The sequence below is a fragment of the Paramisgurnus dabryanus genome, chromosome 12 (genome assembly GCF_030506205.2).
Source record: "Paramisgurnus dabryanus chromosome 12, PD_genome_1.1, whole genome shotgun sequence".
In the NCBI taxonomy this organism is placed as follows: Eukaryota; Metazoa; Chordata; class Actinopteri; order Cypriniformes; family Cobitidae; genus Paramisgurnus; species Paramisgurnus dabryanus.
Genome location: NC_133348.1, coordinates 36,261,316 through 36,333,404, shown reverse-complemented (window position 1 = coordinate 36,333,404; position 72,089 = coordinate 36,261,316). Strand labels below are relative to the sequence as shown.

The 72,089-nt window shown below is 38.2% G+C and overlaps 3 protein-coding genes across 3 annotated transcripts in view; 2 read left to right on the top strand and 1 right to left on the bottom strand.

The window, feature by feature from the left end:
• kcnk5b (potassium channel, subfamily K, member 5b) overlaps positions 1–3,162 on the top strand; it is a 6,562-nt gene extending 3,400 nt beyond the window's left edge. The window contains exons 3-5 of the mRNA XM_065263759.2: positions 1–16; positions 134–302; positions 496–3,162. The exon at positions 1–16 is cut by the window's left edge and continues 151 nt beyond it. Coding sequence (XP_065119831.1) covers positions 1–16; positions 134–302; positions 496–1,172 — 862 coding nt within the window. The 3' untranslated portion in view covers positions 1,173–3,162. The remainder of the gene's footprint in view (positions 17–133; positions 303–495) is intronic.
• A 7,545-nt stretch (positions 3,163–10,707) lies between these two features.
• syt14b (synaptotagmin XIVb) lies at positions 10,708–16,524 on the bottom strand. Its single transcript, XM_065263761.1, has 4 exons — positions 15,772–16,524; positions 15,549–15,642; positions 11,160–11,306; positions 10,708–10,982 (listed from the first exon to the last, which is right to left on the bottom strand). Exons 1-4 carry the CDS (start codon positions 16,522–16,524, stop codon positions 10,711–10,713), a joined length of 1,266 nt encoding a protein of 421 aa, XP_065119833.1. The 3' UTR covers positions 10,708–10,710.
• An 18,738-nt stretch (positions 16,525–35,262) lies between these two features.
• Positions 35,263–67,072, top strand: dse (dermatan sulfate epimerase). The gene is made up of 6 exons (XM_065263757.1): positions 35,263–35,444; positions 50,100–50,567; positions 51,557–51,810; positions 52,440–52,679; positions 58,825–59,032; positions 64,836–67,072. The coding sequence occupies exons 2-6, from the start codon at positions 50,146–50,148 to the stop codon at positions 66,556–66,558; spliced, it is 2,847 nt and encodes a 948-aa protein (XP_065119829.1). The 5' UTR covers positions 35,263–35,444; positions 50,100–50,145; the 3' UTR covers positions 66,559–67,072.
• Positions 67,073–72,089: the final 5,017 nt, after the last annotated feature.

The following is a 72,089-nucleotide window of genomic DNA, read 5'->3' as shown; positions in this document are numbered from 1 at the left end:
CAAACGGCTCACTGCGGTAAACTTTTACACTCATGTTATTTTAACACAATATAAACAACATATCCAAAATAATTGCTTTACATTAGGAGCTCTTATTTTTTCATTTACCAAATAAACAATTTCTTTTTTATAGAGAAAGGTTCAGTTCATTTGCACAGCTGTATTCCTTTTATGGGGTTTCCTGGTTCACCTGATCATCCCATCATTTGTGTTTATGACCTGTGAGCAATGGACATACTTGGAAGGCCTCTATTTTTCTTATACCACCATGACCACTGTAGGTTTTGGAGACTATGTAGCAGGTATCTAGATCACATTCAATTTAAATCTAGTTGTTTTTGCTCCACTTAATTACACAAAAAGAAATCTTTTTTGCTTTAGAACAAATCCCATAATAAAAAGAATAAAACGTTGATGATATTATAACATTTTTGATAAGAAGAAACTTGCTCTCTTTAGTGGAAAAAGATTCACAAACATTGTGTTTTCATACAGGTGTGAACCCAGATATGGACTACCCGGCTCTTTACAGATTCTTTGTGCAGCTGTGGATTTGCATGGGTCTTGCCTGGTTGTCTCTGTTTTTCAGCTGGAATGTGCATATGGTGGTGGAGGCTCATAAAGTCCTCAAAAAAAGGAGGTTGAGACGTCACAGACTACCCATTGATGACTTTTCTGAAACCAAACCATTATTGAAAAAATCTCCAAAGCCACCACCTCTCTCTGGCGTCATTGACATCTTTAAGTTTATGTCTGAAAAGGTTGAGGACTACAGCGATGTCATCCAATCTATTAGAGCAGATGAGAAGAGGAAGAGAAATAAGACTGGCACGGAGGAACCAGAACTGGCACGATCCAAAAGCTGCAGTGACCTCCTGAATGGTCTTGTGATCCCACTCGAACACTCTCCTCGTCTGAAAAGAATGTTCAGCGTCAGTGCGAACATGTGCATGGTCACAGCTGATAAATCAACAGAAGATCTCAACAAAAATCAAGAGGAACAGAAACTGCCAAAGGAAACCCATAAAGATTTTTGCTGTACGATAGACCCACCACCAGTCTTTCAAAGTCCTACACAAAGCCCTAATATTACCAATAATGTTGACTCAAGGTTTTTAGTATATAGAGTACCAGAAGACCAAATATCAGGAAGGAGAAAAAGTGCTGGTTGAAGTAGAGACTATCTGATCTAAAACATCTTTCTACAGTTACGTTCTGCATATCACGAATGCTGGAAACCATGAATTGTGAAGATCATTATTATGGCTGAACTAAACAGCTGAAGGGGCTAAAGCCGGTGCTATCAGTAGCACTTAAGACACTAGGAATATGACTCCAAGACCAAAGAAGTTTTTGCCAGTCTTCATACAGATGTTTCCTTTTCCTACTGTAAGTAAAGCTGCAAAGTATGACTGCAGTTTATGAGACACTAAAGTGATTGAGTTCACAGAATTGAAAACGTTTAGGTAACACACGGGGTATTACAATCAGTGTGTGACGAAGATAAATATGTGAGGGTTGGCAGAGGAAGTGAAATGCATTTCCTCCCGTGCCTGGACCTTCACAGATGTTGTAGTCACTGGGTTCATTCTTTTTCATTCTGTCAGATCATTTCTCTAAATAAATGTTACCAGAATCAAGAATCTCTGGCTGTTTACAATGGCATGTTGTTTTACTGCACATAGGGATGCAGCGATTAACCGTCACGGTTAAGTAACTGTAAAGCCTTCGCTACACCGCGTGTTTTTGTTTCACGCACGCACGCACGCACGCACAAACCAGATCCACGAAGCACCAAGAGGCGCATGCGTCATGATGCATTGTATGACAAAGCTCCGCGTTCAAAAGAGTATGTGCGCGTGACGCGTCTCTTGGTGGTTCGTGCATCTGGTTTGTGCATTGTATGACAAAGCTCCGCGTTCAAAAGAATATGTGCGCGTGACGCGTCTCTTGGTTGTTCGTGTGTGTGTGTGTGTGTGTGTGTGTGTGTGTGTGTGTGTGTGTGTGTGTGTGTGTGTGTGTGTGTGTGTGTGTGTGTGTGTGTGTGTGTGTGTGTGTGTGTGTGTGTGTATGTGTGTGTGGGGGTGGGTGTCTGTGTGCGCGCGCACCTGCATCTGTACATGAAAGAGCCACACTTCAATCGGTCTACTCTGTACAGCATTAAAAACCTCCTGCTCGCGGATCAAACCCGGGCGGGGCTCCTGGTGGTCTGACTGCATTTCATTACGTTGAATTATTTTAACGCGTTAATGATTAATTAATGAATAGCATGAGTTAACACGTTAATCTTGCCACCCCTAATATTTATATTTGATTTTTGTGTAATATTAAGCTACACCTGTCAAAATGACTGGCAGTACCTGGCCCAGGATGACCCTGTGTTATTATTCGTTTTGAGAGGCTCTTATCATTTTTACTTCATATATTTTACTTCAATACTTCAAACAAACCAAAATAATATAACTTTATTCAGTCCAAATGTAAAATTACATTTATTCAAAAGATCATTAAAATGAATAGCCTACAGGTTTTAAGGCACCTATACTGTTTAAGTCAAAGCCAGCTAAGTTATTATTATTATCATTTGTCCAAGAATTTTAGAAAAAATACACAAACTGAAAATACAGAAAAATGTAGCAATTGATTAAAAATGTATTCATGTGATTTTATACATTAATGTTGTGAAATAAATGAATCCTTAATAACCGTACAACCGTGAATATTTATCAGACTATAACCGTACCATCAAAATCTATAATCGCTGCATCCCTAACTGCACAGTATATATGTATAATGTATGCAAACTGTTTCTTAATAAATAGTATGAAAGGCACTTTAAACAGCATGCAGATTTGTTATGCAATATGTCTTAAAGGAAGGAAATATGTTAAAGATCACAGTTGATAATATTCCAATTCCTTCATCAAACTAAGCACATCCTATTGTTGGTAGTTTAATAACCATTGTTTAGTCGGCTCAACTTCAATTTGTGAAAAATTTTGCCACTACTGAGGTAGGGCATTCTCAGGATTTCACAAAATTACCAATTTTTTTGGATTTGTTTTAAGGCAAACATCTGTCTAATTGTGGATTTTGTGCATGAAATTTGTCTTTGGATTTTTTTGTATGTTCTATCCTGAAAATAAAAAGTATTTTTCCACATTTTGCTCTTATCTGCTGTTTACAGAAGTTGATAAACAACATCTTGTCCGTTGGTTCTATACAAATTAAGATGTAAAAAACCACACAATGTTTAGATAATAATGACTTAAAGGAATAGTCTACTCATTTTCAATATTAAAATATGTTATTACCTTAACTAAGAACTGTTGAATCATCCCTCTATCATCTGTGTGTGTGCACGTAAGCGCTGGAGCGCGCTGCGACGCTCCGATACCATTTAGCTTAGCCCCATTCATTCAATGCTGCCATTTAGAGATAAAGTTAGAAGTGACCAAACACATCAACGTTTTTCCTATTTAAGACGAGTAGTTATACGAGCAAGTTTGGTGGTACAAAATAAAACGTAGCGCTTTTCTAAGCGGATTTAAAAGAGTAACTATATTTTATGGCGTAATAGCACTTTTGGGAGTACTTCGACTTGGCGCAGTTTTGATGAGAGTGAGAGTGAGAAGGGGAGCGGACTTTTCAGGCGAGTCGAAGTACTCCCAAAAGTGCTATTACGCCATAAAATATAGTTCCTCTTTTAAATCCGCTTAGAAAAGCGCTACGTTTTATTTTGTACCACCAAACTTGCTCGTATAACTACTCGTCTTAAATAGGAAAAACGTTGATGTGTTTGGTCACTTCTAACTTTATCTCTAAATGGCAGCATTGAATGAATGGGGCTAAGCTAAATGCTATCGTAGCGTCGCAGCGCGCTCCAGCGCTTACGTGCACACACACAGATGATAGAGGGATGATTCAACAGTTCTTAGTTAAGGTAATAACATATTTTAATATTGAAAATGAGTAGACTATTCCTTTAACACCTGTAGTTCATAGTTTAGGGTTAGATTTTTTTTAAGGCACAATATGTAAGAGTAAGCTATATGGATTATAATGTCCAAAAACATAACATAAAACTTATATAAAAACAAAACGTCTGACCATTACTTAGAATATAAACGAATCAAGTATAACCAATACTTAATATTTAAAAGTGGTAATAGACACATTTTCTCTGTGTGTAAACCTGTAAGTAAACTGATCCTCATGTTCAGACGCTTGAGGAAGAGGCTGACCCCTGGTTACTACATAGTGTGCAAGTCATAGGCCGCCACCACCAGGCTTGTTGTTTTAGAAGTTTTAATGTCCATCCATATTTATTTTTCAATCTATTTTTTTAAGATACAAACAGAAAATACAGGAAATCTGTAAAAAAAATGTATTCTTTATGCGTCGTCTGTGTTTAGTGTGACCTCTCTCATTTTATAAACACATCTTGAGCGTTTTTGAGCAGAATGAAGTCAAAATATTAATTTCTTTAAAATTAGAAATTAGGATTTAATTTTATTTAGGTTTAAGAGATCCTGCAGTTTCCTGCTATTGCTCAAGTGGACGGGGAGTTTACCCTAAAATCTTGACAGTTGACACTTCAGTTTTTATTTTTATACAGTTTTAATAATTTATACACATTTCCTGTATTTTCTGGATGTATTCTATTAAAGAGACTGAGAAACAATTATATATGATCACTATAACATTGCAAAAACAACTAATCTAATTCTGGCATGGTGGCCTAAGACATTTGCACAGAACTGTATATATATAACTTCTTTATTTCTATAACGGACTACCACAGAGGTCTGTTCAGTCAAATTTATTGAACAGAATGTTGCTTGCATGCCAGACTTGCATATCACCCAACAGACATAAAACAATGAAGCCAATATTCTTCTATGTTGCTTCATAAAAACCCATATAATGAAATACATGCGTTGCTAAATTTAAAGAGCGTTTTTGTTTCTGCTGCTGAGCACATCACCAAAACAGGCCTTGCACTTGCATGCAACACCTCTCTACTTAGGTGGGAAGTGTGAATGCTGCTTTTTGATAATGCAATTCAATGCAATGCAATGTAGAACTGGTCTAAAGGATCTGCAAACAAACACAACACCAATTACATTTTATTCTGAACAAAAAATGGTACAAACACTTGGTTATGAGGCAGCTGGTCATAACATCTTTCATGTGGTGGTGACAACAACAACATTCTTCCTACCAATTTCATCCTAGTAAATTATACATGTGCAAATGTGCTTAACAGTGTTATAACTGTCCTGCCAATGAGTCCAAGAGGGTGTGTCATTGGCAGATGTGCTGGCCCTTTGATTCCTTGATCTGGGTCCAGTGTTCTTCCTGCTTCTCAGTGATTATGTTGAGGGCCAGCGTATCCCAACCCAATGAACCCATGGGCTTTCTTTTTTTCATGCTGCTCTGTCGACTGTACACAGATACCTACAGGGTAACCTCAAACAAATGTAACAGTGCCACCTGAAAAACAAATGCTTTGTGGTTGGATTGACCAGGGCATACAGAGGACATCTCATTCTCTTTGGAGTCTAGCAGTGTGAGCTTCACATCGGTGTGTCTGATGAAATGGGAGACAAGAGAGTGAGCCAGCACCACCTGGTGGTGATGATAAGCATATCCACCAATAAGTCAAACACATAAAGATAAGGGCTGAATCCCTTTATTTTACAGCTGCATATGTCATGTGATTAAAGGCCGGGTATCTGATTTTGAAAAATGCTAACAGTAGCATATAGCAGTGGTTCTCAATTCCAGTCCTCGGGACCCCCCTCCAGAATTTTTTAGATGTCTCCTTATATGAAACACCTGATTTCACTCATCAGGCTCCTTAATTAACACACTAACAAGCTGATGAACTGAATCAGGTGTTTCATATAAGGAGACATCTAAAACATTCTGGAGGGGGGTCCCGAGGACTGGAATTGAGAACCACTGGCATATAGCACTGAAATCACGATCCCACCCTCCATTCAAATTGCCATCCAAAGCCACGCCTCCTCCAAAACGCATGATCAAGCAAAGACCGTACTTCCACATCTCTTGCAGAACAAAATGAATAACATTACCAAAATAACGAACATAAACAACTGTTTTAAATCAGAATTAGTTAAAGCACGTTTTCGGCTGTGTAGACGTAGTAATATATAGTTACGCTGATTCGTAAAGGATGGGTGTTGATGTTTAATATGTCATGCAAAACAACAAATATGCTGCGAAAATTATTTACCAATTCACTTTATAAGGTTTTAATAAATCTTATTCGTTCTTAGATTACCTGCAGCATACCAGCAAGACCTGTTTTGGTGCTGGTTGGCTGGTTAGACCAGCATAATTCCCATGCTGGTCCATGCTGGTTTAGCTGGTGGTCATCAGCATCAGCAGGGTGGTATTAGCCTAATATCAGTTGCCAGCTAGTTTAATATATTTCTAATTTTAATTGCATGACTTCAGTCTCCTCAAAAAAGCTCAAGATGTGTTACGTGCCAAGAGAGGTCACACTAAATACTGACTGATGACTGAAGAAGACATTTAGTCATGAAAATTGTTTTGTTTTAAATTTTGTTAACATATTTCCTGTATTTTCTGTTTGTGTCTTAAAGGAACACTAGACGTTTCTCAATGTCAAGGAAGGATCCTCGGAAGCTAGAATTTCGAGGATGCTACGTCATCGACGTCCGTCGAAGGACTGTTCCAATGTCGAGGATCCTCGAAATTTCAGCCAAGGACTGAGTCCTTCGTTTGAGAAATATCCCATGTACAGGAAAGGATGCAAATTTGTATCCTTCGCGCTCTTCACGCGCTGAAATCACCCACAATCCTATGCGCGCAGCACCGAAAGCACACCTTTCAATCACACAATGACGTAATGACGTGCACTTGCTAGCCTGTTCCATTTAACGTGTTCTCCGAATGCTTAAAAGGAGCCTCGCCTAGCCTCTGAAGGAAGTGACTTTTAAGGACTAGTCCTGCCAAGGAAGTATCCTTGACATTGAGAAACGGCTACGGCTACTATGTAGGCAACTGATATTGCAGTCACAAAACTTGTGGCTAAAGCTGGTACTGCAATCACACAACTGGTGGTCAATACACAACATGACAACATAAACATTAGTTGAGGGCTGCAACTCCACTTTTTAAATGACGTAGGGGCGGTTTCCCAGACAGGGATTAGACTAGTCCTAGACTAAAATAAATGTAAGAGCTGTCAAATCTGTAAACAAGTTGCAATGACATATCTGAAAATAGTTTGGCCTCAAAATGCACACAAGTAATGTTTTTAATAAGGCATGTTTGTTAAAACTAGTTATATTTCATAAGTAAACTAAGGTCTAGTCCTGGCTTAAGATAATCTATGTCCAGGAAACCAACCCAATATCCTGGCCGGACCACTGTTGTCAGTGATTTTTGAAGTATTTGAAATGAAACAGATTTTTTAATGTCTAGTGACATATTAGTGCCATTTAGGATTAATTGATATAAATTACTTACATACAGTTTCTTCAAAAAAAGAGTGAAAAATAAACATGGATGGACATTAAAACTTTGCTAAAACAACAAAGCTGGTGATTGTGGCCTAAGACTTTTGCACAGTACTGTGTCAGGATCCCATCTCCAGCACCATCCACGTCATCATTTACTCCTCCCACTCGTTTCCACTCTCCCCTGAATACTAATCCCCATCACCATATCTCTTTAAAACCCCCACATTCCCATTCACTCTTTGTCTGATCTCATCTCATATGGACACTCAGACCGACCTGTGCTACTCACCTGAAGTCATCTTCAGTCGCCCTCCGGGAATCCTCCATCAGCAATAAAAACGATATTATTATTATTCAGCTAAGTGCATTCCAGAACTTCATACATCAATATACTCAACTGATATCCCGCTGCTTCTGTGTGTGTTTTAATACAGTACTGTTTCACTTACCTTCAGTCCACTTCCTGGTTCTGTGCGTATTGTCATTCATATGTGGTCCATCAGAAGATAAAAACACTGGCATGTTTTTAAATATAAATCCATCCTGGGTTTACTTCAGTCTTTTCTTTGTACATACATTTGCATGATTTTTTACATACATTTTTACATGCTTTGGAGAATGAAACATCGGGCTGTAGATGTTTTAACTAGTTTTATATTGATATTGAAATTTGATGTATTTGCTTGTGTGTGTATATGTGTATGTATTGTTGATGTTATTTGTTTAAACTAAAAACGTGCTTGTATCTGTCAATCTTGGCCAGGTGTCCTTGTAAAAGAGATTTTTAATCTCAATGTGCTTTATTTCCTGGTAAAATAAAGGTTTAATAATAATAATAATAATAATATAAATTAATAAATAATTTACTGATATTTACAATTAAGACTGATTTTATCATATTTATTTATATAAAGGTCTTTGGTTGTTTTTTTACATTATTAAATATTAAGGGCTGTTTCTATGTAAGCTTCAAAGACATATGGTTTAATTTGATACTTTTCATCCATCATATTAATTATGTCCTATAAAAATAGCGTTTTCATTTAAAGCTGCTTAAAAACAATGAAACATTGTTAAAAATCACTATATACACAAATTTGATTAAATAATCACCCAAAGCGTTCTGTTCTACACACATGAACCAGAATGTTTCTGTGTAGACAGACAATTTATAACACCTTCAAAGCCACAACTTTTTTGGGGTTAAATTAGCCCTGTATCATCTACAACCCCAAAACAGAAAAAGTTGGGACACTGTAGAAATTGTGAGTAAAAAAGGAATGGAATAATTTACAAATCTCATAAACTTATATTTTATTAATAGTAGAATATAGATAACATATCAAATGTTGAAAGTAAGATATTTTGAAATGTCATGCCAAATATTGGCTCATTTTGGATTTCATGAGAGCTACACATTCCAAAAAAAGTTGGGACAGGTAGCAATAAGAGGCCAGAAAATTTAAATGTACATTTAAGGAACAGTTGAAAGACCAATTTGCAACTTATTAGGTCAATTGGCAACATGATTGAGTATAAAAAGAGCCTTTCAGAGTGGCAGTGTCTGTCAGAGGTCAAGATGGGCAGAGAATCACCAATTCCCCCAATGCTGCAGTGAAAAATAGTTTTCTGAGTTTCTCAGAGAAAAATTGCAAAGAGATTGAAGTTATCATCATCTACAGTGCATAATATCATCCAAAGATTCAGAGAATCTGGAACAATCTCTGTGCGTAAGGGTCAAGACCGGAAAACCATACCGGATGCCGGTGATCTTCGGGCCCTAAGACAGCGCTGCATCACATACAGGAATGCTACTGTAATGGAAATCATAACATGGGCTCAGGAATACTTCCAGAAAACATTGTCAGTGAACACAATCCACCGTGCCATTCACCGTTGCCAACTAAAACTCTATAGGTCAAAAAAGAAGCCATATCTAAACATGATCCAGAAGCACAGGCGTTTTCCCTGGGCAAGGCTCATTTAAAATGGACTTTGGCAAAGTGGAAAACTGTTCTGTGGTCCAACGAATCAAAATTTGAAGTTCTTTTTGAAAAACTGGGATGCCATTTCATCCGGACTAAAGAGGACAATGTCAACCCAAGTTGTTATTAGCGCTCAGTTCAGAAGCCTGAATCTCTGATGGTTTGGGGTTGCATGACTGCGTGTGGCATGGGCAGCTTACACATCTGGAAAGGCACCATCAATGCAGAAAGGTTTATCCAAGTTCTAGATACATATGATCCCATTCAGACGTCGTCTCTTTCAGGGAAGACCTTGCATTTTCCAACATGACAATGCCAGACCACATACTGCATCAATTACAACATCAAGACTGCATAGAAGAAGGATCTGAGTACTGAAATGGCCAGCCTGCAGTCCAGATCTTTCATCCATAGAAAACATTTGGTGCATCATAAAAAGGAAGATGCGACAAAGAAGACCTAAGACAGTTGAGCAACTAGAAGTCTGTATTAGACAAGAATAGAACAACATTCCTATTCCTAAACATTGGTCCTCCTCCAGCTGTTCCTTATATGTACATTTAACTTTTCTGGCCTCTTATTGCTACCTGTCCCAACTTTTTTTGGAATGTGTAGCTCTCATGAAATCCTAAAAGAGCCAGTATTTGGCATGACATTTCAAAATGTATCACTTTCAACATTTAATTTGTTATCTATATTGTACTGTGAATAAAATATAAGTTTATGAGATTTGTAAATTATTCCATTCCTTTTTTACTCACAATTTCTACTGTGTCCCAACTTTTTCTGTTTTGGGGTTGTAAATATGAGCGATTCATTTGCCTTCAATTGACAACAATCACAGACAAACTCACAGGAAATTTACCAAATGTGTCCAGAAATAACCAGCATGAGAATCCATGAACTGTCTTCCTCATAACTAACACTTATATCAGTGATATGACAAATTGATGTTAAAATGAAATCATATTTTAATAAACCAACTAAAAATATTTAAAGTACACAAAAGGCCAAAGAGAGGTAAATAGATGACCAAAAAGAAAATGTATCTTAGTGTGTAATTACCATACATAGATAGTTTATGACAAGTGATGATAAAAAAGTCTAACAACATATCACAATATCAACTTGTGAACCTAAAGCAAACAAATCTCATTGAGACATGAAAACACCAATGTGAACATTTATATGAAGTGGGGCTGCGATTCTCACAGTAGAACACATCGGGGAAAGTGGCGGGGCGCCTTCTTCACCTCTGGCCCCAAAACAGTGGTACTGTCAATGGGTGCTTCCTCCTCAACATCCTTATTAAGGCAACTTTCTGTATCATCAGGGTCCTCACTGCATTCACTGACCTCACTTCCATTGGTGTCCACTGAGCTACTGCGGCCCATTGTACTACACTTTTTCATGTCCTCTTTGTCTTGGTATGGTGAAGACTGAGATTCATTCAGAGAACTTGAACCCTTTTTCCTTTTCACTGGATTTTGAGACAGAAACAAAACATTGATTATAATGTTATAGTGTTCATCATTTAAGACAAGAGTAGTCCATCAATTTGAAAAACTACAGGACTGTCTAAAACAGGTGTTCACTCTGTGACTGTTAACTTATTTTTAACTGAGTTTTTTTCTTTTAACCCATTTTTTCTATTTACCCTGCTCAGGTGAGGCCTCCCCACTGCAATCCTTTTTTTCACCCTTCTCTGAAACCCTATTTCCACGTTCACTTTTCTGCATGTCTTTATGGCTTTTTGGTGACTCGTCGTCACTCCCCGATAAACTTCTTTCTGGACAACTCCCATCTAAGGAAGAATAGAGATTTACATTTACATTACAAAAAACTCTAAAGGTTAAAAAATGCAGATACCCTAAGGTGAACTGATTTAGAACAGATGCATTAAAAACAACACATCAGTGTTGATTCTGGGACAACACACTAAATGCATGTATCCACCCATCTCTGTGTTAAGCCCTTTTCACACAGAAATTCCGTAAAATACACGTAAAATGCATCCTGGATTTTTCCGGAATAGTTAAGAGTTTTTGTTCGTTCACACTGCCAAGATTACACGGCATCTGATGGTCCCGGAAAGACACGTGACATGTTGAAAGTCCTGCCCTCTCTTCTACGCAGCGTCTGAAGTTTGCATATTATATATTATTTCTCTCTCCAGAAACAACTCGCGTGCATTTTTGTTTATGATAACTACTAGAGACTACTTATGAGACTACAAAGGAGCGCTTGAACGCACAGTTCTATGCTGGTGAATGATCTCAGCTTCTGAGTGGATATTTGACAAGCTCCCTGATTTCTGCTTTGATACAGTTTTCAGACATTTCTCATCGTGATTGTTTATATGCATTTAAAACCCGCATTTTGAGGAGCTGAACAATATATCTTGTTGGGATGACGCGTGGGTATTTTCGTTTATTATAGCTCAAATGAGCACGTGACGCGATATTCTTTTATGCTGCTGAATGATCTCCGTTTCAACGCAGTAAGTAACGAGCTAACTTACCTGATATCTGCTTCAGTCTAGTTTGCTGACATTTCTCGTAGTGAATGTTGTAAATCCCTCATTTTAAAGAGTTGAACCAACTTCATGTTGCCATGTCACGCGCGTCCTCACTACGGCACGTGCGTCATTGTTTATGCGTCTCATATATCATTTCCTGATAACTGCTTCAATCTAGTTTGCAACATTTCTCGTGGTGAATGTGTATATGCATGTTAGCTCTCGTTGTAAGGAGCTGAACCATAACTTGTGTTGTGATGATGACGCGCGCGTCCTCACTTCGACACGCCCTTTACGGGATTCTTGTTCACACAGAGGGTTACCCGCGTATCTTACTAGGTCCTCTTTCCGGCAACGATCCCAGAAGATTAACGGAACGAGTTTTTCGTTCACACAGACGCTTGTCTGGCAATTTTACGGGTATTTTCTGGGACCAGAGGTCTGTGTGAATGGGGTTTTATTGAAACAACACATTTTGTGTTATTTTTAACACAACTTGTGTTTTATTTGAACCCCAAATCAACACAATGACACATAGGGTGGGTTGCACCAACAAGGATTAAATTAAGCAGAGTTTAGAGCTAATCTAGGGTTTGTTGATCTCAGTTTAATTTTAATTTGAGTTGTGTTGCACCACTTAAATTTAAACACAGATTAACAAATCTTAGATTAAAACTTTAAACTGTATTAAACCCTTCATCTGCGATTTATTATGTCCGCCATGTTGAATTTTCCGGTCTAATTAAACAGCAACAATGTTGACATTGTCATTCATAAAGGAAAGAAACAGTTTATGCAAGCAAAGGTAATGTAATTTTTTTATTATAAATCACCTACATACAACGGTAGGCTAATCTAAAGGTCTGATTCAAATAAAAACATTTGACAATCTTTTAAAACAATTGTATTGATTAATAGATCAGGAAATATTGTGACAGGAAATAATCTAAAGCTCAGAAATTGTGATATAATGAACAAGATGTGTCGATGCATTTGTCATAAAGCGCCACCGTGTGTCCGTTCATTCACTGTCCTTCGTCTGACTCGAGCGCGCGTGACAGAGGAGAAGCACATACGAGCATTGGTAGCTGTCACCGGTGCTGTTAATAATCTTTTTGAGCCGCCAAACTTACTTTGTTGAGACGTCATACTAAACGCATCTTTGAATAGCGCCACCATGCTCGCGGTGTGTGTTTCTAATCATCTAGCAAGACATTTGATTGTAAAAAAAAAACATATTTAAACCTCCTCATATGCACGTTTAAAGTTAATCCCTCACTGGGATTTAAAACAGAGTTTAAAGCAATGGAGCAACAGGATTAAAGATAATCTAGATTTACTGTAAGATTTAAACCTAGATCAAAATGACAGTTTAAACTTAAACCTGTTTATTTTTAAACCGGTTTAGAGTTTGGTGCAACAGAATTATTAAATAAGCTTTGATTTAAACCAGATTTAGGCCTAATCCTTGTTGGTGCAACCCACCCTTAATGTGTTAAAATTAAACATGTGTTAAAAGATTAAATCAAAAAAAGTGAAAAATTAACACATCCTTTCTAAGGCTTTGTCCACACGAAGCCGGTGCATTCCCTATCCGATCATTTTTTTTCCTCGTTCTAAAAAAATAATCCGTAAACATGGCGTTGTCTCAAGAAATATCTGAGCACACACGAAACCACTGAAACTGACTGAAAGCGGCGTAGTATATCTGCCAGACCAGTATGGGGCGCTGTAATTCTGCCACAGATATACACTATACACGGGGAAGAAGACTTTGACATGCGCATAACCTTGCGCGCTGTATACGAACCAAGAAGAAGAAGTGATGGCAAACGCAACAACTTCAAGAGCAAAAGCGGAGTCTTTCTCCTGGTTCCGTGGTGGATCTAAGAGAATGTGGCGTATGGTGTTGTCCATTATCGCTTGTTGCTCACCACAATTGCATAGAAGCAATAGATTTTGATGTAATAAAGCTAGTAGGCGTAGTAGCTTCTGTAGCACGAACACAATCATGTAGTCCGCCGTTATTGTTGTTGCTGTTACGTGTGACGCTGCCGACACGTGATGTGATGACGTTTTCGCTTCACAAAATATACGGATTGGCCGTACACACGAAACCGCAAGGGTGTCGATTTCAGATTTATCCACTTTAGGACCCGGTTTCAAAAAATAGCGGTTCCAGTCTCCCAAAACGCCGGATCCGTGTGGACGAAACGCCAATACGATAAAAAATGTATACGTATACAGTGATTCGCGTCTCCGTGTGGACAGCCCCTAAGAGTGTATCTTGAAGATGAAGTGTTTAAGTTTTGGAATATCTTTTCAGCCAAGTTATCTTGTCTTCCATTAATCACAGGACAAGTAACCCCACTTCACAAAAAAAACCATGAGAGAAGTTGACACAGATCGAGATGGTCCTCACTGCGGAACACAACATCCAGGGGGCGGGGTTGGATCTAGATCCAACTCCTCCCACTTTATATACCGTACTTTGTTCCGCCATATGAACCAGTATATTTGCGTTGTTGCAGCCCGCAATTAGTTGCAGCCTGTGGTCGCCAACGTTTGCTCGTATCAATTTAAGTGTACGTTTGATTAATAATATAGTTAAGAAAGATTCATAATTTAGAAAGTATCACGGTTAGGTGTAAGGGGATAAGGACACGTTCCCGACAGTTTGATATCACTGAAGGGATTTATTTGTACATTATCCCACTTATTACACAGCTATTCCTATACGAGTAAATATAAAAACAAATTTATTTGATATATTTTATTAGCAAATTTTTAAAAAGTAAACCATCTACGAGGGAAACCTGTTTCCTAATGGCTGTAAGCAAAGACGCGTTAAAACAAGATCAAAGTCCATAAAAGATAAACATTCAATTTATTCAATTTCTAAATAACATGCCATAGCCTATATTTTTTAATAATTATGCATATTTATACTGTATCCATTAATAGGTCTTAAACTGCATGTGGTAAGATTACTCGTAGTAGGCTTACCCGAAATGTTTTACTCCAAAACAATATAGCAAAAAACTTACATTTCACCCTAAAGGCACTACTTTTATTGTAGTCATAAGTAAAGTTATTTTTTATGTCAAAATAATAACTTAATTTAGTTACGACTTAATGCGGAAATGGTAACGCAGCAACACGTGTATGACGTGTCTTGTGGTAAAACTGCCGACCAATTGGATCTCTAGATCGGGATCCAGCTCCGCCCCTGGATCTAAATCCAACCCCGCCCCCTGGATGTCGTGTTCTGCAGTGAGGCGCTACTGCACAGATCCCTAAAATAACACAAAACTGCTTCTAGGGAAAATTAACTGTCTGCTGACTAATCAAAAATGATCCCTTACAGAGAAATTAGAAGGACTAAACATTGTAAGTCAGAGTTTTAAAAGCTCATATTCATTCCTCAGTTTCTACAGGGATTCATCAAAGGAAAAACCAAAGAGAATTCAAGAGAAAATATACGACTGAAATACAGAACACCACTGCCAGCCCATCACACAGTCTCACCTTTACCCTTCTTGCTCTTCTTTGCATTTGAATTTGTGATCTTTCCTTTGATGTCCTCCTCCAGGTCTTCGTCACTGGAAGCTTTACCGTCTTTCTTTAGTTTTTCTCTTGATGAATATCCATTATCTGTCTTGTTTCTGGGTGAAGATCTTGATGTTTCACGTTCCTGACATGATGTCTTGTCTTTATCTTCTTCGTTTCCATTTATTCTCCTGCCTGTGGCTCGATTCAATCTCCCAGGACTTTCAGAACTATTATCCTCCTCAACATTCTCATGTTCTTCATTCTCTTCATAATTTGATGATTTTTTCATTGTTTTTGGGCCACCAGGCATTTCTTGAGAGTTTTGATCTTCCTGATTATTACTTAAGTGCACTCTGTTAGTTTTCTCATTACACAATTCACCATCCTGAGCAGCAGGCTCTTCTTTTAAAGTTCGATTATTGTTCCCTTTCTGGTTGTCAGTGGACTGAGCAGCACTTTGTGACTGGTTTGGGTCCTTTCTTTTACGATACCAACCTTTAGATGGGGCATAGCACCACTCCCACTCTTCTTCCTCAGCTCTTCTTGCTTCCTCTTGCCTTTCTTTCTCTCTCATTATTTCCTCTTCATCAACTTCCAGGGTCCACATAGAGTTCTTTTTTGACTTTTTGCTCTTTCGTCCTTCTCCATCTGTGCCTAGGTCTGAACCATAAGCTTCTGTCTCCTGCTGCTTCATCCAACGGCTCCTTCTTTCCTTTTGTATGTCATCAGAACAACCTTCAGATTCATCTTTTTTGAATTTGTCATCATCTTCTGTCTGCACTTTGTTGATAATTGTATTGACCTGCTCTGTAAGTTGGTCACTGACTGTGTAGGTGACATCACTCACGGCTGAGGACAAATCGTCCACGGCACTAGAGACAGTGGTTGAGACAGAGTCCAGGAGGGAACTGACTGAAGGAAGGCTCTGTTGGAAGTTCTTGAAAAATGCCATTGCTTTGTCCTTGTGATGTGTGTCTGCTAACTAAGTGCAAATTCTGTTGAAGAGTCAGCTTTAATGTTACATTTTATAACATTGATTTAATAAAAATATCCTTTGTAACAACACAAATTAACATATAAATGTGTTTTAAAACCTAGCAAGCTGACTAGTTCCAACACTCTAATAAATGCTGGGTTGTTTTTAACCCATGCTGGGTAAATACTGGACAGAACACACCGCTGTGTTTAACATTAGCCAGTGCTACGTTGTTGTTGTTAAGCAACCATGGGTGGTCGAGCAGTTGAGTCGAAAAAAACTAGCATTGGATACATTTTAAACCAGCTGTACACTATAAAAAAGGATGTGTTCATTTTTTACATATTTTTGTTTCATGCTATTTAACACAAATTCACTACCCTGTCATGTTGTTAGTGACCAAAAAAGTCATTACTCTTTGACATGCCCAAGACTGTGAAAAAGGTTTTAAAAAATCCAGTCCCACAATTACTTTTTATAGTGAAAATCTTTAATTTTGTGTGTTTTTCCCCAAATTGCTTAGACCACATGAACTTGGCAATTTAAGAGTTAAAATCATGGAATTTATTGTAAACATTTGGTAGTTTTGTACTTTCAGGACTGAGGTTGATTAACACATTTATGCAAAAATTGGACAAACATTCATCTGATAAATGATTAAAGCAGTTTAATTTAGTGGCCTTTTTTGTCCACTACAGTAACAACACAGGTAGTAAATTTGCCCACGGTATATTGTTTAGTTTTTGAAAAATTTCAAAACTGGTGATGCCTGCCCAGACTGTTGCACATCCTTAAGCAAAGCGAACCCTGGGGACCATGTTGATCTTACCATATCGCTCACCTCGCCTTCTCCAGCAATGTTGACAACCATAATTTTTTATGCAAGGTGACCCGACACTCATCAGTGAACACTGCTGCATTGTCCAGATCACATGGTCCCCATGGTTCGCTTTGGTGGAGGAGGTGCAACAGTCTGGGCATGCATCACCAGTCAGCGCAAAACAGATTTGGTTATTGTAGATGGCTCAGTCACTGCACATTCTTAACTCAGAAACATCAAAGAGCCCATCATCCCCCAATTCTGCCAGCACACCCCCAACTTTCTGTTCATGGAGGATAATGCTCCACCACATCATGCCAAAATTGTTACAGGTCGACTTTAGGAAGTCAGAGTGCCTCATATGGTTTGACCAGCAATGTCCCCTCACCTGAACCCCATAGAGCACGTCTGGGATCAGATGAAGCAGAGACTGGATGATCGTACCCCACCCTACGTGACCTGACAGAACTGCGTGTAGCACTTGTGAAGCGCATTGCCCCAGAACAACATCATGAGGCTAGTGAGGAGCATGAGACGTCGCTGTCATTGCAGCAAATGGTGGAAACATTTGCTACTGACATTGTCAATTTTTGTTATTTGGAGCTATCCTTGTTATTGTCAAAATTTTTGGGGTAATATAGATTAAACTAATGAAAATTGTGTTTCTTCTCATTCATTATTAGTAATATCAAAGAAAACTTATACTTATTTCATTAAAATTTTGAGCAAATAGGAAAAACAGGCATGTAAATAACAATATCCCTTACTTATTGTGAGTAGCGTATGATGTTTCATTGAAATAAAACTATTGAAAGTGTGTGTGTGTGTGTGGGGGGGGGATTACATAACGAAATATATGTTTTTCTCTAATATACATGGATTGTTGGCACCCCAAGACATTTTTATGAGTAAAATATTTCTGAAGTATATGAAGTATATTCCTATTGATATGAACATTTTCTAAATTCACATGAGATTCTTAAAAACTAGTTAATAAATGTTGATAATTGTGTGCAAAGAGACAATCTGCTTTATTAAAAATATATGTAATATACAAATGTGGGGAGGGTGTGGGGGTCGTGGAGCTTTTGCTATGTTCTTGGGGGGCCTTACCACTCTGAAGTTTGGAAAGCTCTGATGTAAGATCACCTGTCATTAATTCGTCCACTTCATCAGACATTATAAAATAGACTGTGAGCTGTTAATGGAGGTAGCAAAGAGGATTAAATGAAGGGGTGCCAATAATTGTGTCCAACGTCTATTTGAGAAAAACCTTTTTTATGATGTAATCCCCCCATTTTCAAATATTTTCATCAATGAAACATTGGATTTTTGTGAATTTTTAAAATAAAAGATAAAAAAGAGAAACAATGCAAATTTTATACAGCACTCTTTGCTTATATTTAACAAGCATGGCCGGACTTACCATTGGGCTTGAGCCCAGGGGCCCCGGCCAATAGGGGCCTCCGTGCTTGCTTGCGTTCGTTTGATTTGTTCAGTCGTTTTCATTTTTATGAAAGAGCCTATTGGTTGGTGCGGAATCAGGGCAGGACTTAACAGGGTGGAGGCCCCTGGGCTTGAATAAATTTTGGGCCCTACACTATCAGAACAAAAGCTGTCACTGGGACGGTACCCTTTAAATGGTTCCTAATATTGACCATTTAGGTACAGATATACAGTAGGTACATATGTACCCATTATATGCACTCTTTAGGTACAAAGGTGTACTACTTGAAAGGGTACCACCCCAGTGACAGCTTGTGTAAATTATCTTCTAAGAGTGCACACATACAGTAAACAACCTAAAATAAAAAATATATCATAGAACTATATTTTAGGGAAGTTTCCCGACAGGGTTTAGATTAATCCAGCACTAGGCCTATTGCTAGATTATATTAGGGCATTCAAGTAGTTTTTACAAACAAACCTTACTGGTGTGCGTCAAACATGCATTTTAGTCTGGGACTAGGATAAGACCTGTCTAGGAAACTGCCCCTATGTCTCTATAGCAGAACATAAGCCCAGTCTAAAATTAAATCATGTATTTTTAGGGATGATCCAAATTAATCTTGCACATTAAAAAATACCCCATAACAACATTTAAAATCATTGTGTTAGACTTAGCTTAAGAAAAAAATGAAATGTCTTGATAAACATTCACTTATTACACACCATATAATTATAAACATAATCAACAAGTGTATTTTGTGCATACTGTCTAAGCCTAAGTGGTGCAGTGTTTAACAATGAAAAACAAAAGATTTTAGGATGTAATATAATAATTATGACAAGACCATCATGTAATATTAGACACCAAAAACCAAAGTGGAGAAGATGATCATTAATTATTTTTTGCATCTGATATGAACGTAATACCTTAAAACCTTGAACGTAGATATAAAAATGAACACTTTTCAGAAGTTTAAACTGTGATTCTGTTAGCAAACATGCTGAAAGAGAAACTACAGGAAAGTTAGGCTAGCTAATTTAGTGTATTATATCAAAAACCATCAGGACATCAACATGGCCATAATTTAGTGAATCCTCACCTCCAGATGAAGTAATAAACTGGACTGATGATTTAAATGTTGATATAATCATGTGCGTTGTTAACTCTCCGGATTTTGTTATGTTTCGTAGCTCTGCTTCACTCGTTTATTTCTCCACAGGGACTGTTTGGTTAGTGTCGTGTGAGTTGCAGACTGCGAGCAGATTGGATTTCATTTGGCGCTACGCAGACCGCTTGGTGATGTCAAAGTACCGCGAGAGCGATTAGAAAGCAGACTTCTCTGTGTGATTTCTCGAATCGCTCTCGCGGTACTCTGATGTCATTCTGTTGGCTTTTGTTGAACAACATGTTTGGTGCTGCATTTAATTCGTTAATATATATATGTCATCTTGGTGCTGACGCGCTGAGTTTACCGCTTTTGAAAACCATAGATGCTAACGTTAGTATAATAGCGAAGACGCGAAATGAGAGTCATGAATGAGCTTTACAGATAATGAGAAAGAGCAACGCGAAAATGAAGCGCTCAGTATGAAAAAGATTACTAGAGTAGGCTATGGTCTTGTAACTCTGTTTTTTCTTGTTTGTTTGTAATCTAACGTGATACGCCGTTATACGCAATTTACCCACTAATGGTCAAGGATTTCCGTATATACCCATTTAAAAAAGCGTGAAAATACTTAACGGTGTGTGACAAACCTTTGACACTTTCATTCATAATTTGACATCTGACTGCAGACGGGTGTATTCATGTTGTTCAACAAAACGACAAAACAACCCAAGAAGAATGACATCAGAGTACCGCGAGAGCGATTCGAGAAATCACACAGAGAAGTCTGCTTTCTAATCGCTCTCGCGGTACTTTGACATCACCAAGCGGTCTGCGTAGCGCCAAATGAAATCCAATCTGCTCGCAGTCTGCAACTCACACGACACTAACCAAACAGTCCCTGTGGAGAAATAAACGAGTGAAGCAGAGCTACGAAACATAACAAAATCCGGAGAGTTAACAACGCACATGATTATATCAACATTTAAATCATCAGTCCAGTTTATTACTTCATCTGGAGGTGAGGATTTACTAAATTATGGCCATGTTGATGTCCTGATGGTTTTTGATATAATCCACTAAATTAGCTAGCCTAACTTTCCTGTAGTTTCTCTTTCAGCATGTTTGCTAACAGAATCACAGTTTAAACTTCTGAAAAGTGTTCATTTTTATATCTACGTTCAAGGTTTTAATGTATTACGTTCATATCAGATGCAAAAAATAATTAATGATCATCTTCTCCACTTTGGTTTTTGGTGTCTAATATTACATGATGGTCTTGTCATAATTATTATATTACATCCTAAAATCTTTTGTTTTTCATTGTTAAACACTGCACCACTTAGGCTTAGACAGTATGCACAAAATACACTTGTTGATTATGTTTATAATTATATGGTGTGTAATAAGTGAATGTTTATCAAGACATTTCATTTTTTTCTTAAGCTAAGTCTAACACAATGATTTTAAATGTTGTTATGGGGTATTTTTTAATGTGCAAGATTAATTTGGATCATCCCTAAAAATACATGATTTAATTTTAGACTGGGCTTATGTTCTGCTATAGAGACATAGGGGCAGTTTCCTAGACAGGTCTTATCCTAGTCCCAGACTAAAATGCATGTTTGACGCACACCAGTAAGGTTTGTTTGTAAAAACTACTTGAATGCCCTAATATAATCTAGCAATAGGCCTAGTGCTGGATTAATCTAAACCCTGTCGGGAAACTTCCCTAAAATATAGTTCTATGATATATTTTTTATTTTAGGTTGTTTACTGTATGTGTGCACTCTTAGAAGATAATTTACACAAGCTGTCACTGGGGTGGTACCCTTTCAAGTAGTACACCTTTGTACCTAAAGAGTGCATATAATGGGTACATATGTACCTACTGTATATCTGTACCTAAATGGTCAATATTAGGAACCATTTAAAGGGTACCGTCCCAGTGACAGCTTTTGTTCTGATAGGGCCCAAAATTTATTCAAGCCCAGGGGCCTCCACCCTGTTAAGTCCTGCCCTGTTAACAAGGGTGCCAGTATTGCCACAACTTTGTCATTTTGTGTTAATTTTGGGTTAAAATAAATAAAAGTGATAAAAACACAAGTTGTGTTAAAAGTAGCACGAAATGTGTTTCTCCAATAATAACACAAAGATGTGTCTAGTTTGGGACAATGCATTAAGTGTGTTGTCCCCAAAATAAGTGTGTTTATTCTTTCCAATATTTACCCAGCCTAGGTAAACAGCCCAGCATTTTTAAGAGTGCACTATCCAAATGGCAGAGAATATAACATGTTGGAGACAGGCAAAAGATCATTTAAAATACCTACGCAATATAAAGCACTAATTTGTCTATTCAGATATGTGATATGATATAACATCTACTCTAAATAGTGCTTCTCATGTTAACCTCATAAAAGGTCATGATCTAGCAATCTTAACAATTCTTCTTAACAATTCTTCAGAGTACATAAAAGTTTTTATAAAATAACACATTTAAGGAAAACCTAAGAAATACCAATATGCATTGTCAAGAACAAAAGGTTTAAAACTGTACCTTTTCTGTCACTTAGGTGGTGCCCTATGATTCAGTTTTGTACCTTTACAGTTATACAAAACATAAGACAATGTTGTACCTTTATACATTACTGTAGACCAGAGTTCCCCAAATCTTACCCTGGAGGGCCGGAGCACTACAGAGTTTAGCTCCAACCCTGATCAAACACACCTGAGCAAGCTAATCTAGACAATCACAGGTGGGTAAGTTTGATTAGGGTGGGAGCTAAACTCTGTGCTCCGGCCCTCCTGGGTAATATTTGGGGAACCATGCTATACACAATAGGTACACAATATTTCCTCCTTAGGGTGTAATATTGTACTCCAAAAGGTTTCAATGTGATGTATACCCATGAGGGTAAAATGAACATGAAAGGTACCACCCCAGTGACAGAGAGGTACAGTTTTAAACCTTTTTTCTGACAGTGAAGCATCATTGTTTGTGCTAGCAAGCATCATCATTAGGGCAGTAGTGGTCTAATGTTTAGAGAGTCGGGCTTGTAACCCGAGAGTTGCGTTGTTCATGACTTGCAGTGCATGTGTTCACTATTCACTGAACGGATTAAATGTAGAGGCCACATTAAAGGTATGGGTTACCATAGATTTGTCAATACTTGACTTTCTCTAATCAGAGAGAACTATGCTTTAAACAAGCTGGCAAATAAGACATTAATTATGCCCAATGCAAGCTGTTTTATTTTTTAAGTATTTTAAAAAAGTATGTAAAATCTTTACCTTGCAAACCAGGTAGCAGATCACTGCTTGAATGCAGTCATACCTATGAAGACAGCAAAACAGAATAGAATGCCACTGTGAAACACAAAGAAAAATAAACTTTTCTATTAAATCTGTTCTATTGATGCTCTGTGAACTTTGGACAATGACCATGTTGGCCAACCAATCAACAAAAGATGATGCAAGCAGTGATAATGGGACCAAGCCCAGTGGTGTTATCGTTACATAGGGGCTCTCATAGTGTCCATTATGCGAATTGCCCACGTGTTTAGCACACTTTCTGTTCTTAAGCCTAATGTGTAAACATTACTGCTGTTCAAAATGCAGGTTGTGACTCTTCCCCAATCAAATTCTGTTTGAAGTCATCTAATGCAATGTTGTTTGGTCATGAGCAACTGCACGACTGTCAGCTTTGCCACTGAAGCTTTTGCACTCATGCAAAGCACTTGCCTTTAATGGCATTAACTAATATGCATATTTCCTTCTTAACATTTGCAATTGTACATGCCACTGAATATGTAAATATGCTGTTATTGTTGCATTTACACAGCCGGTAACAAGCAGATGTCCTCAACACACTGCGTGCATTTCGCGTAACTCTAAACATTGAATCTAGTATTTTGTTTAATCTAATATCTTACCTTTTGGTGTAGTCAATGTGGTAGGAAAAAAGATTACATAGTGAATTTCACAGCAACTTAATTTGAATCGATTTGATTAGCTAGCAATGGTTTATGATTTATCAGGTGAAAAAAAAACACTCAGAAAGTGATTCTTACAATATCGTTCATTGTATTTCTATTTTTATAGTTGTGGTGCGAACTCCGCTGTCTCTTTAATATTAAACGATTTTTAAAACTATAGTTATTGTATTAATAGAAATAAAGAAAATACACTGTATTACTTCACTTTAGTGTTTCCAACAGGCTTGGTGGCACATCTGCTGGGTGGGTAAGTGAAAACAGATAACTAATAGGGGTTTAGTTTGGTCGTTTTCCAATGCGTATGTACTAGGATGTACTTCTGTCATGTGGATAGATATTTACAGATCTGCTCTGATGCGGTGATCACAGACATCAGATTCATCCGTGTAGAGTAGCGCGGTGAGGCACAATGCACACCCAGAGCATTACTCTGCAAATAACTGCAATTTTATATTTCAATCAGAGATTACGATAAAGAGGCCAAACTTACGGACTACAAAGACTTAAAGGAACAGTATGTAGGATTGTGGCCAAAACTGATATTGCAATCACAAAACTTGTGGCTAAAACTGGTACTGCACTCACACAACTGGTGGCCAATACACAACATGACAACATAAACATCAGTTGATGGCTGCAACTCCTTTTTAAATGACAATATCCTTGCCAGACTACTGTTGTCAGTGATATAAGTATTTGAAATGAAAATGATTTCTTAATGTCTAGTGATATATCAGGGCCATTTTATGATTCATTGATATAAATTTCTTACATACTGTTCCTTAAAGACCTAATGGACAGTGTAAACATACTGAGTGCGTTTACATGCACAGTCTTACGCCGATTATGCTTAATAAACTGATAACACGTGGGGTCATGTAAATGCGTAAAACTGTTTTCTTTAATCGGAAAAAGCTCATAAACGGCGTAAGCAAAAACCGATCGGCACAGGTGGTTTTTTGCTCATTACGATATCGCGTGGCATGTAAACACCTTAACCGGCTTTCTCACAGTTTTGTCCATGTGCGCATGTCTCCGCGTATGAAAGTTAAATGTCACACGCGGAAGTAAGCGCAAAGTAACGAATAAAAGTCTCCGCTCGACTAAAGCAGTTGGCAGAGAAACTGTGAAAATAAAAGCTCATGTTACATTTACAGGTTCTGCAGACACGAGGAGAGATACAACAGTACAGCTTAAGACAGATATGTCGTTAACTTTTTGATCGACTATTGTGTACTATAGGTGGTGACGTCACTGCCTCCGAGAAAACTGATAATTCTCCAAGTCCCATGTAAACGCAGTTGTCTGCATAGCCGGTTTATTGATTTGCATGTAAACGCATGAAACCAGTTTTCTATAATAAGCAGATTTTTAATAGTTATCCGCTTATTCTGTGCATGTAAACGCACTCAGTGTTACACATGCTTGGGTTGTTTCAAGCAATGGTTTGTTTCAACTCATGGTTGGGTTAATAACAACCCAGCATAGGTTAATTTATACCCCAACATGTGTTCTGTCTAATATTTACTCAGCATTGGGTAACCAACAACCCCAGTTATACCCTACAGACATCAGTAAGATCTCCTTTGTGTGCTCGTTGCTTACGGGGCGAGCACTCGAGTGGGCCAAGGCTGTTTGGAGAGATGATGGGGTTACGTTTCCTACTTTCACTCAGTTTCTCCAACAGTTCCGAGATGTATTTGAACATCCCGCTGGGGGTAAAGGAGCTGGTGAGCAACTACTAACATTATCCCAGGGTCACAGTACGGCGGCAGATTATGCTTTAATGTTTCGCACGCTAGCTGCACAGACGAACTGGGTGGATGATACATTAAAGTTACTGTACAGGAAAGGATTAAACCTTGAGTTGCAGTCTGAATTAGCGTGCAGAGACGAAGGATGCAGTCTTCGTGACTTCATAGAACTCTCCATACAAGTGGACAATGTAATCCGATCTCGCCGTGTTCCACGCACGGTTCAGTTAACCCCTTCGGCTCCTGTGAATACTGCCAAAACGATGCAACTGGGCTTCACGCGTCTCACCACCGAAGAAAGAGATCGACGACGTCAACATCATCTGTGTATGTTTTGTGGGGAATCTGGACATCTGAAGTTTTCCTGTCCCTCTCAACCCGCTGATGCTAAATTCCGTTCGGTGAGTGAAGCAACCCATTCCTTTGAATCTAAATCTTGTATGGAGATACCTGTCATTCTATCTGGTTCATCCAAAATAGATGGTTAGATTCTGGTGCTGCTGGGAACTTTATGTCGTTACAGTTCGCCCAAAGTCACAACTTCACGCTCAAACCCTGTGTTTCTGATTTGGCAGTGGAAGCATTAGACGGTCGTACAGTTGGAGAAGGAAAGATCTTACACATCACGAAATCTCTTCACATGCAGATTGGGGCACTGCACAAGGAAAATATTGAGTTCCTCGTGATTTCTTCTCCTAACCATACTCTCATTCTTGGCATGCCATGGCTAGGCAAACACAACCCACAAGTATCATGGAATCTTGGACAGATCAAACAATGGGGCCCTAAATGTCGCAATCAATGCATCACTCCCGTTAACACTGTACACGCCAACAATAAATCCAGTGAAATTTCCAAAGTCTCCATTTCAGACCTGCCAAAAGAATATGCAGATTTAACAGAGGCCTTCAGTAAAGTTAAAGCCACCCAGCTACCTCCTCACCGACCCATTGACATGGCCATTGAGCTCATTCCTGGAGTTACTCTACCCAAAGGACGTGTTTACCCACTTTCACAAACAGAGTCAGAGGCAATGAAGACGTACATTAAGGAGGAGTTGGATAAAGGTTTCATACGTCCATCCACATCACCAGCATCAGCCGGGTTTTTCTTCGTGAAGAAGAAAGATGGTAGTCTGCGACCATGCATAGATTATCGGGCGCTCAATGATATCACTGTGAAGTTTCGTTATCCTCTTCCCTTGGTTCCAGCAGCTCTCGAAAAGTAAAGACAAGCCAAGTACTTCACCAAGCTCGATCTAAGAAGCGCATACAACCTCATCCGTATCAAAGAAGGGAACGAGTGGAAGACAGCATTCTCAACTACCTCAGGTCACTATGAATATTTGGTGATGCCCTTCGGTCTTTCGAACTGTCCGTCAGTGTTTCAATCATTCATCAATGATGTGTTCAGAGACATGCTCGATAAATGGGTCATAGTTTACATTGATGATATTCTGATTTTTTCAAGCTCCTATGAAGAACACGTTCAACACGTCAGAGCAGTGCTTAAACGTCTGATCCAGTGTCAACTCTATGCAAAGGCAGAGAAGTGTGAGTTCCATCAAACTGTCACTGCTTTCCTCGGATACATTATCAGTCAAGAAGGAGTAGCTATGGATGACTCCAAGGTAAAGGCAGTATTAGATTGGCCCCGTCCTAATACACTGAAAGAACTTCAAAGATTTTTAGGTTTTGCTAACTTCTATAGGAGGTTTATCAGGAACTTCAGCTCCATTGCAGCCCCTTTAACTGCCATGACAAAACGCTCCACGTCCCGTCTGCCCTGGTCCAGTGAAGCACAAGAGGCATTTGATGAGCTCAAAGAACGTTTTACTACAGCACCCATTCTACGTCATCCAGATCCCGAAAAGCCCTTCATCGTTGAAGTGGACGCCTCAAACACTGGCATCGGAGCTGTCCTCTCTCAATGGCAAGGTAATCCTGCTAAAATGTATCCTTGTGCCTTCTACTCCCGAAAACTTTTGTCTGCAGAAAGGAACTACGATGTCGGCAACAGAGAACTCCCTGCCATGAAGGCAGCATTGGAAGAATGGCAACACTGGCTGAAGGGGGCTCAACATCCTTTTACAGTTATCACAGATCACAAGAATCTTGAGTACATCTGTTCTGCCAAACGCCTCAATCCACATCAAGCTCGCTGGTCATTATTCTTCACCCGGTTAAATTTTTCCATTACTTACCGCCCCGGATCCAAAAACATCAAAGCTGATGCCCTATCTCGCCAGTCAGATGAACCCACCATAACCAATCCATCAGAGAACATTCTTCCAGTCACTCTACTTGTCGCTCCGGTACAATGGGACATCATAACAGAATTCACTCAATATAACACTCAAAATCCACCTCCTTCTACATGTCCTCCCAATGAAACATATGTACCAGAATCATTGCTGGTGGCCTACACTATCTGCAGATACTACTACCTTCATCAATCAGTGCACTGTTTGCAACACATCAAAAGTTCCACATCAACTACCAGCAGGTCTGCTCCAACCTTTACCCATCCCTCGCCGCCCTTGGTCTCATATCGCTGTGGATTTCATCACTGATCTGCCCAAATCCCAAGGAAATACAGTTATACTCACCGTCGTTGATCGTTTCTCCAAAGGATGCCGTCTGATTCCTCTACCTAAACTCCCCAGTGCATTGGAAACTGCCATAAGTCTCTGTGAAAACATCTTCCGCTTCTATGGTCTTCCTGAAGATATTGTGTCCGATAGAGGTCCTCAGTTCATTTCCCGAGTCTGGTCAGCATTCTTTAAACAACTAAACGTGAATATCAGTCTCACTTCAGGTTATCATCCACAATCTAATGGACAAACGGAGCGGCTTAATCAGGAACTTATCCGCTTCCTACGCTCATACTACCAACAGAACCAGACCAATTGGAGCAAATATCTCTTATGGGCCGAAAATGCTCAGAACTCCCTCCAGAAACCTACCACGGGCATAACCCCGTTCAAGTGTATTCTTGGATTTCAACCTCCAATGTTTCCTTGGCCAGATGAACCCTCTGATGTCCCCGTAGTGAATGAATGGTGTTAACGTAGCGAGGAGGTTTGGGAGAGAGCTCACACTCATCTACAACGTGCCGTCAGAAGACAGGCTCTCCAAGCCAACTGGCACCGTCGTCCCAACCCAGTCTACGTTCCCGGCCACTGGGTGTGGCTCTCAACCAGGGATTTTCGTCTCCGACTCCCCTGCAAGAAGCTCAGTCCCAGGTATGTTGGTCCTTTCAAAATTCTCAGACAAATTACTCCTGTTTCATTTCGATTAGAACTCCCTGCTAATTATCGTATTTCTCCCACTTTTCATGTTTCTCTGCTGAAACCCGCTGCCGACCCGGGAGGATCGGAGGAGGCAACTGAGACAAAGGCCCCTCAACCCTTGATCATCGACGGCGAGGAGGCATACCTGGTTTGTGAGTTGCTTGACTCCAGACGCCGGGGAAGTATGCTTCAATATCTAGCTGATTGGGAGGGGTATGGTCCGGAAGAACGATCCTGGGTCAACGCGAGTGATATTCTTGATCCCACTCTCACGGAGGAGTTCCACAGATCGCACCCGGGAAAACCAGCCCCTCGCCCCGTGGAAGACCCCAGCGTCAAGGGACTCCTCGCGTCAGGACTCTGTTATGAATGAAGGCGCCTCTTCACATCCTCCCGGCCGCCAGAGGGCGCCTTCACCAGAGTGTTAGTAGTTTTCCCTTTTCACTACATTTCCCATAATACCTCTTACCTGGGACTGATCACGCCACCAGCTGCAGCCTAATATGAACTGGCTTTATAAACCCATGTTACACAAGGAACGGTGCGAAGTCTTGTATTGCCCTGGTGTACATTTCTGAGCGTTTGTTGAACATATTTCTGATTGCTATTTCTGTTGTGACGTTGCCTGTTATTTTAACTGATAACGTCCTATTCATTTAATAGAATGTTTGGGCAAACCAACATGGCGGCGCAGTGGCAATTGTGACATCATGCGCAATCCAGTCATTTATATAGATCACTGGACCAGTCGTGTAACCACCACAACATTCATCACTCCGATGAAACCGTCTATACAAACATTGTTTGAGATTACAGCCATTTCCAGGTAAATAGATATATTTTTCTGTGGTTTCTACAGCAACAACTGCAGGCAGAAAATGAATTAGCCCCTCTGGTGTTTTTGTTCAAACCACTTTGAAAATTGACGCATATTTACACAGCAAACTTTTTATCTCCAGTATCCCTTTTGCAATCCAGTTGACCTTTCGCAGAGACCAGCACCACTTTGCTATGTCTGACATCAGCCGCTGGCTGCACCATTACACTGCCACTGAACTAGAAATTATTATTGTGAAATAATAATTTCTGGATAAATTATGTATTTATTTCAGACAAAAGCAGACAGAAGGTCTGCAATAAACATTCAACATATAAATTTGAGACGTGCAAGTGACTCAGAATAAGGAAAACAAAATAAAGTTTGAAGCTATAGCCTACACCTGGCAATCGAGAATCACAACATTCCTAATAATAATAATAATGCTGTGGAAAACAATAATCACAAAACCTATGGCTATGTCCATTAGGGCACTTATATATGAATGTTTTAAATGTGTTATAAATTTGTTTTAATAAAATTAGAAATGCTTCTTTTTCTCAGGCAAATAAGCTTGTTTGACATAGCAATTTATTGTAGATGTGTTTGCTAAACTTTCAGACAGTTGTCTGATGTCAAATGGTCTTTTTGGTCATAAAGTAAAAGAGAAAGAAAACACTAAAAACAGGTTACATCACACGACTATCAACACAACTATCATAACTGTGCAACCTAGGACCCACATACAAAGTTATACCTCTGGTAGTCCCCTGTAATTACTTAGGTCACAATATGTGTTAGGTTTTTCACTTTTTTTAATGGCAGCATGCTCTTAAGAATAAGCTCTTAAGCTAGCACCAAAGATTCATAGTCCTTATTATTTTAGGATGATTTTAAATGGTTCTAAAGACCACTTGTGTGCTTCAACAGAAGCAAGGAAATCTTTTTTGTAGAATGACTTTCACATTTAATATATTTGCATTTGTTATTGTAATAATGCAATAATAATGCACAAAAATATTATCTGTTAATGTTACATTTTTCAATGTGGCCTTAAACTGTTGGACGCCACAGTATGTTACTTCCATCACATCACTTTATGCCTTTTTATCGTTCAGTCACCAAAAAATGTTCACCAGCCGAAAGAAATGTAAATTTAAAATTGCCATTAGAAAAACTATAAAAGCACTACACACTCCAACAACTATTACCACAATCTGAAGGTAACAAGAGTCCATCGATGTCTCTTAATTCCAGTTGTCTCTTTGTTCAGTCTTGTCTGTAGTAAAAAAATCCCTTCATATTTCCTCCGTCAAAGTTTGATTCTATTGCTCATAGATTATTATGACATTATAATTAAGGCAATGAAGGTTTTTTCTTCCAGCTCTTAGGATGAATGTGCAGCACTCATCTTCAGTGTATCTCTCTCAGCACTAAATAATTCAGTAGTCTAACGTAATTGGATGCCACTACAGACTTTGTGCACAGTACCACTGGACCATTCCTTGTAACCTACTATGCTTTAACTTAACAAAACTGGCTAACAGGTAAAAGGCTAACTTACACCATGGGAAGACATTTTTTTTCTAGGAAGAAAATTAATGGCAAATGTATTACAGCGCTGAAAGTTTTGCATTTTCATTCAAGCATTTGACACTTTAAACAAAAAGGTATTACCAGTTTACCAGTTTGTTCCTTAGGAAAATGATTTCATGATCTTTCTATTGCTCTGCTCCAGACATCACACAGCTGAATGTGAAAATGGGTTTGTGCTGGAACTCCTAAAACTATCAGACCCTAAAAATCAATACCTTTTTTTTACCAATAAAACCAAAAATACATTTATGAATATGATGTTAAATTCATTACTTATTATTTATTTTTTATTATTAACACTTCATTGTAGGTCTTGGCGTTTGGCAGACAAAAATATTTGTTATGTGTACAAATGCCATTTGGCAAAATCATAACACAAAGCACATTGCATTTGTTGCCATCATATTTAATAAATCTGCCTTTTTGCTCTGTGGGTTTGAAAGATGAAGTCTAACACATGATTATTTAAATTTCAACTAAGTGGTCTCTTGTTTACACAAGGCCTTCCTGCTAAAAGTAACATAATCTTTGGCCTTGAATTAGTAATGACTGTTGTTTTTGTTCACCAAACTTGATATGTTTAAAAGTATTTGACTATTTTTGAACCAACAAAAAAAAATATCAAACTAGTAAACAATACTAGAGCTTTTTTCAGAACTAATGGCACTTTTCTGATTCATTTTAGATTTAGATTTAATCTAAACCGACTTACAAATATAGGAAATTTTACGGAGGCAATAATAAGTGCTATACAAAGTTAAAAAGTTTCAGAGATTGCTGGAGATCACAGCCAACCTCCCCACATGCATCTACAGCATGGCTAGCTATCAGCTTGTCCAATTTGTGCAAGCTAATGGTGGTCCCATATAAAAAAAAATGATAGAAGTTATAAAAGATCATGTTGCAACATCTTAACTAATGCACAGTTTTAGAGATGGGAATACCGTATTTTCTAGTGCCAAATTCGACCAGGAATTTATATTTTCTGTTTAATGGACTTTAAACTAACCCACAATATCCATCCAACAATGTGGGAGTACTAGAAAGTCTTATTTACCATTTCAAGAGGTCATATTATGAGACTTTTTTAATATGTAATATACTGTAAGTCTTTAGTGTCCACAAAGTGCGTATGTGAAGTTTTAGCTCAGAATACCCCACAGATCATTTATTAACACTTATAAAAGAAGTTAAAGTGTCATTGTCAAAATTTGTTATGTTACAGTTTCAAAATTACAATACAGAGAACCTTGCTGTGTTCTCGGTATTGTCAGTTTGAAACTGCAACATAACAGATTTTGACATGACATTTTAACTTCTTTTATCCAAAATTAAGATAAGATTAAAAAATAGTAATAGGATTAAACAAAGTTTACGAAGCTGCCATAAATGGAGAAAAAATATTAGCAGGGGACCATGCTTTGAAACCCTTAGATTTGGGCTAAGCCCCCAATGTCTACAACGTCTGGCTCCGCCCCTGTTCCATAAAATAATTTTTTCCTACTATGGAAGTCAATGGGGTTCACAAATGGTTTGTTTACAAATATTCCTCAAAATATCTTCCTTCGTGTTTATCAGAACAAAGAAATTTATACATGTTTCTAACAACATTAGAGTGAGTAAATGAAAACCTAGATACCATAGTACTGTAGTAATGGTAGTTACTATAGAGTCTAGACAATATTTTGTTACATGTCATCGACCCAGACTGCACTACACGCGGAACATAATGGCGACCTCTGTAGGTTAAAATAAGTAGTACATGTTGGGGGGTTTTAAAGGTCACGTTCTCCATGATCCCAAGTTAGTGTGTAATGTTGCTATAATATCATAAATAATACCTGTAAAATGATAAAGCTCAAAGTTCACTGTCAGGCAATATATTTCCTCTTTCAAAGCCTACAGTGAACGGCCGGTTTGGACTACAGCCCTCTACTTCCTTCTTTAATGATGTCAGGAAAACGGTTTGTTGACTAAGCTCCGCCCACAGGAATACGTCAGTCGCCAGCTTTGGCTCAAACGGCTCTGCTAAGCTAAGCTGCTATCGAATCACAACACACTAAACAAACTACACAACCAGAACTCGATACGTATTTCTGAAGGAGCGACTTCATAGAACAAGGAAGACATCATCCTGTTTTGAGGGCAGTGAAAACAGCGCTATACAGATATGTCAATTGTGTGAAAAATACCACCATTTTTTTACACGTGAAACATGAACATATGTTATGTTATATTGCCCACTATAAACACAATCAAAGCTTCAAAATCACAGACAGAATGGGACCTTTAAAGGTGATGTGTGTAGATTTTAGCAGCATCTAGAGGTGAGGTGATTCACCCATCTCTTTCGAAGCTCATAGATAAGTTATAGTAGCCACCACAGGAAGAACATATTGTCGTCAGAGAAAACATACTGTAATGACGAATGTGCTTTGAAGTTTTTTGGCTATTGTAAAAAACATGGTGGTGCTAAATGATAACTTCCATGTAAGTTGACGTGCAGTGTATGCAAAAAAAAAAAAAAAAAAAAGACTCATTCTTAGGTAATAAAAACAAAACTATTTATCATGTAAGGTCTTTATACACCACTGAAAATATAGTTATGTATAGCACTTCTATTAAGAGATCCTCCTAAAAGTTACACAGTGCACCTCTAGTTACACAGTGCACATTTGACTTTTGTAGAAGAAGGCAAATTAAAGCATACAAAAGTAATGGAAAAAAATATTTTTAAACTTTATAAGGTAAGAAAAAAACCAAACTTGATTACAACATAATGGGGCGGTTTCCTGGACAGGGATGATCTTAAACCAGGACTAGGACTTAGTTTAATTATGAAATATAACTAGTTTGAACAAACATGCCTAAAGACTGTTTCCTAACTCACACAAATATATGTCACATTACCTTTAACCACATCTACAGCTGAAATAAATGTGAGGTCAATACAACACAACATACAAAAGAGTACTGCTTTTAACAAAAGGACTTCCATGAATAATAAACCACCTGTTTGGATGGGTTGAAAAACATTGTGCACGTCTAAAGGAAAAGGCATGATCTTTTAATAATGATAACTAACTACATATTATGTTAGGTTAACATAATATGAAATATAATCGAAAAAATAATATAAAACATAAGGCCCTTCAAATTGTGTGCATTTTAGTACAAAAGTAGGCCAATACACTGCAAATTTCATTTTGGTTCCTACTGATGTGCATTGTTATTATAGTTTTGTTACTGACTTTTTCATTTTGCTAATCACTTTCTATTAGTTATTTTTTTGTTTTGTGTTTTAAACATTAAAAGGATGTATCAAATGTAACAAAAGAACGTCTGTTTAAAAAAAAAGATTTTTTTTAAATAACAAATAACATTTTTAAAACGATTTACACCTTATAATGCCACACAGGAGGTCATATTAATAACTAATTTAATTTTAAAGAGATAAACTGATGTTAACAGCAAGATGTATTCGACTTCATGGGACCACACACGAACTGACAAGTCGGACGACGTCAAAGAATCACGAGACGATTTGTCCGAAGGATCTCTCGAATTACTCTCGCGGAATTTTGACGTCATCCGCGTGTCGGTTCTTGCGGCGCTGCATGCAGTCGATTTTTAAGTGTTCAAAACAGTGAAATATTCTTGTGGCTAGAGGGGATACAGCTACGGTCACTGTTTTTATCTTAATCCTACCCCCACACCTAACCATAAACCCAACATTTCCCGAGATTTAAGCCGTAATTGTATCCCTTCTAGCCACAACCGCTGTTTTTCCCTTTCCTTCAACTCTACCCCAAAACCAAACCCTTAAACCAACATCTCGCGGGATTTGGCAGTATCTGTATCCACTCTAACCAGAACCACTGCAAACGCACCTCCTCCAGCAGATGTGACGTTACGTCAGTATAGTACTTTTCCCTGCGCAGCTGATTGCGGTTTTACACATATTGACGATAAACACGTTAAACATCACGGATGCGATTCAATATGCATGCAACCGATGGTATCGGCGTTTTTTGTGAAGGTGAAGAAAACGAAAGCAAGGCGGAAAGGTAATGCGACTTTCTTTGATATTTTATAACTCTTGAGTTTTGATTCGTTTTGGGAATCCATAATTTGATTCCCCATACCAAAGCATACACTCGTATTTAAACATGTATTTATTTTAATACTACAATTATACAACTGTTTTTGCTGTTTTTTTGTTGTTAAAAGTTTTACTCGACTTTCAGTCTTGGTAATGTGTTCTGGAATTAACTGAAGGCTTTTTTAGCTTCTTTTAATGACATCCTGTTTAATGAAACATGATAATAGATTTACATTTTAAATTTAGATTTCTCTTAGTGTATGAACTATGTTATAGGTATAAGGACATTTTAAGCTTGCAACTTGATTAAAACGAGCTAGTTTTCAACAGCTTTGTGACCATGTGTTTAGTTCCTCCACACACAGCTTACAAGCATTAGCTATTTGGCCTGTGATTTACAGCTGGAATGCAGAGGTTAGAGGAGCCATGGGCCACTGCTGTGACTCAGCCTATTTAGTTTTACCTTTTCAACAAAGTCTGGACATAAGCACAGCACTGTACTGTTGTGCAGCAGGATGGATGTGTGTGTGTGTATGTATGTTTTAATATACCGGCTCCATTAGTCGTGTGTCTAGACACCTTTTAACACTGGACCAGCTAATTTTCCATTTAACTGACTGAGAGTCAAGTCTGTAGGAGGAGGAGTGGAGAGCCTCTGAGAGACCTCACATTCCTTTGCTTGGAAAGATTGGGGTTTACTAAATATTAGTGAGCTGGCCACTGTTCTCAGACACAGTAACAGTTTAATGCAGCTAATCAAAACAAACACATGAGTGTTATACTCTGGGGCTGAACAGTTGTTTGTTGGAGTTAATGGTCATTCACTTTCTCCTATAGACGGTTTCAGCAGTAACAACATAAACAAATGGCTTTCGTGGAACAAACATAACTTTTGGTAAACTTCCACAAAAAAAATCAATAACAACAGAGCCCTTTTAAAGTAGTTTATTTCTGATAACAATAAAAATAAACAACAAGTAGATTACCTTACTTCAAATCACAGCTAAAGCGTATCAAAAACTATACTGAACTAACGTTACTGTGTAAAATGTAGGGATGTCACGGTACCAAAAATCTAGTAGTATATACCAATACCACAAAAAGTACACGGTACTCGCTACCTAAGTCGGTACCACAGTGTGTAAAAAAAAAGAACAATTATACTTAAATATTATATTTTTTTTATTAAAACATTAACATTATTCAATTTTCAATTCAATTCAATTTTATTTATATAGCGCTTTTCACAAAAGTCAATTGTTTCAAAGCAGCTTTACATAAATAGAAGCAGTGAAAAGCACAGAAAACGCATGAGCAGTTAAATTTGCTGCGGCTATGACTCAATATTATAATTGCACGTATTACTAAAGCAACGTATAGAAGAGGAAGCTAGGTAAAGCCCAAAAGGCTGCCTCCCCGGGGTGAAAAAACCCCTAGGAGAAAAAAAACCCCGGGCTTTTATCCGAGGAAAAATAAGTCCTAGGAGGGAAAAACCCTTGGGAGAACGGAAATGGAGATTTAGCGGAGATTAAGCGGTTCTGCCGGTGATCGTTGGTCAGGTATCAGCTGGGCATAACGTTGAAGGACAGCCAGTAGATCAGAGGTGTGCCGACTTTCACATCTACCGGGACTGGGTCTGTTTGTCTCGTCCTCGGGTCGAGGACGAGACAGGGAGAGAAAAACAAAATCGTATTAATGTAGCGGCCGTTCATATGTATTGAAGTGTCACACAGTGATGTGGTTTAACTCAGCTTAGTTCCAGACAGACTAAATATTGCGGCATTATTATGTTATCCACAGTTGAGGATTTAGCAAATTGGGGGCCCAATGCGAGGGTATATATGGTAAATAAGGGTCACCTTCCGATCTTTAAGAGAAAATGAAACCTGAAGATTATAGAAAACTTTTAAGAGCTTCTGTTTAGGTTGTCTGTGTTAATGTTTGTTGACTTTTCTCCTGACTCTCTTGGTGTACATCCTCCTCTGGCTGATACTGTTAAAAAGAGAGAGAATAAGAAATACATTTTATTTATTTAACATACTGTCTGACAATGACTAATAAATCAGCTAAAGCTACAGGTGCTAAGGTGCACTTATAATCACACGCACGTGCACATACACATACTCTGAATGCAAGCATTAGTTTAAAATCACTCACATTGTTGCAGGATGAAAATAGTTATTAAAAACCCTTAACATTTTAATACTTCATCCAGTGACATTAGGCTACATTTTGCTGACAGGATGACTAAATGGCGATGCATGGTCGCCCATTTATAGATACTTTATAAAGTTGCAAATGCAGCGTCATTAACAAATAACTGACTTACACAAAACATTAACATCTATAAAGTTAGCTGGTTACACGGCATTAATGCCAGCTGCCTCATAATATAGGGTCTGGGTTTCAGTATAAAATTATAGTTTTACAGTTTGTATATAATGTCAATGTGAATTAAAACTTACCTCGAATTCTTTAAAGAGATCGGGGTGTCTGTCTTTCAAGAGCTTTGCCATATTCTATGTTTGATAGCGACAAACTACTTCAGAGAGATTCCCGTGTGCTCGTAGGAGGCGTTCTTCCTCTTCTTTAACTCTTGTGGAGCATCAAATACACACGCACGTATATGCTGCCCCCATCAGTCCCGGAAGAGTATTGCAGCCTCGGTACCTCCGGTACCAGAGAAAGCAGGTACCGTCATGTTTAAAAAAATGTTGGTATCGACTTGGTACCGAAGTATCGGTTCTTGTGACATCCCTAGTAAAATGTGTACTACATAATACGTGCAATGATATGTACAGATCGGCTGCCAAACCTCCCTTCACATTGCTCCACATCGTCTTTAGGAAACCAAAACATTTTTAACCAAAACAGTTTAGTCACTAGCCAGCCCCAAAACGTTCTTATCGCTAAGTAGTTCTTAACCTATTCCTTAACCTCTCTCTTAATTCTATGGCACAATTCCCAAAAAGTTTGTACGTTAAGTATATTTTCTGTAAGTCACACTTTCGTAAGGTTGGACTAGGGGTGTGCCGATTTCAGAATTGGTGATGACGGTTATGACGTGCGTCAAATGTGACGGTTTGTAACATAACCGTCGGTGGGGGGCGTTTTGCTAGTTTAAATCTCGTAGATTGACGGGAAAGTGTCATTTTACCATAAAATCATGAATGTGATGCCAAGTGTGTTTTAAACAGTAATAGCTTTGAACAATTTAACAGAAAGCAATGAAATATTTAAAAAACACACTGTTAACAGAAGACTGCTGTTCACGCTTGCGATGTGAAACTGCCGTTTGAATACTAGACACTGATTAGCTACTTGCTCTACGTTTTTTTTAAATTAACAGCAAGACGACTAGCAGTAAATGTGCTTTCAGGAGAGTTAGTAGATTAGCCATGGGAGGGTTTGAACTTGAAAAGCGGAGTATACTGACGCCTTTCCGCGGTTAAAACAACATTCCTTCTCATGGTCATTCATGTTTATTTGATGCTATAAATTAACTAGAAGCAAGAGATGATTTGAAAGGTGAGACTTTGTTTAATATGTTTAATCTCAAAAGTAACCGACAGTAAACCTGGTCTGTCCTGTATGTCAGCGCGTTGTCAATGTCTGCTCCGCTCTGTATTTTTCACTGCGTGAGAACGTGAGGGGGCGTGTAACACAGAATGTAAACAATTGTTTTTAATTAGTATTTAAAAACTCTTTATGATAAAAAATGTTTAAAATAACAAAACTAATGAATCAAAGACGACGCCGTTGTTGTTTTGAAGTTTGTTCCCCATCGAAGTCTGTTCCCTATATGTTTAAAGTGTTTTCACGTTACATTTATAATTATAAATAAAAAATTTGCCTCCCAAGACAACTCATTATAGAGCTGCTGGATCTTCTCAGATCATATTCTGTATGTAAGGGCGTTTTCACATTAGCACTTTTGGTGCGCACCCGGGTTCGATTGACATCAGAGTTCGGTACATTTGGATGATGTGAACGCTGTCTTCCGAACTGGGGTGCGCACCCGCGAAACGTACTCGAGTCCGCTTAAAAAGGGTGGTCTGGGGTCCGGTTCATGTGAACTCCAGATTGGTTCGCTGCTAATGTGAGCGCAATCGTACCAAATCGGGGAAGTAAACCACTGTTAATTACGTATTATATGGAATGTCCCACCAAAACAGACGTGTGTGTTTGTGTGTGTGCACTTACCTTGACAACAAAATGCATAGAATGCTTGTTTGACTTTTGTTCTTATATTTTTAAACCTTTGGTTTTGTTTTCAAAGAAATAATACAGAAACGCACTTGCGTCTGTCTGCCCCAAACATACTAAAGTCGTTTTGATGACAACGGTCTGTCCGCCGACGTCAATATTTGCGGAGGCATTCAGAAATCATCTCTCTGCTTGGAGTTCGTCAATCATGCTTGTCGTCTTCTCGTTTACAGCGGTTGCCAAGCAACATGAGAACGCGCCGGCTGCAGCTTGATGATGCAAGCGTACCGCGGTTCGGATGCAAAAATAATATGTGAACACAGTCCATGGGGGGCATGGGGAGGGGGGAGCAATCGAACTCGGGTTCGGACCAGGCAATCGCACCAAATGTGAAACCGTCCTAACTCTCTCTCTCTCTCTCTTCATTGTAGATAGGTTGCTTTTTATTGAAAACATTAACCAATGGCAAGCAATACCACATTAACAGAAGTAACTGCAGCTGCTTGTCAATCAATTCTGATTGTAAAATACCTTACCATTAGTATAAAAGTGTATTAAATATTTTTAAAAGTATTAAACCCATGTCAAGAAGCGGCACAAGTGGCATAACAGGATAAGGAGGGTGGATGATTAGCGAGGGATACCCGGTTTGTCTACCCGTATTACTGATAATTTGATAATTTAATTAATAATATTTTACGGATAACTTAAACTATGTTTAAATAAATGTTACTGGAATAGTAATGTTCCATTTGTATAGAACGTGTTTTCTCTCTTAACCCTGTAATGCACCTTCACGTGAAGAGCTTCCTAAGGGACACTTCGGGGAACACACTCAGGAACATAAACAACTTTGGTAAGATATATCTTTTTGAGTCTTCTTAGCGCACTAAGAGTGAGCGTTATCGCGGAACGGGGACCAGCATTAAACAAGACTGGAAGTTAAGTTTCGTCCAGACACGTAACGTGACAATGCGCATGCATCCAATGAAACGTCTATATAAGCATAATGATTATTATGTTTCATCACAAAAAATGTTATGACAAAACAATGAACAAAACAACAAAACATGAAATTTTTTACAAAAGCATTATAAGTGAGTGTCATAAAACAGAAATACTGGTTTGTTGGCAGAATCCATTAAGAAATAATTTCAAACACATTTAGAGGGTTTTATCTGAGCTCCTCATATGTGACCCGTCACAGAAACCAGTGACACAAGTCTGCAGCACAGCTTTCGAGATAATGAGAAAAAAGTTTTTTGTTTTTTTTGCTGAATCTTTTAGCTGAGATCACAAAGAAGCCTCTTCATGTTTGAGACAGCAGTTTTTGAATATTTAAAAGCTTACATTTTGGAGTTGAAAACGGCTTGTTTTTCCTGAGGTTCTAGCGTGCAGCGGGGGCCGTCATTGTCTTTGTGTATTTACATACTGGATAAGCGGCTTTGTTTGTTTTGTTATTGCCCCCACCCCCCAAGGGAACAGCGTGGTTACTTAATAGCGATATTTTAATTTTGGGGCAAACTAATGTAATTAATGACTTACCCTTATGACGTTCTAAACTCGGAAGACCTCAGTTCATCTTTGAAACACAGTTTAAGATGTTTTAACGTTAGATTTAGTCCGAGAGATTTCTGTCCCTCCATTGAAAATCGATGTACGGTTTCCATGTCCAGAAAGTTAATAAAAACATCATCAAAGTAGTCCATGTGACATCAGTGGGTCAGTTAGAATGTGTTGAAGCATCAAAAATATATTTTAGTCCAAAAATAGCAAAAATTACAACTTTATTCAGCATCGTCTTCTCTTCCGGTTCTGTTGTGAACGGCGTCAAGTCAGGTGACTATAGTGACGCGGCTGTCCTGCTGGACAAAAAAAAGCTGGGGCGCAACAAATAACAGTTAGCCGCGACACTGTGTCTCGTTCATAGATATGTATCTAACGTCGGCCGTCTTACCACAGGGCCATCTCGGTCATTTGTAGCATTGTGTTTTAATGGTGTATGTACTTGTATGACCATAACTTGCTCAATTTTCTACCGATTTTCAAATGGTTTGGTTTCTTACAAACGTTATTAACGTGGCTATAATTCTGAATTTGGACGTACCCCTCAATTGGCCAGCAACGTGGGCGATAAATCTAGCCTTTATTATACATATCTATGGTCTCGTGCACACGGTTATAAAAACAACAGCAAATTTTATTTTGTTTACAAAAAAATTATTATTAAAAGTTTATTTTCTGCAATGAGATGTAAATGAGCCCTATTGTCACTTCCAGGAGCAGACAAAGGTGAAAACGGCCTTTTTCTCCACTTTAAGCTTTTTGGAGTGCCTACCTTCAAATCAGATTTCTACGTGTTACACATCGTTGGAAAGCTTGGATACTCCACTTTCAGAATCTGTGAATAACTCAAAATGTCCCAGATCCGACTTGTGTCCCTTCTTTCCGTGACTGTTTATACAACACACACAACACCTCTCTAGACAGTGTTTTTGTTTTTTATTGTTTTGTGTTTATTAGAACATAACTCTGTAATTTTTTTGGGTTAACGTCCCCCTGTTTGATTATTTTATCACTTAAAACTCATCTTTGAGTATCAAAATATATTAGTTTTTTTCTGTGATTATTTCTTTATGCCTTAAACAGCTTGAATGTAACTCTACACCCTTGCCTCATTTAGTATACACAGGTATGTATAGATGTTGTAGTTCTAGACATGTAGCTGCTAAAGCCGGCTTCACAATGCATACGCGAGTTGTGCGCTTGCAGCAAATGTTTTTTTGCCACTGATGTTAACAGGTTAGGTTATTTACACACACACTGCATATGTGAGTTGCAAAGCAGCATGTGCTCACGTCACAGAAGCAGAACTAAAGTGGCAGTCACGGTGATGCAGTCATTTTAGGAGCGATGATCTACAGCATCTTTATTTAGTGACATTCAGATAAAACCTAAAAAGGGTATTTAAAAGTTCACTGCATGCACTCACAAGATCCAGTGGCCAACTTCCTGTTGGGCTGTGTTAATTCCTGTCAAAGCTAAAGTTGTTTAAGTCGATGAGAAGAATGCATGTACCAAATTTTGTACATGTGCATATTTGTATGTGCGATTTATGCATCAAGTTTATTGGAAATTTAACAAGAGGACACAATAAAAAAACACAGCCAATGAGAACAAATTTCTCAATTTCTTTATACCCTCTCGCTCTGCAGCTAAAATGTGTATACAAACACAGATACACTCAATTCTCATGACTTTCATGATGCTGCAGTCTCTGTATAGTATAGTAGTCCACGTTTAATGCATAGACTGTAAAAAAAGATGGACGACGCCCGTTCGCTCTCTTCTATTGGTAAAAAGTGAAGCCGTCAGTGTCCCAATATGGCGCTGATGTCTTGAGTCTGCGCAGTAGCGATTTCGGGACCAGTCATGCGCAGTAGTGAGCAGGAAGTAAAGCTGTGAAAGCAAGGCCCCGCTCTCGCAGAATGTGCATTTCACACGATATCACAGCTGTCAATCATGACGTGACACCACCGTTTTTATATCATTAAAAGGAGACATATCATGCTAAATCCACTTTCTTAGCTCTTAAATACATTTTGTTGTATATTTGTAGTGTTTAGAAGTACATAAAAGTTTAAATGTGTCTCTTCAGGTGCTTTGTTGATATCTTTATATTCTGTTTTGGTCATATTTTCCAACCTGTTCTGATTTTTCTATTATCTATTACGTTTTTTGAACAATAACGTCACAGTATTTGCAGCGGAACTGTCAAATAAGGACATCGACTCCCAGCCCAACACTTCGAGCAATCCGCCATTTTTTTATTTCTCGCTGCGATATTGTAGTCCAAGCTCAAGGATGCAGAAGTTACGAGAGAGTAAGAAATGTACCCATATCTGCGGGTAAAGTCATTTATATGTGCCCGAAGCACTTCAAGGATAGCTGATTCACCAATCTCCAACAGTATAAAGAAGGATTTGCCGATAGACTTCGTCTGATTGAGGGGTCAATTACTTCTATCTTTGGAGATGACGAGCAGAGCACTTCGGTAAGATGTAAATAACTTTAAAAAAAGTAAAGTACACGGTGGTCATGGTTTAGCAGTGCCGTTTCTCAATCCGAAGGCTGCAGCCTGCGGAGATCGCTTTTGGTCATCAAGCCTGGTTTAATTAAGTTAACTGAGCATTACATTGGCAAGTCATGTGCATATTACAACAACTTACGATTAACTAAGAATAAAAGTCAACTTTATAATTGTTAATATTCTGAAATAACACCGTCTTGATGACGTATGCAGCCTAGAAATGCGACCTCCGGAGGCTGCAGCCTTCGGATTGACAACACACCATTGCAATACCTCCATATGAAAACGTTGTTCTGCAGGTTCGTCGTTTTCATTTTCATCTCGCCTCGTTTCCGACTCTGGCTCGAACATGTAAGGCTGGATGGACAAGTCTTCTGTTGTTGACATTTTGTGAATAACGAGTAAATAAAAAGTTTCTGTGCCGCTAGATAATCGTATCTCTGCTATAAAACTACAAAAATGGCCAAATGGGGTGGAGTTTAACCGAGTGTCACCTCTGCAACCTGGAGAGGGGGCAGGGTATGACGTGCATTTAAAAAGACAGCACAAAAATTAGTTGCTCTCAGATGCACATCATAAAAGTGGTAGAAAGGGGGCCTGTGGTGCTATAATAATGAGGAATTATGACCCAAGCATTGCAGTTCCGTTTTATATAGACCTCAAATAGATGATTTATATATAAAAAGGACAGATTTAAAAGCATGATATGTCTGCTTTAAATACTAACTAAACACAAACTTATTTTTAAAACAAACACTTGAATTTACGTCATCGTGATAAAAACTACAGTAAATGACAGAAACTAGCTTAGGAAAAAAGATAATTGAAGTGTGATTAAATTTTTTAGTTGGTCTCAAGTCCCATTGAATAACATGGGGAGGTGGGGTTTATGACCTATACTGGGACCAGTCACTGGGGGGGGGGGGGCGATCAAGACATTTTGGCTTCACTTTTTTAGGGCTTGTGCGGCACGCTTGGTTTAATGATTGAAATTGATGATGTGATAATTGAGATCTCTCTGTGGGCAGAGCTATCAACCACAGAAACCATTTCTATAATAGAATCCACTGTCACAAAAACTCTGATTACATGGATCTGACACATTTTATCATGTGTTGTGGCATTGCATGTGGTTAGGATATGGTGTTAGGAAAACAAAACATTGCACTTTCAGTGCTTGGAACCTAACCACATGCTGTAAAATAGGGATGTGACATTGAGGAAACGGGGTATGACTAACGTTGATACTGTCATCACCGGGTGGGGGAGTGTGGCTTTTAAATTCCTTATTAATGATCCTGTTAATCTGTAAATCCGACTGAAGGTTACGACAATACAGTTTGCATGCACCGTAAACATTGCGATCTGATTTAAAACAACTGGTGAACTGGTTTAAAAAGTAGTCAAAATCTAAACGTACAACATCTCTCGTCGAGTTCACGCTTTATCTGTGGATAAAAGTCAAAACTGAGTTGGAGAAAGTTGTTTTTAAGAAGTTTTCAGATATAGGTAGTGAAAACACAATTTTCGAAAGGCACAATGCTATGGTATTGCCTAATGTTATAAAAATACACATGAACACTGCATAATGTACAGCACGTGATCCCATTACCTTAAAGGTGCTCTTAGTGAATTCATGTGGTTTAGGCCATAACATTTTTTTGTTTCATTTCATACAGTAAACATCTCCTCACTATCTCAGTGTTTCCCATAGATTTGAAATGTACTTGTGGTGGTAGCTGGTGAAAAGGGCAATCATTATCCACCGACAAAAAATGGCCTACTATACTTGTGACAAATAACTAATAATGTGTGACACAACACAATACTTTGATTTATTAATCATTAATATTAATTTCACATTATAGTTCATTAATCTAACCTCCCAAAACTTTCTTTGCCATAAACAAAGCTGACACTGTTTGTCAAAGCACCACGAAAACACTTGATGTTTTTGCACTGTATATGAAGTAATTTGATGACCCCTTTTATCAAACTCAATATCTACTATGTATATAGCCTATTAATAGACAGTGCAGGTCTATAGATTATAAATGTGACTGATGTTATAATGGTAATAATTTCTATTAGATAGGCACTTTTACTGCTTCTGCTTTCTATTTCTCTTTTGCCGATTAAAAAAAGCTCAATCCACTAATTATTTCAGGTTTAAAAGTCTACTTGCTGTCCCGATGACAGACTTTACATTACAGCTTTGCGTTTTTTATATCCTGAGTCAGCTAGAGCTTTGCTCGTTCAGAATTAGCAGTGCTTTTTGCTACAATCTTTGTGCAAACTGTTTAGATTTTAGTAAAGATATGGTCTATTAATAATAAGATTATAAAAAAATGGGATAAAGAAAATGAAGCGGCGCGTGGTCTGAAACAGCACTCGAGCTTTAGCGCGGTAGCGCTCGCGGCTGTTTTCCGATGGACTCGGGTTTTACACACAATATTAATCAGACTTCGGACCCGAAGTAATGAACTAGGACCGACCCGGACCCGACTGACCATTTAAAATATAAACCCGGAACCGTACGGGTCCCTCCCGCGTCCTCAGTGAAGAAAGACCTCTAATGGTAAAACTCTGCTCAAGTTCAGAAACATGGAAGGATACATTGTGACACTGAGGTTGCTTCGCGTCGCACCCAAATTCATTGAGAAACAGAGAGGCTGTTTACACTTGGCATTAACATGTGTTTTCGTCGATCGGATCACAAGTGGACGACGTTAATGCCAAGTGTAAACGGTGTTCAAAATGTTTTGAGCTTGTCCACTTTCAACCACTTTCAACCACATCCAGAGGTAGTCGAAACCACTTTCGATCGGATCGCTTTGGAGTTGCGGAACGCAAATGTGGTTGAATGTGTTCGAACAGCCGATCGCCTCTCTCTCTCTCTCTCTCTCTCTCTCTCTCTCTCTCTCTCTCTATCTCTCAACACCTCTCTCTCTCTCTTTCTCTCTCTCTCTCTCAACAAAACACGGGTCATCCAGTCGAGTTCAGAAAATACGGAAATTTGTGATAAATAGTGATTTTTTTTTCCTGCGCGGGTCGCAATTTACCTGGGCGCACCGGGTGGCCCAAGTAGAGCCTATGTATGGGAAACACTGCTATCTGCTAGCTGCCTGTCCCCTGAACACACTGTAAAAAACGCGTCTCTGCAGACAGCCCAGGCTTCGCAAACTGCATCAAAAACAAAGTGGTAAAACCTACCACCACGAAACATAACAAAGTGTTCCAGCCAATAAACCACAAGAAGGATTTGGGAGTGGGGGTTGGGCGTGTTCATGACTCGTTTAGAAAGCACAGAAGGGAGGGGGAGGAGTTAGCTACGCTCCGTTTTGTTTGACAACACTTCAGTGTTTCCCATACATTGATAAATAGAAATAGATTTTTCATGATTCCCATTTACATTTTAATTTTACTATTTAAAACATCTTAATTCAGTGCCTCTCTCACGTAACAGTGAAAAGTATTTTAACTCCGCGTTCCTCCGTGTACTTTCTTTTTCGCGAAAAACGTCAACCGTCACGGATGTTATTACAGAGAAGACAACTAATCGTGTTCATGACTTAACAAAAGGTTAGCAGTAGTGTTTCCCACATATACCCATTCTGGTGTGAGTCTGTGTCCGAGCTCTCTCCCTACCTATGATGCAGTATGCCCGTGCACGTGTTCTGTATTAACAGCAACCGTGTATTCTCTCATATTTATGAATTTGCAACAAATTGTCTGCGCTATACGCGATATACAATAAAACTACCACTCGTATTTAAAATAAAGCGCTCATAACACAACAACACTGAAGAGAAGAGGATCATCAGTACAGCCTCATTGTAATGTATTATGATTTTTTTTTCAGACGATGTCGCGTTTTTAGCAGCAGTTAAAGAAAGAGCTGGTTGGATTAAATTGAGAGTTACTGGGTCGTGGGTCGTTACTTGGTCCTTTTTAGTCACTATTTTATAGACAACAGAACAAATAATATGTAGCCTAAAATAGCATTCAGTATATACTGCAATATAATGTGACAGATAGCCTTTTTTGAGTTTGTGTCGTGTTATTCAGGAACTGACTTGACACTGACTTGGCAAGTAAATGCTTCTTTAAGCGCTTTTTACCAGCAGCCATATCACCCTGCAGCCAAAGACAGCTTGACCACTGAAGCAAAGCAGGGCTGAGCCTGGTCAGTACTCGGATGGGAGACCACCTGGAAAACCAGGTTGCTGCTGGTAGTGGTGTTAGTGAGACCAGCAGGGGGGGCTCACCCTGTGGTCTGTGTGGGTCCTAACACCCCAGTATAGTGATGTGGACACTATATTGTCAAAAAAAGCACCGTCATTCGGATGAGACGTTAAACCGAGGACCTGACTCTCTGTGGTCATAAAAAAAAAATCCCAAGATGTCCTTCGAAAAAGAGTAGGGGTGTGCCCCGGCATCCAGGCCAAGACTTGCCCATTGGCCTACTAATCATCCCTCATACTAATTGGCTATATCACTCTTTCTCCTCTCCACTAATAAGCTGGTGTGTGGTGGGGGTTCTGGTGCAATATGGCTGACGTCACATCATCCAGGTGGATGCTGCACATTGGTGGTGGTGGTTGAGGAGATTCCCCCGTTCATATGTAAAGTGCTTTGAGTACTGAGAAAAGCGCTATATAAATGTTATTATTATTTTATATTTAAAAGAAACCCGCAAATTAACAGGAAATGACACAATTTACGTGTATATTTACAGCTGGTCTATTCGCACAGGATTAGTATTACCTGAGGTAATTTCTCCGGACCTTTTTACAGAAGGTAAAAGTCGCCGTAATGATTACTAACATGGAGCATTCAGACAGGACTAAAATCACTGAGAAGCTCTGATAATAATTGCTTTTTTCCCACCTCCCTATGTAAAACTAATCCTGTCCGAATAGTAAAACACAACGCAATGAAGTCACATATATGCTAATCGGCGTATGACGTCATCACCGCCACAGTCTCTCAAAATTCTGTGGGAAACACTGCACTTCGAACGTCAACAAGAAGTGATGTCACACAGATTCGCTTAGAGCAGTGGTTCTCAACTCCAGTCCTCGGCCCCCCCTCCCAGAACATTTTAGATGTCTCCTTATATGAAACACCTGATTCAGTTCATCAGCTTGTAAGTGTGTTAATTAAGGAAAAGTTTCAAACAATCTGGAAGGAGCCTAATGAGTGGAATCAGGTGTTTCATATAAGGAGACATCTAAAACATTCTGGGAGGGGAAGCCGAGGACTGGAGTTGAGAACCACTGGCTTAGAGTGCCTTTAATAACGCGTGTTGCCGTTGCCTTGCTATTGCGTGTTTCTGTGACAAGCATCATGTGATACATAAATAAGAGGTAAATATAAAAGACGTGAACTTGAGCACAAATGTATTTTTGCGTCCTATTGCAAAAAATGCTACGATTCACACGTTTGCATGCATACTTTTCTCATGCTAATCGGATCACAGATCGGACTACACCAACTCTTTCAGTACAATCGAAATTTGCATCAGATCAACCTCAATCGTATTGAGTAAGGTGTTTACATGAAGGCTTTTCAATACGATTGAGCCATTAATAAGAAAATCACGTACCTACTGTGTATAACCGGTAACACCAACTATTGCACCAAGCTTATTGTATAATTCATTAACTAATGGTACTGAATGAACGCTTAAAGTACAATGTTACCAATCATATTGCACTTCATATTTGGATAACAAATAAGTGCCTTAAACCATTTTATGTCATTTAAATAAAAAAACATAAAAAATGTATTTTAGGTAATACATTTTTAAAGGTAAAAACTTGTTTGAACAACAAAAAAATTGCCTGTGTGTGTTGGTATATGTGTTTTACGGAACACGATTGGTACATGTTAAATATGAACGGTTTAAAAGTATACTAAATTGTACTTTTTCCAATAAAGACTGCCAAGAGGTTTTTGTGATGGTTGGGGTTAGGGACTGGGGTAGGTTAGGGGAATAGTATATACAGTTTGTACAGTTATAAAATGCATTGTGTGTGTGCGTGCGTGCAGGCAAAGATTGTTGAATGTATAATTCTGATACATAAATGTTGACATTTTGAGGTTTTGAATAATGTGCTAGTCTCTCCTTGCACAAGAGAGTCTTTCAAGTGCTGTATGCAGGTTAAGGCATTTCCTGTGAGCCTGACGCAGCAAAGTGGCATACTGAATTTTCTTTGATAAATGCATAGAAACCCAGGGAGATTAGTCCTACACATGGGTCTAATTATTGCAGGCATTCAGACGCCTCAATGTAACTCTCCCTCCCCCCTCTCTCCTCAGCTGAGACAGAACAAGGCGATGTGGTCTCTTAATCTCTGATGCCAGAATGAGAACTTACACCCGTGGGTCCCCGACAGTGTTCTTCATAAGTGCACTGTGGGTGCTGCTTATCCCAGTGACGGCTAAAGTAGACTCAAGCGGAGGCATTACATTCCTTGGAGGAAACTACAAAGGAACTCACCCCATACTGTACTTTGGCCAAGCAGAGGTTGAAGTGCTGCAGCGGTCAGCAGTGGGAACTCACAAAGCTCTGGCCCAACAAATTCGGGAGGCTGGAGAGGCCATCCTGGAACGACCAGAAGAATATCTGCCACCCTGGAACCCTGCAGAGTTCAGTGCTCGCTGGAATGAAGTGTATGGAAACAATTTAGGCGTGCTGTCTATGTTTTGCCTGCTGTATCCACACCGTGCTGGTGCACTGGACATAGCCAAGGAATACATGGAGCGAATGGCTGCACAACCTAACTGGTATTATAATAAGTTGCTGTGTATTTGGTTTGCTGCTTACATAAAGGTGTAGACATTGAGGTGAACATGTCCTCCTAATAATCAGAAATGGCCATTTGTCACACAAAATATTTGACGTTTTAAACCCTATGCTCTAGCAGGGTTGTGCCTATAGACCATACCATCGTCAATTGATGATAGTCAAACATATGGCCGACATGGTGATAGTTGGGATGTTTGCCCGTCATAGTTTACATTAACTTGGACGTTGCATGCTCACTGGTTTTAAACCCCTGCACCCATGACAACCTATCTAGTGCAAGGAAATGTCAGAGCCTCGAGTATTACAATTTTAAGTGCGTGCCAGAATCCAAAAAGTGAAAATTACATGTCAGGTGTGTCTGTCGGCCACATGTCTGACTATCTCATGAGAGGTCATAAAATGGTCATAAAAAGACAATACTTATAGACTATCACCATTATTTCTGGGGCAATTAACTAACCTATGAAAAGTAGTTATTGTGACAGGCCTACTTAGGAGAATTTACTCAGAAACTTGCGGCCTTTAGCTATGGTAAGAGTACACTTTAATATGCTACAAATGGACATATTTGTTTATTGTTATCTAGTATGAATTGATGCATATAGCCCAGAATGTTTTGGTCCTCTAATGTTCAAGCTGTGGTTCAGTCATGACCTGGTCATGACGCCATTGACAAGTGACGCTATGCACAGGGGCTGGGTAAATGGCGAATTCTCTTGTGTTCAAACATTTTTAAAAAATTTGGGATAATATAAGTGTAAACAAAATATAACACTGTGCCAAAGATTTGGGCACATTTTAATGCAAAAGTCTTACAGATTGTGCCTTAAAATATCCCTCATTTAGGCCTTTGAACAGAAAACAGGAAAGTGCAAAAGTAAATTTATGAGGCAAATAAAGGCTGTTGTGTTTCTCTAATGCGACAGTATGTGTTTTTAAAGTATTTATAGAGTACTGTATGTTTTAGGTTGGTGAAAGATGCTCCGTGGGATGAGGTTCCGATGGCTCATTCTCTGGTTGGCTTTGCGACAGCATATGACTTCCTATATAATGATCTCAGTACAGTTCAGCAGGAGCGTTTCCTGCAGGTGATTGGGAATGCTTCAAACTACATGTATGAGAAATCTTACAACCGTGGCTGGGGATTTCAATACATACACAACCACCAACCAACCAATTGCGTTGCTCTTTTGACCGGCAGTCTTGTGCTTCTGAACCAAGGTGAGCTTATTATGTCCTGGAAATTACATTTGAAATGACATTTAATGAAATAATTTCATTAGCTTACTGTATAAGCTTAATTCTATAAATTGCACGGTAGTGTTTTACTTAATTTTCGTACAAAATTTAGATTTTCAAATAAAATAAAAATAAATGTAATTTAGTTGAATACACACTAACAGACCACCATTCTTCAAAAAACATCTAATCTCAGTGGCTGGATCATATAGCCCCTATCATTTCTTATTGATAATTGGCAAGTTTATAAGCATCATTGTTGGTAATCTACTTGTTTATTATGCCTGTTATCAGAAAACTTTGCGGAGTTTACCGGAAGTTACGTTTGTTCCACGAAAGCCGCTTGTTTATGTTGTTACTGCTGAAACTGTCTAAAGTTTGCATGTGTTTTGTGGCACTGTAACATTTGAGCCTACCTGTAAAAAGTTAATTTATGAAACTCTGTGGCTAAATGCTTTCATTTTTGGGTGAACTATCCCTTTTTAGAACTGATTCTGTCTGTCATAATGTAAATTCTGATTATAAAAAACACGTGTGTCTTTAAAGAAACTGACTTTCATAGAAGAAACAATTCTAATAAAGTTCTCTGCAATAATTTTTATTCATTTCAGGATATCTCCAGGAATCATACCTCTGGACAAAACAGGCTCTTGCCATTATGGAAAAGTCTATGGTTCTTCTTCAAGATGTGACTGATGGTTCTCTGTATGAGGGTGTGGCCTATGGAACATACACTACTCGTTCACTCTTTCAATACATGTATTTGGTACAAAGGCACTTTGCTATTGGTCACTTCAATCATCCTTGGCTGCACAAACACTTCGCATTTCTCTACAGGACCCTATTACCGGGTAAGCGCTTGCTCATACATTTTAAACATTTTATTTTATTTAGGTCAGGTTTTTCGATACTGAAAATTTTCAGGATTTATTTTCTTTGATTCTTTTTATTCCAAAAGTTGCTGCTTCCCTAACATTTTCAAGAATCACTTTGAAAATTAATACAATTATAATTTCATTTGCAAAGGTATGCAGAGGCGCAGGTGTTATGTGCAGTGGCCCAGTAGTGCACAACAAAACTAAATTAAAAAGCAAACATAAGTTAACAACACAGTGGAACCATGTTACAACCGAGGGGCAACCTTCCCATCTCTCTGATGAAGCCACTACGGAAGTGACTTAAACTGCAAATCATTGCCCCTAGAGACTGGCTCCAAAAGGGAGTCAATTCCCATAGACCTCCATGTTAAAATGCCCAATTTACAGTATAGCTAATTTTGCCCTTCATGACAACTGTGAAGGGGGTGAATTTTATATAACTCATCCATTTAAATGATATTAAGCCTTAAAGCTCTGCATAATTAAGGGCGCGGCCACTTGAGTAAAGAGTGAACTGCCATGGCTGTCACTAGAATCAAGCTAGGTGGGCGTGGTTTCAGCAACCAGCCACCTCAGCTTCACCCATGCCCTGCCTTTTTATCCATTTTCGGTTATCTGTGAGGGATGCACGGGCAAGATGGTGATGGCAGGCACCGCCTACTTTAAGCTTGAAAAATCATCTTCACAAACCAGTGGGTGAAGGCAAAATCAAGACACAATACATCAGAAATGCTCCTGACCACTAGAGAACATGTGACAACTAATTATCTGCATGCATCACTTAACAAATAAAAACTGACAGTATATTAATAGTAACTACTGTTCACCTTCACTTGACAAATGTACTCACATTAACAGTCTCTTTAAAGGTGCACTGTGTAGATTTTAGTAGCGTCTAGAGATAAATTTGCAAATTGTACAAAGTGGTTACTTTCATTTAAGGGTACCCGTAGTTTATGTAGGTAAAAATGGCTCATTCTAAGGTAATAAAACATAACTGTTCATTCTGTATGGTCTTTCTACACCACTGAAAACATTTATTTATAATATATTGCATTTCAGTCCATAGATCCTCCTAAAATGTATACATTGCACCTTTAAGTGTGAGAGAATGAAACACAAAATGTGAAATCACAGTATCCAACATCCTAACCGACATCCAGTAAGAAAGTAGGGAAGCGTCAACCATTTATACAGTTTTTAACCCTATTAAAGTGATGTGTCATTGCCAGCACATTTTTCCAAGCTTTATTCATTTTACCGTAACTCTTCAGCCATTTGGAAAAAGCTCTACCTCATTTGATGGACTTCTAAAAGTCTGGAGTTTTGTAATCTTAAGAAATGTGATGGTTTGTAGTGTATTATAAGTTCTGTTGATCTAAAAGCTAAACCTTTTAGGGCTTTATAAGTGAGTAGCAATATTTTGTAATCGATACAACCAGTGTAAAGTTGCTAAAACTGGGGTTGGATTTAGCATATTCTGCACAGCATTGAAATGTAAATATTAATACATAATGTATTAATGTAATCAAGTGTTTTTGTAGATATGTATACATTTGATACAGTGTAACTGTAAATGATCTTGTGAGCTGTTTTTAGAGTTACCGTACTGCCAGTGACCTCCCTCATACCTATGGACAGAATCAAATGGCAGAGACAGCAGAGATTGGTCATTTGGATTAAAATTATACATACAAAATGTGATGCACCTAAATAAAAGATTTGGGCTGAAACTAAAATTCTGGATGGACTTGACCAAAAATCTGACCAAAAACTGAAAATGGCTTTTCAAATATAATTAAAAAAGTTATTTGTATACTTGTATTATTATTAGACTTTTTAGTTTAATTAATTAAATCAATCTGAGTCGGAGACATTTTAAAGTGTGATCACAGTGAAGCATCACACAGAACTTGTGTGTCATTTTAAGTATTTGCACACAGATGTCACAATCGATAGTGCTGTGATAATGGCTGCAGTGTTTTCAGCTGGGTTTTTTTTTTGTGCATCCCTTACAAAAAGCATTACTTATTTGTTCTCCTTTTCAAAAAATAGTTATCTCTTTTATCACCTCTCAAATATAAGTTGGTTTCTCCAAAAATACCAAATTTTGATCAAAAAGCTGAAAAACTTGTCAATTAGAAAGAGTTAACAATGGAAGATCTTGCAATCCGCAAATGTAAAAAAGTAATAGAAATGATCTTGCATAGAGTCAATCCTCACTAAAACACATGGATATTGTCCAACTTTTTGAGCCAAATGCTTCCTGCCCAGTGCTTGGAAACATTACCCAAAAGATAACCCATCGGTGGGTTAATAGAGCACCCCAACTCCATGTTAAGTTGTGTTAAACCAGACAATGGCTAGCAAATTTTACCCAATCGGGTTATAAACTAATTTGTTGGGTTATTTTTGATAAAATGTTTTTAGCTATTAGTGTGTTTGTAGCTATTATCCTGTGTAATTCACAATATTGTACGAATCTTTATTTCCAGTAGCATGTATTAAGTTATTGATAAACAAGAATCAAATAAATAATTAGACAAGCTGTTCTAAGTAGAAACGGTCTAGAGTAGAATCTACCAAACAGCAGCTAGGCATACACCACACAACAAAAATATTTTAAAGCATGTACTTGTAAATAAACTAAACTGCAAAAAATATATATTTTTTATTTTTTATTATTATGGCAAGATACATTAACTTGAGAAACAAAATGACTTAGAAGTAGTTTTGCTGTAAAACAAGTGTTTGTGTCAGCAGTCAGGCAAATAGAATTCACAAATAACCCAGTTGACAGAGATGTAAATAGCAAAAGCACTGGGTGTTGCAAGAAAACAATGAAGTGAAAGTAAAAATGAATATCAGCATATTCATATACTGTAACAATATTAAAATATTATACACACACACAATGATGTTTCATAAACACATACTGATACACGTTAAATACAGTATGTACAGTATATACTACATTTACCGTGAAATTTGAATTTGCAGACAAACACAGTGTTAATTGTCATTTACAAGAATAGATACATAAGGCAACATATAGAACATATTTACATTTATTCTTAAATCCACATTTGCTCTATAACCACAAATATAGGCACATATGACCTCTCAGATTTGTCACTGCAATTTCAAATCTTTGCTTTTTGACTTGCTACTCTTTTTGTGATATAGCCTACCTGTTGCAAAACGAACCAAGTTGATAATACAATACAATACAAAATCGTTTTCCGTTTGAATTTTGTTTTTAAATTATGTATTGTATGAATGCAATTGTGTACTGCTATGAACATGGTGTGGTTCATCAACAATATGTTCTGAGAGCACTTGCAAACTTATAGGCTGGCACCCCCTAGTGGTCAAGATATATATATATATTAAGAATTTCATAAAAATGTTTATAGCAAATCTCACTCCAAGCGGAAATTAAAATTTGTCATTTTTACTGTTGATCACCATGTGGTGATCAACAGTAAAAAATACAAATTTGACCTCTTAGCAGAAGGAAAAACCACCAACAATCAAAAATGCATGATTATTTGGTGTCATGGCTCTGCAATCAAAAAATGTTGTTATAATGGAAGTAGGGATGGGACGGTAAGAAAATTTCATATCATGATTATAGTGACCAAAGATAACACGGTTATCACACACTGAAAACATTTAAACAACTTTTATTTTTTGAAAATCACAATTTAATATGTCATGTCACATATTAATGAAATTATTTCTGTGGTAAAAAATAAATAAATCTGTCTAATAAGTTTACCGTGAATGAATACAATACATTATCCCCTAAATGCCTTCTTGTGCAAAAAACTATGTTTCATGTGCACGTCTGCGTCAAACTGATTTTGGCTGGACAGGATTTACCACGAGTTTTCAAAATCAAAAAAGTAAATGGTAATTAAACACGGTTATAATGATAATTACATTTTAAATGATAATACTAACTGTCAGGACATTTTATCATGGTTAATCGTCAAACCGGCAATTGTCCCATCCCTAAATGGAAGTCAATGGGGCAAAAACAGTAAATGAGGGAGGAAAAGAATAAAAATGATGCTGCACAAAAACTAAAAATGCACCAAAGCCAATGTTTTTACTAATCTTTGGCATGCCCAAGACTGTGAAAAACGTAAAAAAAATCCAGTCCACAATCACTTTTTATACTGAAAATCAGTCAATTTGTGTGTTTTTTTCCCCCCAAATCAGTGACATCACTTATGAACTTGGCAATTAAAGAGTTAAAATCATGGACATTTTGTAAACATTTGGTATGTTTGATCAGTACTGAGGTTGATGAACAGATTTATGAAACAAAATTAGAAAAAAAAATTAATCTGACAAATTTTTACAGCCGTTTAATTCAGTGGCCTTTTTTGTACACGAACAACCCAAAAGAGTAGTGAATGGGAACAACCCACAAGGGTTAATAAAATCATAGATGAACTCTTTTCTTTCAGTTGTAGGTAGAATAATAGACGTACACGAGCACAAAGTAGTATTCTAAATTAAAATGAATCAACAGACACGTGTGCATTTCAAGACCATGCGCAAACCCGCAAAAAAAGCTGGACGTAAACCCGTTTGCAAGACTAGTCTGGACGTAAAATACACTTTACATCTGACGTAGAATTTACACCTGTTGCACCATCTATGCATAGTGCACATCTGAGGCTGTGTCTCAATCATCTCCCTTGTTCAGAAGGCAGGGCACTGATCAGTGAGTCGGCCATTTCAAGGGCTGTCTTAATTGCTAAATCCTTCCAGTACACTGGAACGTTCGTTCCCTAAAAAATTCCCACAAAACCCAGTAAGGATCCATGCTTACTATGTTCCCTTGCCGGAAATCATGTGACCTTTTCTGAAGCTCTTCAACTGAAAATCGCGTGAGCCAACTCAATAAACGTCATGAAATGTATGAAAGACAAACGCTTGTTTTAAATATAAACACACATTGCTAGACATTAGTGACCACAATCTACTCAATATTTAAAATAATGATATTTATTTAAAATTGTAAAAAATATATATTTAACATTTAAGTATATTCCTCCAATTTTATGCATGGATATGTAAGAGAATAATGACAGTGTTTTTCACAATGTACTGTTTAAAAATTAAGCTGAGATGTTGGTTTTGCCGGTTATTGATGTGTAACAGCGGTGAATGAAAACAACGCGCTTAAACAGCCAGGTCACAGGAGAATAAATGAACAGTGTCCCAATGTCAAGTGAGCTAGAGTCCTTACCAGTGCCTGAACCTGCATACATGACATACAGATTCACCACCTCGGGAGCTAGGGAGTGAATTGAGACACGGGATGAGACAAATTCTTATGTCTAAGGGTAGGCGTAAGTATAAAGTCAAAAATAGAAATAATCAAATTTGACGAAACATTGGCCCGTCTAATGCACAGGATACACATGCACTGTACTTTTAGGCATGGCAGAGTGAGAGACTGCACCAATAAATTCTTATATATCATAAACTACCTAAATATTTACAAAGACACAGTAAAGAACTTATTAAAAGCTTTCAGTTCATTTCTACGCTGAGGGTAGCTGTGCCTGGTCATAGTTTCAGATGGTGCCACAGGCGTAAATATTTTTCACAACGCCGAACGTAGTTAAGCCCAACGTAGGGCTTGCACCAAACATTTTTATGCCCAGCTGGTGCAACCAGCCCAATATAATTATATTTTGTATGTGAATATATTGTTTATGGTATTTGCTCTTAAAAACATAAAAACTTATACAGCAAACATCTTTAGAAACACGCACACGTGGGTTATAAATACTTGTCAATGACGGGCGCTGCAGTTTAGTTTTCTGAATTTTTCTGCTAAATTAGTATCTGTGGTCTGTGCACGCCTGCTTCGAGCACTGTTTAGCTGTGTACACTGTGTGTTTTACCTTGCACTTTCACCACCATTAACAACCTGAAGCATAACACTGATGGCTTCTGTGATTATCGCCTTTAGACTGCTGACTGACACAGACCAGATAGAGAGATGTATATTAGCACTACTACTCCAAATCAAATAACACTACTACTATGTTTAAGGCCAACTGGATTATTGTTTTCTTATTTGCACATACAGGTTTTCAGAGGACTGTGGCAATTGCAGACTCCAACTATAATTGGTTCTATGGACCAGAGAGCCAGTTGGTGTTTTTGGATCGGTTTGTTATGCGAAATGGCAGCGGGAATTGGTTGGCTGAAAAAATCAGACAGAACCGTGTTCTAGAAGGCCCAGGACAGGCCGGGAGGGGTCAACGCTGGTGCACGCTGCACACAGAATTTCTTTGGTAAGTCTAATCTAACTTCTTAAAACTTCTTTTGTTGTAAACTTTTTAATGTGTTATAATCTGAAGAAGCAGTCAAACTACTTGAGCTACACCAAACCAATGGTCAAAAACTCAACACAACTTTTCTTATACAACTACAGTACTTCATTGTGAATTAATTGCGATAAATTATCCTGGATTGTAGGAGAAACTTCTGAATCTTTCCAGAACCGAAACTTTAAACTCTCTCCTGAGGTGAAGATCAGTTTAAACCATTGAACATTAAAGGGATAGTTCGGCCAAAAATGATATTAAACCCATGATTTACTCACCCCCAAGCTGTCCGAGTTGCTTATGTCCATCATTTTTCAGACAAACACACACTCAAAAAAATAAAAAGTTGGATTTACTTAAAAAAACTTCGTCAAGTGGGTTCCACATAGCTTTGTTAAGTAATGTCAACAAATAAAATGTTAGTTGTATTTACTAAAAAAGTTTGTGTAAAATTGACAATTTAAATGTTACATGGACTGAAGAAATCCTAGTAAAGTCACTATTATGAAACTTTTAATTGATGAAAACAAAATTAAAAATAATGATTTAATAACTCCATAACAATGAATCAATCAATCAGAGTGCAGCTGCTCAATACAACCTTTATTTAATTACAGTGTATCAAACATATCACAAACATATTTGAAATGCAATGTAACATTTCAAACCGTTTGTTGGTTTGTTTTGTTCTAAAATATATCAGAACAAGTTAATTAACTAATACTTGGCCACTTATTACTCAGGTACCTATCTAATCGTGCTACCCTTTTGCAAGAGGGTACAACAATTCTGCCAGAACAACAATTTACCCATAATACACTGCAGCATCATCAGCCAATGAGATGCAAGTCTGTATTGGTTTTATTAATCTGTTACTTTTACGCAACAATGTTTTATTGGCTGAACAAATAATTTTGAAGTAAAGCTGACAAGACACAGTCTTTTGTTGAAATTACTAAGTTAAATTAATCATATGCCGTTACTTGTGTTAAGTAAAGTGAACAAGAAATTATTTAGTAAAACTGACTCCAACCAAGTTCATTTTTTTGAGTGCATTTTCGGACATTTTATAAAATGTTTTAGATCTTTCAGTTGATTAAATGTAATGTTACGGGGTCCACCCATAGTTCACGACCTTCAAGTCCAAAAAAAGTGCGTCCATCCTTCACAAATTAAATCCAAATGGCTCCGGGATGATAAACAAAGGTCTTCTGAGGGTAATCCGTGCGGTGTTGTTGTAGAAATATCCATATTTAAAACTTTATTAACGAAAATAAATACCTTCCGGTAGCGCCGCCATCTTAGACTCCTTTGTATTCAGGAGAGAGTATTAGCGTAGTGTACGCACTTTTCTTAGTGACGTATGACAAATTCGGAGGGTGGGGGCACAGAGCAGCAGCAGAGTAGTCTCCGTAGGCTGCGTAAGGTCTCATCCTGAATGCAGACGTGACTAAGATGGCGGCGCTACCGGAAGGTATTTATTTTCGTTAATACAGTTTTAAATATGGATATTTCTACAACAACATTAGAATTACCCTCAGAAGACCTTTGTTTATCATCCTGGAGCCGTTTGGATTTAATTTGTGAAGGATGGACGCACTTTTTTTGGACTTGAAGGTCGTGGACTATGGGTGGACCCCGTAACATTACATTTAATCAACTGAAAGATCTAAAACATTTCTAAAATATCCGAAAATGTGTTTGTCTGAAAAACGATGGACATATGCAACTCGGACAGCTTGGGGGTGAGTAAATCATGGGTTTAATATCGTTTTTGGCCGAACTATCCCTTTAAAGAGATAATACCAAAAAACCAAAAATAAAGATTCTGTCATAATTTTGTTACCCTAATGTTGATCTAAGAATGTATAAGTTACTTTATTTTGTTGAACACAAAAGAAGACATTTAGATAAATGATGGTAAGCACACAGTTGACTGTACCTATTGACTCCGATAGTATTTGTTTTTCCTACTATGGAAGTCAATGGGTTGATTGCTTTGTGCTTACTGAAATTTATCAAAATATCTTCTTTTGTGTTCAACTGAAGAAAGCAACTCAAACAGGTTTTGAAAAAAATGAGGGTGAGAAAAATATGACAGAATTTTTATTTTTGGGTGAACTATTCTTTAAGCTGCGTTGTTATTTTCCATTGATTCACCTTTTTTAATTGTTTTTCCAGCTTTAGGAAATTTATTGCAAACATATCATTAAAAAACTGTAACACCAACAATATAGGAAATAATAAATAATTGATCGGTGTATAACACAGGAGGTCTGTTGCACTGATGGACACATTAGGGAAAATCTTACACATGTATAACAGTAAATTAAGTATACAAAAATGAGTTACAGCCTTAACTTACACTTGCTAACATGTAATTTGTAACTGTGGGCAACAAAATCGTACTGTAAAAATATATTTTTGTAATATTTTTCTCTCTCTTAATAGAGAGACTTTCTATATTATAACACCCATATACAAAACAAAACAATCACTAACTACTTTCCTGCCCAATTAAAGGACAAGTTCGGTATTTTAGACTTAAAGCCCTGTTTTCAGATTGGTTATGGTGAAATAGAATGGTTTTGACTGAAATTTCGACATTTGGGGCTGCCCTGAGAATTTTTGCGTGTTTGTGTTTCAGCTCAGACCTCTACAATGGGTTTAATGGTGCACTGGAACAATCCTTCCTAAAATTAAACTTTTGTTTACAAAGACGTGAAACTCACCGAGTGGTCAGGGGTGTTCACTGGTATGCTCACACAAAAATCGCTCCAAAAGACGCATTCCAACAGGTTTTATCGTAGTTTTTACCAACTCCATTGACTTGTATGAGATGTCCTGTGAAGTACGGTATTACTCCGCGCCAGGAACTTTGTTTCTATTCTTGCAATTGGCAATGGCGGATTAGCGCCACCACCTGGGCTGGAGTGTCTATTATTCAAGCTCTAAGCGGAAGAATGTACGGGTGTGAGGTGTTTGGAAAAATAGGTCCACAAGTTAACAACGAATGCTAAAACAGCTGTTGGAAAGCATCTTTTGCAGCGATTTTTGTGTGAGCATATCAGTGAACACCCCTAACCACTCGGTGAGTTTCACGTCTTTGTAAACGAAAGTTTAATGCATTTTAGGAAGGATTGTTCCAGTGCACCATTAAACCCATTGTAGAGGTCTGAGCTGAAACACAAGCACGCGAAAATTCTCAGGGCAGCCGCAAATGTCGAAATTTCAGTCAAAACCATTATATTTGACCATAAACAATCTGAAAACAGGGCTTTAAGTCTAAAATACCGAACTTGTCCTTTAAACTAACTAAAAACCAGGGCCGTGCACAGGGGGGTGGCCCGGTGGCTAGAGCAACTGCCCTAATCGCCTGAGGTGCCCCTCTCGCCAACTCCAGTCAAAGTGTTCTGTTACCGCTCGTCTAAAGATCCACTGTTTCTGGTAATCCACTTCGTGATTTCCCGCCCGCTCCGCAGCATCTCTCACATTCTGTGTCCACTCTTTGAAGGGCGAAGATGACAGTTTGTTGTATTAACAGGTAGATTCATTACATTACCTCAGTTGTTGAGCTGCTCAATTAGTAATTTGTAGATGTTTTATATTTATTCAAATAAACTGTTAAATACTATTGAAGATACAAACGTGTACAGTGCACTTTAGAGATGGTCCCTAAATTCACGAACATCAAACTTTATTTATTTATTAAGTCTATCGACAATTAGCTACGCGTGGTAACGGCGAAGACTTATGCATCAGCAGTCCACTTCAAAATAAATGAAATATTATGGACAGGAAATTACATTATGGCATTTGGATTACTATGTCTGGATAGCGAGAAAACAACTTTTGTTATCTCGAGATCATGAGAAAACAAGCAGCAAAAATAAAAATATGGATGACCTCTCTCGGCTTTCCTATGTTTTTGTATTTCTGTGGGTAATGATTTGCTCTCTGTCTTCTTAAAGTGCTAACAACTTAGCAAACATTTTTAGAATTACAGTGATTGTCTAATGAGTAATGTACCCGATGAGATCTAATATAAATAACACCAAATTTGCTGTTGTTGGCACACTTTGTCGACAAAAAATAAAAATAAAATGTTTTTTTTTTTTAAAAGTCAGAGTTGTAAGGGAGGCTGCAAAAGCTCTTCAAAATTGCAAACATGGATTCAAAGCTTCAGCATGTAAATCATATAGAATATTAAGAAGTTTTGTCACACTCTAAATCTTGTTATAAAGTCTATTTTCCATTATAATCACTTATATTATTTGATACTCATCTATAACACATCATATTGTTAAAACCATATAAATTGTGCCTCCCGTGCCCCCTTTTTGGTTTGGGCCACTGCCCCTCAAAATGTCTGTGCACGGCCCTGCTAAAAACAAAACCAGAAATTAAACCTCTTAGAACAATAAACTAAATCTACACTAACTGAAAAACAAAACATACACAGAATGGCACCCGTTTCTTCCCTCATGTGTCTAACAACACTCAAAACTACATGTTTGCAAGGCGTGGGTCACATGACATACTTCCCCTTACTTTTACTCCAGGATGGTGAAGTTTAATCCATTTAAGATGGTCTCTGTCAACACAAAAGCATACAAACAAACCACCACTAAAGATAGCAGCAAAACACACACAAGCTGGCCAAGCCGGCAGCAAGCCAAGCTCTTCCCTCTCACTTCCGTTCTCCATGGCGTCCTTTATCAGCAACTGCTAATGACTGGAAGTGTCACAGGTTATTGGCCACACAACGTGACCAATCATGGCACCTATAAAACAGAGACGGACAGCGGAGAACAGATACAATAGGAAGAAAACATAACAGAGAAACACTCACAGCAAACAATAACAAAAGGAGAGGGAAAAACATTACGAGCTCGTAACAAAATAAACCTTAATTAGTACCCAAACAGTGTAGTCCTCAAACTCTGATGTGTGTCATATTGGAAGAAATGCCCTCCAGGCCTTTTAAAACTATAGTCTGCTTGATCTGTTGGTAGGGAATGCTGTTGTCTTTCTATTCTGTGCAAGGCCTGAATGCAAATCCATTAAACTGGAATTGATAAATGTTTTGTTATAGTTTTGATATTTTTGCCTTGGGGTCTAACAATTCATTGTTAAAACTTAAAATTTGTAAAGTCAGTGTCTACCTAGAGGTTCACACCCCTATTTTTTTCCACTTATAGATCTTTGTTATTTCCGATAACTGTTGCTCGTGATTGGATAAGAGTGCAGACTCATCCTGCTGAAGTAAACACTAACACTGCTAAACAAACATCCCCACTGCAAACTTTGGTTATACGTCATAATGACTGAATGGATGAAGTCCATGCACACTTGGACTTTGTCAACTTTTTAGGCAAGAAAATGTAACAGTTTACTTCCAAACTGATCCTATTTTAGCCATTTTGTACCTTTTAAAGGTCAGTGTTTTGAAACTTGTGCCAGCAGTGTAAATTGCATATGTATTTGCAAGCATGCAATGTTATATAAAAAATACAACTCGAAATGTTGACAGTTTCAAGATGATGGTGCCCCTGCTGATATCCATAGCACCTGAATGTGGCATAGTATACACATTTGTTTCAATGGTTGTAGTCCAAATGACTTCAAATTTAGATGCATAATTAATAATTTTAACATAAAGCGTGTTCTTTGTTACTTTAATAAAGTAGAGTTTTGATTTAATTGTTGCTATTTTGTGTAATGGGGCTTTTCTAAACAACATCCTTGTGTTTCTTTTTCTACTGTTAAGGTATGATGCCAGCCTGCAGCCCACTCCACCTAATGATTATGGTACATCCCGTCTGCATTATTTTGAAGACTGGGGAGTGGTAACCTTTGGAAGTGCCCTGCCAGCTGGGAGAGACAACACATTTTTATCATTTAAGTCAGGGAAGATTGGTGGACGTGCTATTTTTGACATTGTTCACCAAAAAAAGTACAAAGACTGGATCAAAGGGTGGCGAAACTTTAATGCTGGCCATGAGCACCCAGACCAGAACTCCTTTACCTTTGCCCCTAATGGAGTTCCGTTCATCACGGAGGCATTGTATGGGCCCAAATATACCTCGCTCAATAATGTTGTCATGTTTGGGCCTGCCGTGTCTGAAAGCTGCTTCGCTCCATGGGAGGGTCAAGTTACAGAGGCTTGTAACTCTAAATGGCTAAAATACAAGCATGGGGAAGCAGCAGATTGCCAGGGTCAGGTAGAGATGGCTATGGAACAACATGGCATGGTGTTTATTCGTGGGGAGGCCCAAGGTGCTTACAACTCTCAACTGAAGATCAAGAATTTTAAGAGGAACTTGTTGCTACTTAATCCTCAACTGCTGCTGATGGTAGACCACATTCAGCTGCATTCTGACAGTCCAGCAAGCAAAATAAGTGCCTTCTTCCACAACACAGACCTGCCTTTTCAAAACACCCAAAATGATGAAGTGCATGGAGCTCTGATCAAAAATGGACAGGAATCATACCAGATGTTCTGGTTAGATGACACAGGCAGCAGTGAAAGGGCAACAGTGGGCTATCAGAGCTACCCACGTGGATACCCATATAATGGCTCCAACTATGTGAATATCACGATACCACTGAGAAATCCTACTAGTAGAGTCGCTTACATCTTCTTTGGTCCTGAAGTGGATGTGGAAAGTTTTAGTGTGCATGGGGATTCAGAGAGACTGAACATCTATCTTGCCACCAAAAAACACACATACACCATCTATATCCTTACAGGGGAGGTTCCCAGCAAACCATATGCGGTAGTGTTGATGGATCAAAAGAAAGTGGTGTTTGAAAGTGCATTCGAAATAAAAGAAAAGCAGGTAGAGGAAGTGGAAGAATATGTTAATGTTGTGAAGGACAATCTTCAGCACGTCAAACCAGTCTTCCAGCAGCTAGAACGTCACATCCTGTCACGGGTTCTTAACACCGACAACTTCCATAAAACTGCTGACCACCTCATAAAATCTTTGGGTAAGAAAAACGCACCAGGGAATATTGAGATGTTTGGCCCTTATAAGAAGCAGGGAAAGATAGGCAAGAAGACAAGCCTTTCTGATAATCGACCAGACATCTTTGCTCGAATTGAGGCAAGCGAGAAGAAGAAGAGGCAACTGACAATGAAGCACGCCTATGAGGAGGTTCCTGAGGAGGCAGATGATGATGCAAGAGCATTTATAGATTACATTGATGTACGAAAGGGCAGAAAAGTTGGATTTATAAAGGGACGGAAATTTAAACAAGTACACATGGTGGATACGGCAGAAAGTGAGGTTTTGCCCAGCTCCACCTCATACATACGACTTTTCCTGATCTTAAATATAGCTACATTTTTTCTTCTGCTGGCAACGCTGCTGACCCGCTTCAAAAGGGCTGAGAGTTTGCACACACAGCGTTGTCTTTACTGTGTCCTTCTCATGGACAGCTTCATCCTGCTCTGTCTGTACTCCTCCTGCTCTCAGACTCAGTGTTGACCCTTTTTGCCTATCAGTGTGCCAGTGGTTTTGCCAGCACTGGAACCATTTGTGACCCTGGACCACAAAACCAGTTATAAGGTTAATTTTTTTTAACTGAAAGCTTTACATTGATGTATGGTTTGTTAGGATATGACAGTATTTGGCCAAGATACGACTAATCTAAAGGTTGCAAAAAAAACTAAATACTGAGAAAATCAACTTCAAAATGAATTCTTAGCAACACACATTGCTAATGATAAATACATTTTTTATATATATTTACGGTTAGAAAAGTACAAAATATCTTCATGGAACACAACACTTTTGACCATACAATGTATTGTTGACTTGCTACAAATATATCTGTGCGACTTAGGAGTAATTTTGTGGTCCAGGGTCATATTTTAAAAGTTTTGCATGATTCTATCACAGATAATATCAACTTTGCATCTGCCTTTAAAACCTGCAGGTGTCAAACTGTTAGAAGCTTGACAACAAAATACAAAACATGAATTATGTATAAAACTAAATACAACCCCAAATCAGAAAAAGTTGGGACACTGGAGAAATTGTGAGTAAAAAATGGAATGGAATAATTTACAAATCTCATAAACTTATATTTTATTCAAAGTAGAATATAGATAACATATCAAATGTTGAAAGTGAGACATTTTAAAATGTCATGCCAAATATTGGCTCTTTTAGGATTTCATGAGAGCTACACATTCCAAAAAAAGTTGGGACAGGTAGCAATAAGAGGCCGGAAAAGTTAAATGTACATATAAAGGAACAGCTGGAGGAGGACCAATGTTTAGGAATGGGAATGTTGTCCCATTCTTGTCTAAAACGGGCTTCTAGTTGCTCGACTGTCTTAGGTCGTCTTTGTCGCATCTTCCTCTTTATGATGCACCGAATATTTTCTGTGGGTGACAGATCTGTGCTGCAGGCTGGCCATTTCAGTACTCAGATCCTTCTTCTACGCAGTCTTGGTGCTGTAATTGATGCAGTATGTGGTCTGGCATTGTCATGTTGGAAAATGCAAGGTCTTCCCTGAAAGAGACAACCTCTGAATGGTAGCATATGTTGCTCTAAAACTTGGATAAACCTTTCAGCATTGATGGTGCCTTTCCAGATGTGTAAGCTGCCCATGCCACACGCACTCATGCCACCCCAAACCATCAGAGATGCAGGCTTCTGAACTGAGCGCTAATAACAACTTGGGATGTCATTGTCCGCTTTAGTCCGGATGAAATGGCGTCCCAGTTTTTCAAAAAGAACTTCAAATTTTGATTCGTCTGACCACAGAACAGTTTTCCACGTTGCCACAGTCCACTTTAAATGAGCCTTGGCCCATAGAGAAAACGCCTGCGCTTCTGGATCATGTTTAGATATGGCTTCTTGTTTGACCTATAGAGTTTTAGCTGGCAACAGTGAATGACACGGTGGATTGTGTTCACCGACAATGTTTTCAGGAAGTATTCCAGAGCCCATGTTATGATTTCCATTCCAGTAGCATTCCTGTATGTAATGCAGTGTCATCTAAGAGCCCGAAGATCACAGACATCAAGTATGGTTTTCCAGCCTTGACCCTTACGCACAGAGATTGTTCCAGATTCTCTGAATCTTTGGATGATATTATGCACTGTAGATGATGATAACTCCAAACTCTTTGCAATTTTTCTCTGAGAAACTCAGAAAACTATTTTTCGCCGCAGCATTTGGGGAATTGGTGATTCTCTGCCCATCTTGACTTCTGACAGACACTGCCACTCTGAGAGGGTTTTTTATACCCAATCACGTTGCCAATTGACCTTAAAAGTTGCAAATTAGTCCTTAAGCTGTTCCTTATATGTACATTTAAATTTTCTGGCCTCTTATTGCTACCTGTCCCAACTTTATTTGGAATGTGTAGCTCTCATGAAATCCAAAATGAGCCAATATTTGCATGACATTTCAAAATGTCTCACTTTCAACATTTGATATGTTATCTATATTCTATTGTGAATAAAATATAAGTTTATGAGATTAGTAAATTATTCCATTCCTTTTTTACTCACAATTTCTACAGTGTCCCAACTTTTTCTGATTTGGGGTTGTAAATAGTAAATCACACACATTTTCAATTCAGTTTACACACCTGTGGTTATCAATATCATTGATGTCTCTGTTGCTTGCAATGACTTTTTTATAGTTATGTATGAGTCCCTCAGTATTTCTAAATGCCTAAAGTGGACCTCAACCTCTTTGAGCCTCTGGCTTTTAACTTCTCAACCCCAAATAACTTTATAATTATACAATTATAACAGTGATCTATTGTTGCTTACATGATTTTAAGAATATATCTGTGACGTTTGTGGCCATTCGCTATTTTCTCTTGTGGATTACATGTAAATATATGGTTTGTCATGTCAGGCATTATGCAATCTTTATGATTTATCATAGTATTAAAAATGTTGCTGTTTCTGCCAGCAGTGTATAAACTATCATTTTACATACAGTTTTGCACCTATGCATTTTGTTTTTGGTTTGAATAACCAATTATTGCACCACAACCAGCCCATAATAGCATAACAACACATAACAATAGCATAACAACACTGTATCAAATTTTCTTTCTTAATTTAACACCATTCCAGCTGCTTTGTCTATTAATTTATGAATCATTATTTAAGTAATGTCCCTACTTTTGTTCACATCCACACATTCAATGCATTTCAAGTTTATTTAGCGCTTTTATAATGTTGCAATTTTTCTTTTTCTAAGAGAACAGGGCATTTTGTTAATGAATGTGATAAATGACATGGGTGTCATATTAACCCATTAATGCATTTCCAGCTTACATGGAAATGGCCCATAAAAAGAAAATTAAGTTTTATTTTAACAAAGTTCGGGAGACACATGTTCAGGAAATCAACCAATCAATGCAAGAGGAAGTCGGTATATAAAGCCGTCTCTCATAACTATCCTTTGCGACAAGTTTTACAGCATTTTAGCCCGCCCTTTTGCTGTCATGTCTGAAATCGATCTGTTTCCTTTTGTGACTGTGGAGTCTCCACCTCAACCTGCCGTTCCAAGGAATGACCCTTCTTACCTCAACAGTGTTAAAGCCATTCAAGTCGGGTCCATTTAAGCCTATCTAGGCATTCAGTTTTTCCATAAATTAGCTTAGGGTAAACCTGCCACGTCATATACTCACCAAATGCATCTCCACACTCTGTCTCGGCTACCATTACATCAACAGTGAGTCTGTCAAATCGCATATGCACCAAAATCGGATTAAGACTAACAGCGTGAACAAGGTCTAAGTGGACAGATTGCATATTCCCATCTCAAGACTTGTTGTGTGTCATTAAAAATGTGATGCTGGCTAAGACCTTAACTCAGATAGACACCACCCACGATCACATGACTCTTCTTAGCAGCGACAGCTCCACTTAGCGGAGTAATGTTGGAAGTTTTATGTCTTGTTACAGAAATAAAGCTCTATAATCTTGTATAATATATTTTTTGCGTCCTTCGCATATCGTGACATTTTACTTCCTGGTGGTTTAAGCTGTTCTGGGTCAGTATGTCTACCTTGAATTGCTTTGCAAAGTGTTTAGTGTAAATTATGATATCAGACATGAGTTGCTTTTAAAAGATGATGTAAGCAGGTCATCAAAAATAAGAAACGGGCAATAAATCACAATTGGGCATCAAGATTTGCAGTGTCAATCCAGTCTCCGGTTTCCAGGCATTTGCAGCAACATTCTGACATCTTCTTGTGTTAGGTGTTGAATGTTGCCTTCCACATGAAACAGAGCAAAACCATTTACTTGTTAAAACACGCAGTTCTGCAAAAACACATTCAACCTGGATTACCTGGATTTACAACAGCATACTCAATGCAGAATTTGCTTTCCTAGTATGGTTTTCTATATGGGCCATTATGTCAGTTTAACATTACAAACTAAATTTCCATCTAAACTCTAAACAATGTATTTGTATTCTTATGTGCACAATAACTGTGGTTATAAAAAAGTCTTGTTTTCTTCAACAGATCATTATTCGTAAAACGATTCATTTTAAAAGCTATTTTTTAACATGTTGAGGAAAATCTTTGATGGTTTAGAGCAGATAGCCTTTCTAAAGAGGCCAATAACTGTGACGCTTAAAATCTGTGCCTATTGTGAAGGCCCAGTTATCGCATGAGAAAGAAAAGTTAAGCTTTCCTCAATACGTAAACATGTAGAAACAGGGTTTAACCTCACCCTTCAAAAAACTAATTTGCCAAATTATGTTTGCAAAATCCAAGGATTGTGTGTTCGCTTTAGTTTTACTTTAGACATTGCATCTTTGGTGTTTGTTTGAATAATAACAAAGCTGGCCTACTTATCTCATAGTCAGTGCTGTAAAGACTACTGCCTAAACAACATCAACCCATATTTACATTAACTGTAATGCTGTGTATGTTCCCACCCAGAGACAATTACCACACATGATAATCCCTGTAAAATTCCCTTGGTTTTGAAACATGCTTGCTGTGCTTTCAGATCCAAGCTTTTCTGCCTATTAGGGGTACAAGCAGCAAAGCTGCAGAAACCTTTTTGTATCTGTTGTCATGGTTACCGATTACATTCACATGTCTTGCTTGGTTAACACTTGTTTCATATTAGTTTTGCATATTTATAATCCTTGTTCTACCAGTTATTCCTTGGTTGTTTTTTGTTTGCATTTGATGAGTGTGTGGTTGCTTCGATAGCTATTCATAATAAAGGCTAGATGTCTCGTCCGCACTGCTGGCCAATGGAGGTCCACGTCCACACGTGGCGGCCATCTTGTCACAGGCAGAACATTGTTTTAATGGTGCATGTACTTTTTAAATAACCATAACTAGCTAAATTTTCTACCGATTTCCAAACTGTTTGGTCTGTTATAAACATCAGAGATGTACTTATGAAACTGCATACTTATGAAACAGGTAGGGTCAGGTAAGAAAACAAAGAGCGCCTGTCTACAGCTGTTCTCACCAGCAGGGGCACGTTCAATCTCACACCGGTGCGCAACGTTTTGCTACGGTTTCCGGGTTGAACGACATGTTTCCTTGAAACGGTGTGCAACGGAATCCAACAGGTTTTAGAAGCGTTTTCTCTTGTTTGGTGGGTGTGTCAGAAATGTCGGCCCAATCAGCGGCAAGATGTATAAAACCACGCGATAGTAAAGAGACAGCTCGCTCAATGGGTTCAAGTTGGAATGTTGTCTTTCATTCTGGACGGCAAGGTCAGTGACTGTAACATCGAGGGTATTTTACAGTATTAAACACACATTTATAACGATGTCATCAGGCTTCAGAAACATTTAAAAAAGAACACAAAGAATGGCCTCTCAGCTACCGTAGTTGCAACTCTTGCGTCATCACAACAGGGTGTTCAATGCATCACCGTTTCTGTTTAATAAACGTTGTGCAACGTTCTGTCGGGGCTGAACGCAGCCCTGGTCTTACTCCCTGACTACTGACAAAACCAAAGAAGTGTCTTCTGGGCCTCTGCTTCTCTGGCCATACTTACTAA

Excerpts from the sequence above, each read along its gene's own strand:
- syt14b (XM_065263761.1), bottom strand. The coding sequence starts at position 16,524 with ATGGCATTTTTCAAGAACTTCCAACAGAGCCTTCCTTCAGTCAGTTCC. Across the intron at positions 15,643-15,771 it reads GTCCTGGGAGATTGAATCGA|AAAGACGGTAAAGCTTCCAG; the intron begins GCCACAGGCAGG and ends GAAAAACTAAAG. Across the intron at positions 10,983-11,159 it reads GGAGGCCTCACCTGAGCAGG|TGAAAAGGAAAAAGGGTTCA; the intron begins GTAAATAGAAAA and ends CTCAAAATCCAG.
- dse (XM_065263757.1), top strand. The coding sequence starts at position 50,146 with ATGAGAACTTACACCCGTGGGTCCCCGACAGTGTTCTTCATAAGTGCA. Across the intron at positions 51,811-52,439 it reads TCTTGTGCTTCTGAACCAAG|GATATCTCCAGGAATCATAC; the intron begins GTGAGCTTATTA and ends TATTCATTTCAG. Across the intron at positions 59,033-64,835 it reads CTGCACACAGAATTTCTTTG|GTATGATGCCAGCCTGCAGC; the intron begins GTAAGTCTAATC and ends TCTACTGTTAAG.